General features: G+C 48.2%; 1 protein-coding gene across 3 annotated transcripts; it reads left to right on the plus strand.

Annotated features, from left to right (window-relative positions):
• Window positions 1–15,598: 15,598 nt before the first annotated feature.
• BOC (BOC cell adhesion associated, oncogene regulated) lies at window positions 15,599–60,582 on the plus strand. Of its 3 annotated transcripts, none has more exons than XM_072138964.1 (19): window positions 15,599–15,987; window positions 39,989–40,127; window positions 42,277–42,546; window positions 52,225–52,371; window positions 55,221–55,364; window positions 55,461–55,754; window positions 55,871–56,143; window positions 56,248–56,531; window positions 56,787–56,946; window positions 57,029–57,139; window positions 57,224–57,430; window positions 57,516–57,697; window positions 57,846–57,951; window positions 58,156–58,278; window positions 58,423–58,635; window positions 58,966–59,174; window positions 59,334–59,395; window positions 59,541–59,704; window positions 59,793–60,582. In XM_072138964.1, the coding sequence occupies exons 2-19, from the start codon at window positions 40,052–40,054 to the stop codon at window positions 59,915–59,917; spliced, it is 3,150 nt and encodes a 1,049-aa protein (XP_071995065.1). In that variant the 5' UTR covers window positions 15,599–15,987; window positions 39,989–40,051; the 3' UTR covers window positions 59,918–60,582. The 3 variants fall into 3 exon arrangements, with proteins under 3 accessions (XP_071995065.1, XP_071995063.1, XP_071995064.1); XM_072138962.1 differs by having other exon boundaries at window positions 15,602–15,987; window positions 56,784–56,946; XM_072138963.1 differs by lacking the exon at window positions 15,599–15,987 and adding an exon at window positions 36,026–36,044 and having other exon boundaries at window positions 56,784–56,946.
• The last annotated feature ends 366 nt before the right edge of the window (window positions 60,583–60,948 follow it).

Raw genomic sequence — 60,948 nt, forward strand, 5'->3', positions numbered from 1 at the left:
AGTGCCCCCACAGGAGCCAAGTCACAGTGCCCCCACAGTAGCCAAGTCACAGTGCCCCCACAGTAGCCAAGTCACAGTGCCCCCACAGTAGCCAAGTCACAGTGCCCCCACAGTAGTCAAGTCACAGTGCGCCCACAGGAGCCAAGTCACAGTGCCCCCACAGGAGCCAAGTCTCAGTGTCCCCATAGGAGCCAAGTCACAAGACCGACACAGTAGTCAAGTCCCAGTGCCCCCACAGGAGCCAAGTCCCAGTGCCCCCACAGGAGCCAAGTCCCAGTGCCCCCACAGGAGCCAAGTCCCAGTGCCCCCACAGGAGCCAAGTTACAGTGCCCCCACAGGAGCCAAGTTACAGTGCTCCCACAGTAGTCAAGTTGCAGTGTCCCCACAGGAGCCAAGTCACAGTGCCCCCACAGGAGCCAAGTCACAGTGCCCCCGCAGGAGCCAAGTCACAGTGCCCCCACAGTAGTCAAGTCACAGTGCCCCCACAGGAGCCAAGTCACAGTGCCCCCACAGTAGCCAAGTCACAGTGCCCCCACAGTAGTCAAGTCACAGTGCGCCCACAGGAGCCAAGTCACAGTGCCCCCACAGGAGCCAAGTCACAGTGCCCCCACAGGAGCCAAGTCCCAGTGCCCCCACAGGAGCCAAGTCCCAGTGCCCCCACAGGAGCCAAGTCCCAGTGCCCCCACAGGAGCCAAGTCCCAGTGCCCCCACAGGAGCCAAGTTACAGTGCCCCCACAGGAGCCAAGTTACAGTGCTCCCACAGTAGTCAAGTTGCAGTGTCCCCACAGGAGCCAAGTCACAGTGCCCCCACAGTAGCCAAGTCACAGTGCCCCCGCAGGAGCCAAGTCACAGTGCCCCCACAGTAGTCAAGTCACAGTGCCCCCACAGGAGCCAAGTCACAGTGCCCCCACAGTAGCCAAGTCACAGTGCCCCCACAGTAGTCAAGTCACAGTGCGCCCACAGGAGCCAAGTCACAGTGCCCCCACAGGAGCCAAGTCACAGTGCCCCCACAGGAGCCAAGTCACAGTGCCCCCACAGGAGCCAATATAATCATAGTGCCTGTCCCACAGGAGCCAAGTCACAGTGCCCCCACAGGAGCCAAGTCACAGTGCCCCCACAGGAGCCAAGTTCCAGTGTCCCCACAGGAGCCAAGTCACAGTGCCACCACAGGAGCCAAGTCCCAGTGCCCCCACAGTAGTCAAGTCTTAGTGTCCCCACAGGAGCCAAGTCCCAGTGCCCCCACAGTAGTCAAGTCACAGTGCCCCCACAGGAGCCAAGTCACAGTGCCCCCACAGGAGCCAAATCACAGTGCCCCCGCAGGAGCCAAGTCACAGTGCCCCCGCAGGAGCCAAGTCACAGTGCCCCCACAGTAGCCAAGTCCCAGTGCCCCCCACAGGAGCCAAGGCTCAGTGTGCACACAGGAGCCAAGTCTCAGTGCCCCCCACAGGAGCCAAGTCACAGCGCCCCCACAGGAACAAAGTCACAGCGCCCCCACAGGAACAAAGTCACAGCGCCCCCACAGGAGCAAAGTCACAGCGTCCCTACTGTAGCCGAGTCACAGTGTCCCCACAGGAGCCAAGACTCGGCCCGAACGCTGCACCGCGGGAGTGAACTCAGCATGTCAGTTCACTCCCGCGGTGCAGCGTTCGGGCCGTGCGTTCCCGGCAGCATGCGTTGCGAGTGTGATGTGAGTTCATTGCATCACACTCGCAAGTGTGGAACGGGCCTCAGTGTCCCCACAGTAGCCAAGTCACAGTGCCCCCACAGGAGCCAAGTCTCAGTGTCCCCACAATAGCCAAGTCACAGCGCCCCCCACTGTATACAAATCACAGTGTCCCCCACAGGAGCCAAGTCTCAGTGCCCCCCACAGGAACCATGTCACAGTGTCCCCCACAGTATCCAAATCACAGTGCCCCCCACAGTATCCAAATCACAGTGCCCCCCACAGTATCCAAATCACAGTGTCCCCCACAGGAGCCAAATTACAGTGCCCCCACAGGAGCCAAGTCACAGTGCCCCCACAGGAGCCAATATAGTCACAGTGCCTTGGGTGGTTCTGCGATGAGTCCTTATTAATCTGATGGGTGTGGTCTGATGTATTTTGTATTGGGGGTCTGTATATGTTTAGTGTGTGGTGTTTTTTATACAGGGGCCTGGTCTGTATTTTTGTATATGTCCTGTCTGGGGTTTGTATTTATTTAGGGGGTCTGTACTTTATCATGGGTTTGGTATTGCCCTCTCTATCCATGTTTGGATCCATATGCTGCAGGTTAGGAGGGTCGGAGGGACATCTCATGTATAAAGGTTTCCCCCTTCCACCGCGCGTGTGAATAATACCGCAGCGCAGCGCAGCGCAGCGCAGGGTCGGCGTTATATGCGGGGGGGGCCACCTGAATTCCCCAGATTTGGTGACGTAGCGTCGGCCCCTGTCTGGGCCTATAATGGAGAACACACTTCAGAAATGAATATTACACTCCAGTTAATAATCCGGAGGCCTTGGAATAATAACACGTGCCGCTATTCGCCTTCGCCATGGCGAGCGGTGACTAATGCGCTGTCAGTGACATGTTACAGGACGCGGCGCTGTCCGATGGAAGAGCCAAGAAAAGCAGCCGCCGCTTCCACCCCGCGCCCGGGGAAGCCGACTTTCTTTCACAGCTTTAATGCGGAGATTAAGGAGGCGCTGGACGCCGCTGATGTCATCGCCTGAGTGTTTGTCCAGCTGTCGTGATGTCATTACTAACTAATGAGACGCCGACCCCAGGTGCAGCTCGTATAACGCACAGAAAGACGCCATTTACTGCCCAAAGTTTTATATCAACTCGTGAAAGGATTGAAATCACCAGAGGAGGAATCAGGTTACCTGCGATTGTAGGACAACTTCCATCTGTGCACATACTACTACTCCTATCCTGTACATACAGTGCATATACTACTACTCCTATCCTGTACATACAGTGCATATACTACTACTCCTATCCTGTACATACAGTGCATATACTACTACTCCTATCCTGTACATACAGTGCATATACTACTACTCCTATCCTGTACATACAGTGCATATACTACTACTCATATCCTGTACATACAGTGCACAGTACTACTACTCCTATCCTGTACATACAGTGCATATACTACTACTCCTATCCTGTACATACAGCACAGTACTACTACTCCTATCCTGTATACATAGTTCACAGTACTACTACTCCTATCCTTTATATACAGCACAGTACTACTCCTATTCTGTATATATGGGCACAGCACAGTACTACTACTCCTATCCTGTATATATGGGCACAGCACAGTACTACTACTCCTATCCTGTATACATGGGCACAGCACAGTACTACTACTCCTATCCTGTGTATATGCACACAGCACAGTACTACTACTCCTATCCTGTATATATGAGTACAGCACAGTACTACTACTCCTATCCTGTATATATGGGCACAGCACAGTACTACTGCTCCTATCCTTATATATGGGCACAGCACAGTACTACTACTCCTATCTTGTATATATGGGCACAGCACAGTACTACTACTCCTATCCTGTATATATAGACACAGCACAGTACTACTACTCCTATCCTGTATATATGAGCACAGTACTACTACTCCTATCCTGTATATATGAGTACAGCACAGTACTACTACTCCTATCCTGTATATATGGGTACAGCACAGTACTACTACTCCTATCCTGTATATATGAGCACAGCACAGTACTACTACTCCTATCCTGTATATGTGGGCACAGCAAAGTACTACTGCTCCTATCTTGTATATATGGGCACAGCACAGTACTACTGCTCCTATCCTGTATATATGGGCACAGCACAGTACTACTACTCCTATCTTGTATATATGAGCACAGCACAGTACTACTACTCCTATCCTGTATATATGAGCACAGCACAGTACTACTACTCCTATCCTGTATATGTGGGCACAGCACAGTACTACTACTCCTATCTTGTATATATGGGCACAGCACAGTACTACTACTCCTATCCTGTATATATGGGCACAGCACAGTACTACTACTCCTATCTTGTATATATGAGCACAGCACAGTACTACTACTCCTATCCTGTATATATGGATACAGCACAGTACTACTACTCCTATCCTGTATATATGAGCACAGCACAGTACTACTACTCCTATCCTGTATATATAGACACAGCATAGTACTACTACTCCTATCCTGTGTATATGCACACAGCACAGTACTACTACTCCTATCCTGTATATATGGGCACAGCACAGTACTACTACTCCTATCCTGTATATGTGGGCACAGCACAGTACAGTACTACTTTTTTATCCTGTATATATGGGCACAGCACAGTACTACTACTCCTATCCTGTATATACAGACACAGCACAGTACTACTACTCATATCCTGTATATATGAGCACAACACAGTACTACTATTCCTATCCTGTATATATGGGCACAGCACAGTACTACTACTCCTATCTTGTATATATGGGCACAGCACAGTACTACTACTCCTATCCTGTATATATAGACACAGCACAGTACTACTACTCTTATCCTGTATATGTGGGCACAGCACAGTACTACTATTCCTATCCTGTATATATGGGCAAAGCACAGTACTACTACTCCTATCCTGTATATATGGGTACAGCACAGTACTACTACTCCTATCTTGTATATATGGGCACAGCACAGTACTACTACTCCTATCCTGTATATATGGGTACAGCACAGTACTACTACTCCTATCCTGTATATATGGGCACAGCACAGTACTACTACTCCTATCCTGTATATGTGGGCACAGCACAGTACTACTACTCCTATCTTGTATATATGGGCACAGCACAGTACTACTGCTCCTATCCTGTATATATGGGCACAGCACACTACTACTACTCCTATCCTGTATATATGGGCACAGCACAGTACTACTACTCCTATCTTGTATATATGAGCACAGCACAGTACTACTACTCCTATCCTGTATATATGGGCACAGCACAGTACTACTACTCCTATCCTGTATATATAGACACAGCACAGTACTACTACTCCTATCCTGTATATATAGACACAGCACAGTACTACTACTCCTATCCTGTATATATGAGTACAGCACAGTACTACTACTCCTATCCTGTATATATGGGCACAGCACAGTACTACTACTCCTATCCTGTATATATGGGCACAGCACAGTACTACTACTCCTATCCTGTATATATGGGCACGGCACAGTACTACTACTCCTATCCTGTATATATGGGCACAGCACAGTACTACTACTCCTATCCTGTATATATGAGCACAGCACAGTACTACTACTCCTATCCTGTATATATGGGTACAGCACAGTACTACTACTCCTATCCTGTATATATGGGCGCAGCACAGTACTACTACTCCTATCCTGTATATATGGGTACAGCACAGTACTACTACTCCTATCCTGTATATATGGGCAGAGCACAGTACTACTACTCCTATCCTGTATATGTGGGCACAGCACAGTACTACTACTCCTATCTTGTATATATGGGCACAGCACAGTACTACTACTCCTATCCTGTATATATGGGCACAGCACAGTACTACTACTCCTATCCTGTATATATGGACACAGCACAGTACTACTACTCCTATCCTGTATATATGGGTACAGCACAGTACTACTACTCCTATCCTGTATATATTGGCACAGCACGGTACTACTACTCCTATCCTGTATATATGGGTACAGCACAGTAATACTACTCCTATCCTGTATATATGGGTACAGCACAGTACTACTACTCCTATCCTGTATATATGGGTACAGCACAGTACTACTACTCCTATCCTGTATATATGGACACAGCACAGTACTACTACCCCTATCCTGTATATATGGATACAGCACAGTACTACTACTCCTATCCTGTATATATAGACACAGCACAGTACTACTACTCCTATCCTGTATATATGGGCACAGCACAGTACTACTACTCCTATCCTGTATATTTGGGCATAGCACAGTACTACTACTCCTATACTGTATATGTGGGCACAGCACAGTACTACTATTCCTATCCTGTATATATGGGCACAGCACAGTACTACTACTCCTATCCTGTATATATAGACACAGCACAGTACTACTACTCCTATACTGTATATGTGGGCAAAGCACAGTACTACTACTCCTATCTTGTATATATGGGCACAGCACAGTACTACTACTCCTATCCTGTATATATGGGCACAGTACTACTACTCCTATCCTGTATATATGGGCACAGTACAGTACTACTACTCCTATCCTGTATATATGGGTACAGCACAGTACTACTACTCCTATCCTGTATATATGGGCACAGCACAGTACTACTACTCCTATCCTGTATATGTGGGCACAGCACAGTACTACTGCTCCTATCCTGTATATATGGGCACAGCACACTACTACTACTCCTATCCTGTATATATGGGCACAGCACAGTACTACTACTCCTATCTTGTATATATGAGCACAGCACAGTACTACTACTCCTATCCTGTATATATGGGCACAGCACAGTACTACTACTCCTATCCTGTATATATGGGTACAGCACAGTACTACTACTCCTATCCTGTATATATAGACACAGCACAGTACTACTACTCCTATCCTGTATATATGAGTACAGCACAGTACTACTACTCCTATCCTGTATATATGGGCACAGCACAGTACTACTACTCCTATCCTGTATATATAGACACAGCACAGTACTACTACTCCTATCCTGTATATATGAGCACAGCACAGTACTACTACTCCTATCCTGTATATATGGGTACAGCACAGTACTACTACTCCTATCCTGTATATATGGGCACAACACAGTACTACTACTCCTATCCTGTATATGTGGGCACAGCACAGTACTACTACTCCTATCTTGTATATATGGGCACAGCACAGTACTACTACTCCTATCCTGTATATATGGGCACAGCACAGTACTACTACTCCTATCCTGTATATATGGACACAGCACAGTACTACTACTCCTATCCTGTATATATGGGTACAGCACAGTACTACTACTCCTATCCTGTATATATTGGCACAGCACGGTACTACTACTCCTATCCTGTATATATGGGTACAGCACAGTACTACTACTCCTATCCTGTATATATGGGTACAGCACAGTACTACTACTCCTATCCTGTATATATGGGTACAGCACAGTACTACTACTCCTATCCTGTATATATGGGCACAGCACAGTACTACTACTCCTATCCTGTATATGTGGGCACAGCACAGTACTACTGCTCCTATCCTGTATATATGAGCACAGCACAGTACTACTACTCCTATCCTGTATATATGAGCACAGCACAGTACCACTACTCCTATCCTGTATATATGGGCACAGCACAGTACTACTACTCCTATCCTGTATATATGGGCACAGCACAGTACTACTGCTCCTATCCTGTATATATGAGCACAGCACAGTACTACTACTCCTATCCTGTATATATGAGCACAGCACAGTACTACTACTCCTATCCTGTATATATGGGCACAGCACAGTACTACTACTCCTATCCTGTCTATATGAGTACAGCACAGTACTACTACTCCTATCCTGTATATATGGGCACAGCACAGTACTACTACTCCTATCCTGTATATATAGACACAGCACAGTACTACTACTCCTATCCTGTATATATGAGCACAGCACAGTACTACTACTCCTATCCTGTATATATGGGTTACAGCACAGTACTACTACTCCTATCCTGTATATATGGGCACAGCACAGTACTACTACTCCTATCCTGTATATATGGGTACAGCACAGTACTACTACTCCTATCCTGTATATGTGGGCACAGCACAGTACTACTACTCCTATCTTGTATATATGGGCACAGCACAGTACTACTACTCCTATCCTGTATATATGGGCACAGCACAGTACTACTTCTCCTATCCTGTATATATGGGCACAGCACAGTACTACTACTCCTATCCTGTATACATGGACACAGCACAGTACTACTACTCATATCCTGTATATATGGGTACAGCACAGTACTACTACTCCTATCCTGTATATATTGGCACAGCACGGTACTACTACTCCTATCCTGTATATATGGGTACAGCACGGTACTACTACTCCTATCCTGTATATATGGGTACAGCACAGTACTACTACTCCTATCCTGTATATATGGGCACAGTACTACTACTCCTATCCTGTATATATGGGCACAGTACAGTACTACTACTCCTATCCTGTATATATGGGTACAGCACAGTACTACTACTCCTATCCTGTATATATGGGCACAGCACAGTACTACTACTCCTATCCTGTATATGTGGGCACAGCACAGTACTACTACTCCTATCCTGTATATATGAGCACAGCACAGTACTACTGCTCCTATCTTGTATATATGGGCACAGCACAGTACTACTACTCCTATCCTGTATATATGAGCACAGCACAGTACTACTACTCCTATCCTGTATATATGGGCACAGCACAGTACTACTACTCCTATCCTGTATATATAGACACAGCACAGTACTACTACTCCTATCCTGTATATACGGGCACAGTACTACTACTCCTATCCTGTATATACGGGCACAGAACAGCACTACTACTCCTATCCTGTATATACGGGCACTGTACTACTTCCCTGTCTCCTCCTGACCAGCAGTGATGGGGTTATCCTCCTGGTTCTGGTTCCTTATTCTGTGGTCCTGACCTCGCGGTCACATGATCGCGTGCACATTCCTGCAGTGATTATCCTGGAATCAGTGGATCCTGGATTGGACAATTTCCTGTAATTATCGGCGCTTCTCCCTCTCTGTGTCGTCCTCCCATAATCCTTTACCGCAGCTACATACAGTCTGGTGGAGTCTGCGCTCGTTAATCTAATTGCAGTTTAATCTTCCTTATTATCCTCATTATTCTCAGGAACTAGGACATATAATCCACTGGACACCAGGGACTAGGACATATAATCTACTGGACACCAGGGACTAGGACATATAATCCACTGGACACCAGGGACTAGGACAAATAATCCACTGGACACCAAGGACTAGGACATATAATCCACTGGACACCAGGGACTAGGACAAATAATCCACTGGACACCAGGGACTAGGGCATATAATCCACTGGACACCAGGGACTAGGGCATATAATCCACTGGACACCAGGGACTAGGACATATAATCTTCTGGACACCAGGGACTAGGACATATAATCCACTGGACACCAGGGACTAGGACATATAATCCACTGGACACCAGGGACTAGGGCATATAATCCACTGGACACCAGGGACCAGGGCATATAATCCACTGGACACCAGGGACTAGGGCATATAATCCACTGGACACCAGGGACTAGGAAATATCATCTACTGGACACCAGGGACTAGGACATATAATTTACTGAACACCAGGGACTAGGACATATGGTCTACTGGACACCAGGGACTAGGGCATATAATCCACTGGACACCAGGGACAAGGACATATAATCCACTGGACACCAGGGACTAGGACATATAATCCACTGGACACCAGGGACTAGGACATATAATCCACTGGACACCAGGGACTAGGACATATAATCCACTGGACACCAGGGACTAGGACATATAATCCACTGGACACCAGGGACAAGGACATATAATCCACTGGACACCAGGGACAAGGACATATAATCTACTGGACACCTGGGACTAGGACATATAATCCACTGGACACCAGGGACAAGGACATATAATCCACTGGACACCAGGGACAAGGACATATAATCCACTGGACACCAGGGACTAGGGCAGATAATCCCCTGGACACCAGGGACTAGGACATATAATCCACTGGACACCAGGGACTAGGACATATAATCCACTGGACACCAGGGACTAGGGCATATAATCCACTGGACACCAGGGACTAGGAAATATCATCTACTGGACACCAGGGACTAGGACATATAATCTACTGAACACCAGGGACTAGGACATATGATCTACTGGACACCAGGGACTAGGGCATATAATCCACTGGACACCAGGGACAAGGACATATAATCCACTGGACACCAGGGACTAGGACATATAATCCACTGGACACCAGGGACTAGGACATATAATCCACTGGACACCAGGGACTAGGACATATAATCCACTGGACACCAGGGACTAGGACATATAATCTACTGGACACCAGGGACTAGGAAATATCATCTACTGGACACCAGGGACTAGGACATATAATCTATTGGACACCAGGGACTAGGACATATAATCCACTGGACACCAGGGACTAGGACATATAATCCACTTGACACCAGGGACTAGGACATATAATCTACTGGACACCAGGGACTAGGACATGCAGTATATAGTAGTAATCCACATATTCTGTGATATAAACTCCACTAGTCACCCAGGACCACACATGAATGTTGTAGATACGCTGCTAGTGCAGTATCACACATGATCCTCTTAGATACACCACCTCCCCACTACATAAGATTAGATACGCTGCCTGGTGGCTTGGATACGGCGTCTCACCACCCAGGCAGCGGCTCCATCCTGTGGTGTGTGATGTGACTATTACATAACGTGCTGATAATAATAATATTACGGCCGGTTATTATAAGCTCCCGCTGGCTGGGGCACAGATTATAATATCCAGCGTCTTCTCCTTTTATGGATCTCTCCTCGTCTCTCGCTGTCTGGGACCTCCGCACTGTCTGCACGGATCACACAGCCTCACTGTCATATCTGTCCCTGGGAAAGCTGGGTGGCAGCTCAGACAGGTCATATCACCCAGCTTTCCAGAGGAGGAGAGCACTGTGACCAGGGCATCTAAGAGGTTACCCAGAAGGGGCACCAAGGGGTAGACTCCCCCTGACATGCAGAAGGATCGCTGCCTATTATACAAGTTATCACCCCCCCCCCCCCACAGGATATTACAACAATGAATAATAACAATACAATAATAATGTAAATAATAACACAATAAACGTCACATTTCCCGTCATTTATTGATGGTATAAAAACCCCATAAATAATAAGTGAACGTCTGTAAGATATAACGAACGGCAACAGATAGAAATCAAAATAAAAAAAACTGCAATTCTTTATTTTTGTACATTTTTTATTCCTTTTTTAGGGAAGGAATCACAAAGTAACTTGTGAGCCTCGGGCGGATTCCCCCAAAACACAAGTGGGAGGAGGATTGGTCAAACACATAAGCATTTTCCCCTCCCACTTGCATTTTGGATGCATTTGATGACATCACTGCTGGTCCTGCTGCTCTGGAGGAAATAGTAATGTGTGTAGGTAGTCATTTCCTACTGGACTACAGGACCTGTGATGACATCACTGCTGGTCCTGCTGCTCTGGAGGAAATAGCAATGTGTGTAGGTAATCATTTCCTTCTGGGCTGCAGGACCTGTAATGACATCACCTCTGGTCCTGCTGCTCAAGAGGAAATAGTAATGTGTGTAGGTAGTTATTTCCTTCTGGGATGCAGGACCTGTGATGACATCACTGCTGGTCCTGCTGCTCAAGAGGAAATAGCAATGTGTGTAGGTAGTTATTTCCTTCTGGGATGCAGGACCTGTGATGACATCACTGCTGGTCCTGCTGCTCAAGAGGAAATAGCAATGTGTGTAGGTAGTTATTTCCTTCTGGGATGCAGGACCTGTGATGACATCACTGCTGGTCCTGCTGCTCAAGAGGAAATAGCAATGTGTGTAGGTAGTTATTTCCTTCTGGGATGCAGGACCTGTGATGACATCACTGCTGGTCCTGCTGCTCAAGAGGAAATAGCAATGTGTGTAGGTAGTTATTTCCTTCTGGGCTGCAGGACCTGTGATGACATCATTGCAGGTCCTGGAGGCTGAGTCAGTGTGTTAGTATGAGGACCTGTGATTGGCTGTGTGAGTAGGAGGGGACATTTGAGGACCCCGCACTCCTCCATGGAGCTGGACTGTGGGCACAGATTGTGCTGGGGAGGTGAGTAACCACTGGGCACCAGGTGCAGTACATGCGGGCACCAGCTGTGACTCCTCTTATATTCCGATGTCATGTGATACTCCGCATTCCCAGGGTCCAGAAAGGATAATCTGCCTGGAGGTGAAGTTTCGTTACAGTGTGTCAGTTACTGTGAGTGAAGCCTCAGGATGATGTTAGCGCCCCCTACAGATATGGCGTCAGTCTCCCAGGTGTCACTGACAGCCGCAGGTTACAGGAGGTGCTGCCCAAACACGTTACCTGTCACTGACTGTAATACCCCCGGACCGGGAGAACACAACATATAATACTGACATATAGTGCTAAACTACCAGTGCCATATAGTCCCCCATATAATACTGCCATATAGTGCTAAACTACCAGTGCCATATAGTCCCCACATAATACTGCCATATAGTGCTAAACTACCAGTGCCATATAGTCCCCACATAATACTGCCATATAGTGCTAAACTACCAGTGCCATATAGTCCCCCATATAATACTGCCATATAGTGCTAAACTACCAGTGCCATATAGTCCCCACATAATACTGCCATATAGTGCTAAACTACCAGTGCCATATAGTCCCCCATATAATACTGACATAAAGTGCTAAACTACCAGTGCCATATAGTCCCCACATATAATACTGCCATATAGTGCTAAACTACCAGTGCCATATAGTCCCCACATATAATACTGCCATATAGTGCTAAACTACCAGTGCCATATAGTCCCCACATATAATACTGCCATATAGTGCTAAACTACCAGTGCCATATAGTCCCCACATATAATACTGCCATATAGTGCTAAACTACCAGTGCCATATAGTCCCCCATATAATACTGACATATAGTGCTAAACTACCAGTGCCATATAGTCCCCCATATAATACTGCCATATAGTGCTAAACTCCCAGTGCCATATAGTCCCCACATAATACTGACATATAGTGCTAAACTCCCAGTGCCATATAGACCCCCATATAATACTGACATATAGTGCTAAACTACCAGTGCCATATTGTCCCCCATATAATACTGCCATATAGTGCTAAACTCCCAGTGCCATATAGTCCCCCATATAATACTGACATATAGTGCTAAACTACCAGTGCCATATAGTCCCCCATATAATACTGCCATATAGTGCTAAACTACCAGTGCCATATAGTCCCCCATATAATACTGCCATATAGTGCTAAACTCCCAGTGCCATATTGTCCCCCATATAATACTGCCATATAGTGCTAAACTCCCAGTGCCATATAGTCCCCCGTATAATACTGCCATATAGTGCTAAACTCCCAGTGCCATATAGTCCCCACATAATACTGCCATATAGTGCTAAGCTACCAGTGCTATATAGTCCCCACATATAATACTGCCATATAGTGCTAAACTACCAGTGCCATATAGTCCCCACATAATACTGACATATAGTGCTAAACTCCCAGTGCCATATTGTCCCCCATATAATACTGCCATATAGTGCTAAACTCCCAGTGCCATATAGTCCCCCATATAATACTGCCATATAGTGCTAAGCTACCAGTGCTATATAGTCCCCACATATAATACTGCTATATAGTGCTAAACTACCAGTGCCATATAGTCTCCACATAATACTGCCATATAGTGCTAAACTACCAGTGCCATATAGTCCCCCATATAATACTGCCATATAGTGCTAAACTACCAGTGCCATATAGTCCCCACATATAATACTGCCATATAGTGCTAAACAACCAGTGCCATATAGTCCCCACATATAATACTGCCATATAGTGCTAAACTACCAGTGCCATATAGTCCCCCATATAATACTGCCATATAGTGCTAAACTCCCAGTGCCATATAGTCCCCACATATAATACTGCCATATAGTGCTAAACTCCCAGTGCCATATAGTCCCCCATATAATACTGCCATATAGTGCTAAACTCCCAGTGCCATATAGTCCCCACATAATACTGCCATATAGTGCTAAACTCCCAGTGCCATATAGTCCCCCATATAATACTGCCATATAGTGCTAAACTCCCAGTGCCATATAGTCCCCCATATAATACTGCCATATAGTGCTAAGCTACCAGTGCTATATAGTGCCCACATATAATACTGCTATATAGTGCTAAACTACCAGTGCCATATAGTCCCCCATATAATACTGCCATATAGTGCTAAACTACCAGTGCCATATAGTCCCCACATATAATACTGCCATATAGTGCTAAACTCCCAGTGCCATATAGTCCCCCATATAATACTGCCATATAGTGCTAAACTACCAGTGCCATATAGTCCCCACATATAATACTGCCATATAGTGCTAAACAACCAGTGCCATATAGTCCCCACATATAATACTGCCATATAGTGCTAAACTACCAGTGCCATATAGTCCCCCATATAATACTGCCATATAGTGCTAAACTCCCAGTGCCATATAGTCCCCCATATAATACTGCCATATAGTGCTAAACTCCCAGTGCCATATAGTCCCCACATAATACTGCCATATAGTGCTAAACTACCAGTGCCATATAGTCCCCCATATAATACTGCCATATAGTGCTAAACTACCAGTGCCATATAGTCCCCACATAATACTGCCATATAGTGCTAGTGATATCATGTATAGAAGGTCACATGACATCAGATTATTCTAACAAATGCCGGAAATAGACCCAGAAGGTGTCACCCCCCCCCCCTCCTCCTGGTTGTGGGACCCCTGCAGCCCCTGTGCCTGGGGGGGATCTGCTAATGACTCCTTTGTTGGTTTTGTTAAGGTAATTATGATGTCAGCGCTAAACTGATCCCAGGAGATGAGTGCAGCTCTGGGGTATAATACATGATGTAACTAAGGATCAGTACAGGATAAGTAATGTCATGTATGTACACAGTGACTGCACCAGCAGCAGAATAGTGAGTGCAGCTCTGGGGTATAATACAGGATGTAACTCAGGATCAGTACAGGATAAGTAATGTCATGTATATACACAGTGACTGCACCAGCAGCAGAATAGTGAGTGCAGCTCTGGGGTATAATACAGGATGTAACTCAGGATCAGTACAGGATAAGTAATGTCATGTATGTACACAGTGACTGCACCAGCAGCAGAATAGTGAGTGCAGCTCATTAAAAAAAGTTTAATTAAGTTTACAAACTTGTTATTTGTTACTCAGTAGTTTTTCCTATGAAGTTATTTTCCTCCCTCTTCATGAATATAACTCCAGAGCCGCAGTGTGGACTGACACCACTGCAGGACTGGCTGAGGAGAGGACAATGTCATGTGTTGGAGCTGTGTCTCCCCGCACCCTGCAGTACAGCTGAGCCTCCAGGCTGCGCTCACACATTGTCTGGACTAAGTTTCTGCTGTGACCAATGAGTAAATGTGATTTGTGTTTTTGTCCCCGGCAGCTGCAGGACCCTCATGAATAGTGGGCGGTTTACAGGGTCTTTCAACTGCCCCACAAAACACTGGTGGTGGGGGGGAGGGTGTGGACCCCAGCACAGGCTGCAGAACATCGCACCATCACTTCCCTCCAGCCACAGTTTGCAGGATCCCTAATTCTCCATCCTGGGGCCACTTGCTGGATTCCTCCTCCTCCCCTGATGCAGGAGGAGAAGTTGTGTGTTTTGGTACAAGCCTCCTGCCCTGCGCCTTCCCCTCCCCCCGCTCCCCTCTGAGGGGAGGCTCCTCTCCTGCTAAAGAAGGGGATTGTTTTAGGAGCCAGTCATCCAAAAAGAGGCGAGATCCCATACACAGAGCGGAGCCCAGAACATGCTCCCTGCAAACTTCCTCCAAACTTCCCTCTAAGCAGGGATCAGGCAGCCGGAGATTCCCCGGATCCTCATGTATCCCTAGGAAAGGACGGATTGTTACATTGTCTCCCTCTATCCTCCTCCGGTGAGTGCAAACTTTTCTTAGGGAAGAATCTTCCCGTCTTGGAAGTGAAAACCCATCGAGGCCTTTCCAGGAAATCCCCGGGAACCCGGAATCCTTCTTGTTTCTCCCAGATCTTGGGGTTCCTGAGGTTTCCCAGGCCGGGCCTAGTGTCCGGGGCTGATCCGGGTGTCCCGGGGGCTTCTCCTCAATCCTAAATCCGGAAGGTTTTAATAAAGCCGGAAAAATGGGAACAGAAAATCAGGAGAATCCGACGTATCCGTATGTTTTGCAATGTTTTTAATGCTATGACGGGGCTGCAGGGGGTACGGCGGGGGAAAGGGGCAGAGGGGACTTTGTTTTGGGGGGATGTTGTGTTGTAGAGACTCCTGTCACATCCAGCGCACAACCCAAACCCAAAACTTCCAGAAAACACGTGTTTAATTTTTCTTCTGGATTTATTTATTTTTTAACATTTTGTAAAATTTATATTTTATTTTTATTTTTTTTTACATTTTATTTTTTTTACATTTTATATAATTTTATATTTTACTTATTTTTTTTTTTACATTTTATAATTTATATTTTATTTGTTTGAATTTGTATTTCTTTTGCGTTTTGTTTTAAAACTTTAACTTCTGTTGTTTTTTTTTCCCCTTGTTTTTAATTTATAGATTTTATTTTTTAGAATTTAACTTTTTTCAAATTTTTATTTAGCGTTTCTTTTATTTACTTATTTTTCTGTGTGTTTTTTGGGGTTCTGTTGCTTTTTATGTTTATTTTGTTTTACATCGACTACTTTACTTGCATCAATAGATTTTATTAGGCATTTAGAAGAAGCCGCTCCTTCTGCTACGCAATAAACTTTAGCTGAAAAGTTAGAAATAATAAATAATAAAAAAATCATCTAAAATTTGGGCTAAAAATATAATTGTTTATGTTTTGGAAAATAACAACAACTGTTTATAAACAAATAATGAACTCTAAAGATTCCGGAGATTAGGAGATAAGATCTGATCATCTGATACAATGTGAATGACTGCAATGAACAATGTAACATGTGGAGAGAACATTTGCTGGTTGATTGTTTAGATTTATTTGTAGGTTTCATTTTTAATTAGTTTTTTAGGGGTTTTTTTAGCTTCTACTAACTTTCAATTGTAAAACTTCTTCCCTATTTGGAGAACTTATAAATTGTGATGCCCATCGCAGTTATTCCGGTGCGATGAAACGTACGGTATATATGAGGGGCGCAGTGCACGGGATGGCGGTAATAAAAACTTTGTATGCAAAAATAGTTACAAAAATAATTTTAAAAAAGTAAAAAAAAAAATAAAAACTTTTTGAGTTATATTTTTAAATTTACATTTTACAGATCAGAATTTTCAGTGTTTTCGGAGTTTTTGCCCTCTCTGAGGCACCCGCCTCGACGTCGCCCCCTGTAGTCAGGTGCTGGAGCCTGAGCTGGCATGTGCCGTGCCCCCCGTTCTGGGTGATATATGGAAGTTTTTGGATTTTTTTGCTCAGTATTATGTGTGATTTTTTTTTGTATGGGATCTATGAGGATTTGGGTTCTCTTTGGGTTTAGTCTTGGATTCCGCACTGATGTCGGTGTTAGGGTGACGCCAGCAAGGACCCCCCCCAGGGTAAGGACAGGGCACCCAGATAAGAAGGTGCTGCCTATCTCCTACATAAGGGTCAGTAAGGAGTGTAAGGCTGATGACAGGGTCATCAGGAGGAGACTGACCTCCTCTCATGTAGCAGAGCTGAGTGGGCCCATTGGGGCAGAGATGGTTCTGTTCAGTGAAGCGGATTTGGAGCTATTGATGGAGTGAAATGAATTAGAGATGAGTTTGTCCAGTGTCCGATAGTAAAGTCACAGATTTAGGTAATGGAGCAGAGATAAATCTGTCCAAAGCACAAAACCAAAGTTTGATGAAAGATGAACTGATAACAAGATGTAGCAGAGCTGCTTATGTGGATGGTGCAGTACTGATGTAGCAGAGCTGCTTATGTGGATGGTGCAGTACTGATGTAGCAGAGCTGCTTATGTGGATGGTGCAGTACTGATGTAGCAGAGCTGCTTATGTGGATGGTGCAGTACTGATGTAGCAGAGCTGCTTATGTGGATGGTGCAGTACTGATGTAGCAGAGCTGCTTATGTGGATGGTGCAGTACTGATGTAGCAGAGCTGAGTCCGCGCAATGATGCAAAGCAAAAGTTTGGTTGGTGAAGAAAAGTTGATTACAAGATGCAGCAGAGCTAGTGCAGTATTGTGCTTCCCTGCTCATGGGGCCGAGCCGAGTTGGCCCCCCGGGGCCCAGCTGGGTTTGCCCCCCGGGGCCGAGCTGGGTTTGCCCCGCTGGGTCTATGTTTGTCAGATAGACTACAGCTGGGTTTGACATTTGTGCCAGTGTGGAGTTTGTCACCTGTCATGTCCTCCTACTATAGTGTCACCACATCATGACGACTCCACCTCTGCTGTATCTCCGTATGTATCACACAATGCAGGAGGCCACAACATGGGTCACGTATCGTGTACATCCCGCCACATGGGTCACGTATCATGTATGTACCGCCACATGGGTCACGTATCGTGTACATACCGCCACATGGGTCACGTATCGTGTACATACCGCCACATGGGTCACGTATCGTGTACATACCGCCACATGGGTCACGTATCGTGTACATACCGCCACATTGTTCACGTATCGTGTACATACCGCCACATGGGTCACGTATCGTGTACATACCGCCACATGGGTCACGTATCGTGTATGTACCGCCACACGGGTCACGTATCGTGTACGTCCCGCCACATGGGTCACGTATCGTGTACATACCGCCACATTGTTCACGTATCGTGTACATACCGCCACATGGGTCACGTATCGTGTACATACCGCCACATGGGTCACGTATCGTGTATGTACCGCCACACGGGTCACGTATCGTGTACGTCCCGCCACATGGGTCACGTATCGTGTATGTACCGCCACACGGGTCACGTATCGTGTACGTCCCGCCACATTGTTCACGTATCGTGTACATACCGCCACATGGTTCACGTATCGTGTACATACCGCCACACGGGTCACGCATCGTGTACATACTGCCACATGGGTCACGTATCGTGTACATACCGCCACATGGGTCACGTATCGTGTACATACCGCCACACGGGTCATGTACCAGGTACATACTGCCACATGGTTCACGTATCGTGTACATACCGCCACACGGGTCATGTACCAGGTACATACTGCCACATGGGTCACGTATCGTGTACATACCGCCACACGGGTCATGTACCAGGTACATACTGCCACATGGGTCACGTATCGTGTACATACTGCCACACGGGTCACGTATCGTGTACATACCGCCACATGGGTCACGTATCGTGTACATACTGCCACACGGGTCACGTATCGTGTACATACCGCCACATGGGTCACGTATCGTGTACATACCGCCACATGGGTCATTCAGACAAGCCCTGTACGTGCGGAATAAAGTATGTGACATCAGGGAGTCACATACTTAATTCCGCACGTACAGGACTTGTCTGCATCAGTCCGGGGCGGAGTCTCCCCCCCCCCCCCCCCCCCCGGTAGCCCCCCCCGGTAGCCCCCATAACCCTGCCAGGCACACGGAGGTGTTACTTATATGCCGCCACATGGTGTCCGCATGGGATCTGCTCTGTGTCAGGGGTTTATGGGGGAGTCCGAGGTGTGAGACTACAAAGAGGACAAGGTGTGACCCCAGGATATGGGGGGCCCCCGGGTCACCAGGGGGGGGGGGGGGGGGCAAGCACTTACATATAGAGGAGCAGATGTAAGTGTCATTGTCACCCGCGGGAATCTGTATGAAAAGATTCCTAGATTTAAGAGGCAACAAGGTCCTAGACTGCAACCATTGATAGGTCATGTCCTCACACTGCTGTGCTCTGGGGGAGGGGGGGGTGTCCTCACACTGCTGTGCTCTACGGGTGTGTCCTCACACTGCTGTGCTCTGGGGGGGGGGTGTCCTCACACTGCTGTACTCTGCGCTCTCTGCAGTCCATGTCAGATATTTGTGTATGTTGGTAGCTGAAGGACTTGCTCTGCGGGTGTGTCCTCACACTGCTGTGCTCTGCGGGTGTGTCCTCACACTGCTGTGCTCTGCGGGTGTGTCCTCACACTGCTGTGCTCTGCGGGTGTGTCCTCACACTGCTGTGCTCTGCGGGTGTGTCCTCACACTGCTGTGCTCTGCGGGTGTGTCCTCACACTGCTGTGCTCTGCGGGTGTGTCCTCACACTGCTGTGCTCTGCGGGTGTGTCCTCACTCTGCTCTGCGGGTGTGCTCTGAACTCTCTGCATTTATCTCCTGCACAGACCTTCATCTGAGTAAGTTTCAGCAGCTCCTGTTGAAATACAGTCATACATCACAGTCCTGCTGCTACTAACAACCCACACAAAGGTCTGATTACACATCTCTGCGATACCTAACCCTGGCTCCAGACAGAGCCCAGAGCACAGCAGTGTGAGGTCTGATTACACATCTCTCCAGGGACAATACATAACTCTGGCTGCAGAGAGCACAGAGCACAGCAGTGTGAGGTCTGATTACACATCTCTCCAGGGACAATACATAACACTGGCTGCAGAGAGCACAGAGCACAGCAGTGTGAGGAATGATTACACATCTCTCCAGGGACAATACATAACACTGGCTGCAGAGAGCACAGAGCACAGCAGTGTGAGGTCTGATTACACATCTCTCCAGGGACAATACATAACACTGGCTGCAGAGAGCACAGAGCACAGCAGTGTGAGGTCTGATTACACATCTCTCCAGGGACAGTACATAACACTGGCTGCAGAGAGCACAGAGCACAGCAGTGTGAGGTGTGATTACACATCTCTCCAGGGACAGTACATAACACTGGCTGCAGAGAGCACAGAGCACAGCAGTGTGAGGTCTGATTACACATCTCTCCAGGGACAATACATAACACTGGCTGCAGAGAGCACAGAGCACAGCAGTGTGAGGTCTGATTACACATCTCTCCAGGGACAATACATAACACTGGCTGCAGAGAGCACAGCAGTGTGAGGTCTGATTACACATCTCTCCAGGGACAGTACATAACACTGGCTGCAGAGAGCACAGAGCACAGCAGTGTGAGGTCTGATTACACATCTCTCCAGGGACAATACATAACACTGGCTGCAGAGAGCACAGAGCACAGCAGTGTGAGGTCTGATTACACATCTCCCCAGGGACAATACATAATACTGGCTGCAGAGAGCACAGAGCACAGCAGTGTGAGGTCTGATTACACATCTCTCCAGGGACAATACATAACACTGGCTGCAGAGAGCACAGAGCACAGCAGTGTTACGTCTGATTACACATCTCTCCAGGGACAATACATAACACTGGCTGCAGAGAACACAGAGCACAGCAGTGTGAGGTCTGATTACACATCTCTCCAGGGACAATACATAACACTGGCTGCAGAGAGCACAGAGCACAGCAGTGTGAGGTCTGATTACACCTCTCTCCAGGGACAATACATAACACTGGCTGCAGAGAGCACAGAGCACAGCAGTGTGAGGAATGATTACACATCTCTCCAGGGACAATACATAACACTGGCTGCAGAGAGCGCAGAGCACAGCAGTGTGAGGTCTGATTACACATCTCTCCAGGGACACTACATAACACTGGCTGCAGAGAGCACAGAGCACAGCAGTGTGAGGTCTGATTACACCTCTCTCCAGGGACAATACATAACACTGGCTGCAGAGAGCACAGAGCACAGCAGTGTGAGGAATGATTACACATCTCTCCAGGGACAATACATAACACTGGCTGCAGAGAGCGCAGAGCACAGCAGTGTGAGGTCTGATTACACATCTCTCCAGGGACACTACATAACACTGGCTGCAGAGAGCACAGAGCACAGCAGTGTGAGGTCTGATTACACCTCTCTCCAGGGACAATACATAACACTGGCTGCAGAGAGCACAGAGCACAGCAGTGTGAGGAATGATTACACATCTCTCCAGGGACAATACATAACACTGGCTGCAGAGAGCGCAGAGCACAGCAGTGTGAGGTCTGATTACACATCTCTCCAGGGACACTACATAACACTGGCTGCAGAGAGCACAGAGCACAGCAGTGTGAGGTCTGATTACACATCTCTCCAGGGACAATACATAACACTGGCTGCAGAGAGCACAGAGCACAGCAGTGTGAGGTCTGATTACACATCTCTCCAGGGACAATACATTACACTGGCTGCAGAGAGCACAGAGCACAGCAGTGTGAGGTCTGATTACACATCTCTCCAGGGACAATGCATAACACTGGCTGCAAAGAGCACAGAGCACAGCAGTGTGAGGTCTGATTACACATCTCTCCAGGGACAATACATAACACTGGCTGCAGAGAGCACAGAGCACAGCAGTGTTACGTCTGATTACACATCTCTCCAGGGACAATACATAACACTGGCTGCAGAGAGCACAGAGCACAGCAGTGTGAGGTCTGATTACACATCTCTCCAGGGACAATACATAACACTGTCTGCAGAGAGCACAGAGCACAGCAGTGTGAGGTCTGATTACACATCTCTCCAGGGACAATACATTATACTGTGTAAACCTTCTGACAGGTTCCCTGGTGGGCTATATGGGGTCTGTCACATGATCGGCTGTATATCAGCCATTACCCAGGGGGAGGTGCAGAGGGTCCTGGACACAAGAGCTTACAATCTAAGCCTCTACACAATGGACCTGTGTGACCTCACTTTACGGCGCTGTGATGCAGGTGGCCTCCGGTTCTGCTCGAATGATGTAGAAGTTTCCATCGAGTCTCCGATCAGAATTTATGAGATGATTTCAGTCTGGAGTCAAACGAGGACAGAGGCGATTAACTATTCATGCGCCGCTCCCCCGCTGTAACCCGACTCCTCCCCCTCCTGGTGATTATTTATAGTTTCCATCTTTAACGTTTAGAATGACACAAGTCGCTTTTCTTTACTTATTTTTCTTAAGGAATATGTAGCAGAGCTGAGCGTGTAGCAGAGCTGGAGGTGTAGCAGAGCTGAGCGTGTAGCAGAGCTGGAGGTGTAGCAGAGCTGGAGGTGTAGCAGAGCTGGGGGTGTAGCAGAGCTGAGCGTGTAGCAGAGCTGAGTGTGTAGCAGAGCTGGGGGTGCAGAGAGCACAGAGCACAGCAGTGTGAGGTCTGATTACACATCTATCCAGGGACAGTACATAACACGGGCTGCTGGGAGCACAGAGCACAGCAGTGTGAGGTCTGATTACAAATCTCTCCAGGGACAATACATAACACTGGCTGCAGAGAGCACAGAGCACAGCAGTGTGAGGTCTGATTACACATCTCTCCAGGGACAATACATAACACTGGCTGCAGAGAGCATGATTACACATCTCTCCAGGGACAATACATAACACTGGCTGCAGAGAGCACAGAGCACAGCAGTGTGAGGTCTGATTACACATCTCTCCAGGGACAATACATAACACTGGCTGCAGAGAGCACAGAGCACAGCAGTGTGAGGTCTGATTACACATCTCTCCAGGGACAATACATAACACTGGCTGCAGAGAGCACAGAGCACAGCAGTGTGAGGACCCACCCGCAGTGCACTTGGAGAAGCTACAATCCTGCATCATATACATGTAGTGCTGCCCTGATTTCAGCAGTTTCAGGGGGACATTGTTTGCTTTTGTTCAGAGCAGAGCGAGCAGCTCAATGCACAGAGCTAATTGCACAGCAGTGTGAGGACGCAATATATACAACCTGAGGTGTGAATACTTTTACAACCGGGATAAAATGTTGTCTATCGCGGTCAGTTGAAGGAGTTTTACCATTTGCAGACCAATAAACCGTATTGTGAAAATGATTCCAGCAATTTACGGATGGGGGGGAGGGGTATGGCGGTTTTTATTGCGGCCGCTGCGTTGCCATCAGGCGGTATTATAGGATTTCCTGTACCTTTCATTATAATGGGATGGAGTCATTTACTGCGGCCTCCAGCTGTGGTTAATTAGAAGGCGAGGAATCAAGGGCGCGATTGTCTGCGGTGGCAGGTTATAATGTGTCGCCCAGAAGTGGCCTATATAATACCGCCATAGGATGCCCTCTGCTCCCCCCCGGCTGGTGACAGCTTTGGGGTTTTACAGGCTGATTTGCTTTAAGGGCTGAGATGCCACAAACCTTGAGAAAACACGACCTCAGGTCAGTAATACCGTAATATACCGCCCCCCGGTCACCTGAAACCTCAAACCCCAAACCCCAGCGCCTCAAACCACCAGGGGAAGAGCGAGCCGCCTCAAACCTCCACCGGGGGCCTCACATCTCTGTGTATCCTCCCAGAACGTGGGAAATCCAAGTCATTCCGCGTCTGATGATGTAGCATTCCGGGCACGGACACATGTTGCGATTTTGTTGCGATTTTGAAACGCATTGAAAATGTCTGAAATTTCTACGCCTGCGATTATCGAATGTTTGTTTGCATTTGTGTTTTTAAAAATACAAATGCCCCTGTAGTGCACGACTCCTAATAATCCAGCAGTGGCCAATAAAAAGTTTTCCATAATCTATATGGTGGTATTATCTGAGCTCTGTATGGCGGTATTATCTGAGCGCTGTATGGCGGTATTATCTGAGCGCTGTATGGCGGTATTATCTGAGCTCTGTATGGTGGTATTATCTGAGCTCTGTATGGCGGTATTATCTGAGCGCTGTATGGTGATATTATCTGAGCGCTGTAAGGTGGTATTATCTGAGCTCTGTATGGTGGTATTATCTGAGCGCTGTATGGTGGTATTATCTGAGCGCTGTATGGTGGTATTATCTGAGCTCTGTATGGTGGTATTATCTGAGCACTGTATGGTGGTATTATCTGAGCTCTGTATGGTGATATTATCTGAGCACTGTATGGTGGTATTATCTGAGCGCTGTATGGTGGTATTATCTGAGCACTGTATGGTGGTATTATCTGAGCGCTGTATGGTGATATTATCTGAGCACTGTATGGTGGTATTATCTGAGCGCTGTATGGTGGTATTATCTGAGCTCTGTATGGTGGTATTATCTGAGCACTGTATGGTGGTATTATCTGAGCACTGGATGGTGGTATTATCTGAGCGCTGTACGGTGGTATTATCTGAGCGCTGTATGGTGGTATTATCTGAGCACTGTATGGTGGTATTATCTGAGCACTGGATGGTGGTATTATCTGAGCGCTGTATGGCGGTATTATCTGAGCTCTGTATGGTGGTATTATCTGAGCTCTGTATGGTGGTATCTGAGCGCTGTATGGTCGTATTATCTGAGCGCTGTATGGTGGTATTATCTGAGCGCTGTATGGTGGTATAATCTGAGCGCTGTATGGTGGTATAATCTGAGCGCTGTATGGTGGTATTATCTGAGCGCTGTATGGTGGTATCTGAGCGCTGTATGGTGGTATTATCTGAGAGGCGGAATGGTGGTATTATCTGAGCGCTGTATGGTGATATTATCTGAGCGCTGTATGGTGGTATTATCTGATCACTGTATGGTGGTATTATCTGAGCGCTGCATGGTGGTATTATCTGAGCGCTGTATGGTGATATTATCTGAGCTCTGTATGGTGGTATTATCTGAGCTCTGTATGGTGGTATTATCTGAGCGCTGTATGGTGGTATTATCTGAGCGCTGTATGGTGGTATTGTCTGAGCTCTGTATGGTGGTATTATCTGATCACTGTATGGTGGTATTATCTGAGCGCTGTATGGTGGTATTATCTGAGCTCTGTATGGTGGTATTATCTGAGCGCTGTATGGTGGTATTATCTGAGCTCTGTATGGTGGTATTATCTGAGCCCTGTATGGTGGTATTATCTGAGCACTGTATGGTGGTAATATCTGATCACTGGATGGTGGTATTATCTGAGCACTGTATGGTGGTATTATCTGAGCTCTGTATGGTGGTATTATCTGAGCACTGTATGGTGGTATTATCTGAGCGCTGTATGGTGGTATTATCTGAGCTCTGTATGGTGGTATTATCTGAGCCCTGTATGGTGGTATTATCTGAGCACTGTATGGTGGTATTATCTGATCACTGGATGGTGGTATTATCTGAGCGCTGTATGGCGGTATTATCTGAGCTCTGTATGGTGGTATTATCTGAGCTCTGTATGGTGGTATTATCTGAGCTCTGTATGGTAGTATTATCTGAGCGCTGTATGGTGGTATTATCTGAGAGGCGGAATGGTGGTATTATCTGAGCAGTGTATGGTGGTATTATCTGAGCGCTGTATGGTGGTATTATCTGATCACTGTATGGTGGTATTATCTGAGCGCTGCATGGTGGTATTATCTGAGCGCTGTATGGTGGTATTGTCTGAGCTCTGTATGGTGGTATTATCTGATCACTGTATGGTGGTATTATCTGAGCGCTGTATGGTGGTATTATCTGAGCTCTGTATGGTGGTATTATCTGAGCGCTGTATGGTGGTATTATCTGAGCTCTGTATGGTGGTATTATCTGAGCACTGTATGGTGGTATTATCTGAGCACTGTATGGTGGTATTATCTGAGCGCTGTATGGTGGTATTATCTGAGCGCTGTATGGTGGTATAATCTGAGCGCTGTATGGTGGTATAATCTGAGCGCTGTATGGTGGTATTATCTGAGCACTGTATGGTGGTATTATCTGAGCACTGTATGGTGGTATTATCTGAGAGGCGGAATGGTGGTTTTATCTGAGCAGTGTATGGTGGTATTATCTGAGCGCTGTATGGTGGTATTATCTGATCACTGTATGGTGGTATTATCTGAGAGGCTGAATGGTGGTATTATCTGAGCAGTGTATGGTGGTATTATCTGAGCGCTGTATGGTGGTATTATCTGAGCGCTGCATGGTGGTATTATCTGAGCGCTGTATGGTGGTGTTATCTGAGAGGCTGAATGGTGGTATTATCTGAGCAGTGTATGGTGGTATTATCTGAGCGCTGTATGGTGGTATTATCTGAGCTCTGTATGGTGATATTATCTGAGCGCTGTATGGTGATATTATCTGAGCCCTGTATGGTGGTATTATCTGAGCACTGTATGGTGATATTATCTGAGCGCTGTATGGTGATATTATCTGAGCCCTGTATGGTGGTATTATCTGAGCTCTGTATGGTGGTATTATCTGAGCGCTGTATGGTGGTATTATCTGAGCTCTGTATGGTGGTATTATCTAAGCTCTGTATGGTGGTATTATCTGAGCGCTGTATGGTGGTATTATCTGAGCGCTGTATGGTGGTATTATCTGAGCGCTGTATGGTGGTATTATCTGAGCTCTGTATGGTGGTATTATCTGAGCCCTGTATGGTGGTATTATCTGAGCGCTGTATGGTGGTATTATCTGAGCTCTGTATGGTGGTATTATCTGAGCGCTGTATGATGGTATTATCTGAGCGCTGTATGGTGGTATTATCTGAGCGCTGTATGGTGGTATTATCTGATCGCTGTATGGTGGTATTATCTGAGCTCTGTATGGTGGTATTATCTGAGCCCTGTAAGGTGGTATTATCTGAGCGCTGTATGGTGATATTATCTGAGCGCTGTATGGTGATATTATCTGAGCGCTGTATGGTGGTATTATCTGAGCGCTGTATGGTGGTGTTATCTGAGCACTGTATGGTGGTATTATCTGAGCACTGTATGGTGGTATTATCTGAGCGCTGTATGGTGGAATTATCTGAGCGCTGTATGTTGGTATTATCCGCGCACTATATGGCGGTATTGTAGTCATACTGTGTGCAGTTGCATGTAACCCCCCCCCCCCCAGCTGTAGGAGCCTTGTTATATCGGTATAGAGGACAGAGTCCTGGAGTATAAATAATACCGCGCCTCTGCTCAGGGTCGTCCTATCGATCTGCAGGATGTCAGGAGGAGGACGCTGATCAATTCTTCCTTCTCTTCCTGAGCCGGATCCGGCAGAACCTTTTATAACTTTTATACACAGAGCTGGAAAGTCCTCAAGGACAAACACTCAGCACATCACACCTTATACTCCATTCACACCCAAAGCTGCCCCCTGCTGGAGTGGAGACCTCATCTAGTGTGACACACAGCAGCAGGATCTCAGATATGAAGTGCCGGGCACCAGCGGGTCCAGGCTCTGCACTGACGTAGAGAGTGGGCAGTGCAGCTTTGGATGTGACCAGAGTACAGCGTACTGCAGATCTAGCAGTGAACCAGGGGAGGTCATTCTATATGGCGGTCTGTGGGGTTATGTAATACTCGCCCCCGTACTAGCGGTATTATGCCCTGGTATGGGATTGGCACAGCGGCTGTAACCCTACACGCCCCGGGAGGTGAGAGGAGGCCCAGGATCGGATGTATCTAATGAGTCACCGACCCACAGCCACATAATATATATATATACCACCGCCATAGTGTAACCCTCCATACTCACCTCCCACAGCCAGATATACATGTCCTAGATACACCGTATCACACAGGAGACGATTAGATACACAGCTCAGGTCATAGATAGGCTGTATTCTCAGTGATGGCACCGCTGCTCTCTAGTGATGGATAGGCTGTATTCTCAGTGATGGCACCGCTGCTCTCTAGTGATGGATAGGCTGTATTCTCAGTGATGGCACCGCTGCTCTCTAGTGATGGATAGGCTGTATTCTCAGTGATGGCACCGCTGCTCTCTAGTGATGGATAGGCTGTATTCTCAGTGATGGCACCGCTGCTCTCTAGTGATGGATAGGCTGTATTCTCAGTGATGGCACCGCTGCTCTCTAGTGATGGATAGGCTGTATTCTCAGTGATGGCAGTGCTGCTCTCTAGTGATGGATAGGCTGTATTCTCAGTGATGACACCGCTGCTCTCTAGTGATGGATAGGCTGTATTCTCAGTGATGGCACCACTGCTCTCTAGTGATGGATAGGCTGTATTCTCAGTGATGGCACCGCTGCTCTCTAGTGATGGATAGGCTGTATTCTCAGTGATGGCACCACTGCTCTCTAGTGATGGATAGGCTGTATTCTCAGTGATGGCACCGCTGCTCTCTAGTGAAGGATAGGCTGTATTCTCAGTGATGACACCGCTGCTCTCTAGTGATGGATAGGCTGTATTCTCAGTGATGACACCGCTGCTCTCTAGTGATGGATAGGCTGTATTCTCAGTGATGGCAGTGCTGCTCTCTAGTGATGGATAGGCTGTATTCTCAGTGATGGCAGTGCTGCTCTCTAGTGATGGATAGGCTGTATTCTCAGTGATGGCAGTGCTGCTCTCTAGTGATGGATAGGCTGTATTCTCAGTGATGGCACCGCTGCTCTCTAGTAATGGATAGGCTGTATTCTCAGTGATGGCACCGCTGCTCTCTAGTGATGGATAGGCTGTATTCTCAGTGATGACACCGCTGCTCTCTAGTGATGGATAGGCTGTATTCTCAGTGATGACACCGCTGCTCTCTAGTGATGGATAGGCTGTATTCTCAGTGATGGCACCGCTGCTCTCTAGTGATGGATAGGCTGTATTCTCAGTGATGGCGCCGCTGCTCTCTAGTGATGGATAGGCTGTATTCTCAGTGATGGCGCCGCTGCTCTCTATTGATGGATAGGCTGTATTCTCAGTGATGACGCCGCTGCTCTCTAGTGATGGATAGGCTGTATTCTCAGTGATGGCAGTGCTGCTCTCTAGTGATGGATAGGCTGTATTCTCAGTGATGGCACCGCTGCTCTCTAGTGATGGATAGGCTGTATTCTCAGTGATGGCACCGCTGCTCTCTAGTGATGGATAGGCTGTATTCTCAGTGATGGCACCGCTGCTCTCTAGTGATGGATAGGCTGTATTCTCAGTGATGGGGCCGCTGCTCTCTAGTGATGGATAGGCTGTATTCTCAGTGATGGCACCGCTGCTCTCTAGTGATGGATAGGCTGTATTCTCAGTGATGGCACCGCTGCTCTCTAGTGATGGATAGGCTGTATTCTCAGTGATGGCACCGCTGCTCTCTAGTGATGGATAGGCTGTATTCTCAGTGATGGATAGGCTGTATTCTCAGTGATGGATAGGCTGTATTCTCAGTGATGGATAGGCTGTATTCTCAGTGATTTTGGTTCTGCGGTTTCTCCTTCTTCTGGGGATCATTTATTTACTTAGTTGCACAAAAGAAAAAATTAAGTCAACACTTTGTGGATGCAGCGTGCGGCTTCCTGATAGCGGCATCACATAGAGCAGGAGATTAGCTAAATCCACAACGACCTATTCTCTGCCCTGTTTGCTCTCAACACTATGGGACGTGTGAAGCTGCCATGCGATTGGCTGGAAGCGGCTGACACAAAGTACCAAAAGCAAACACGTGGAGAGATCCTCTAATCCCAAAGAAAAATTCAAGGGATTGTCCACTTTTTAGAGCAAACTTGTGTGAATTGCTCTTTAAGGGACTATTTACATAATGATGCTGGAGGGAGAGGGTGCGCCCCCCAGAGGTTTGTAAGTGACACTGACGGTGAGGTGTGGATGGTTCTAGACTCTTCTTATAGATGAGGTTTAGGAATGTATGACTGTCGTTCAGCTGTTTTTGAGTCTCAGAGCTAAAGTCCAAGTGTCCCGGGTTCTAGACTTCATTCTTCATGATTTTGTGGCGCTGGTGACTGTAGGTTTGATGGGAAGTCTCCAAGTCTACGGAAGCTGAGAGTCCGATGATCCAGGTGCTTCAGGGTTCTCAAAGCTGAACTTTGGTGTCGAGGGTTCATGAAGATGAAGTTTAGATGTTAATGTTTCCAAGAGTTGAACGTTGTGTCCACTTGAAGCTGATGTTTAGAAGACCATGGCTCTAGAAATGGAATGTTGGGTGTCCATGTTTCTAGAAGCTAAAGTTTGGGTGTTTTTGGTTCCAGATGTTAAGTGCCCATGGTTGTGGAAGCTGTCATGTAGGTGCCCATGGTTGTGGAAGCTATCATGTAGGTGCCCATGGTTGTGGAAGCTATCATGTAGGTGCCCATGGTTGTGGAAGTTCTCGTGTAGGTGCCCATGGTTGTGGAAGATATCATGTAGGTGCCCATGGTTGTGGAAGCTATCGTGTAGGTGCCCATGGTTGTGGAAGCTATCATGTAGGTGCCCATGGTTGTGGAAGCTATCATGTAGGTGCCCATGGTTGTGGAAGCTATAATGTAGGTGGTCATGATTGTGGAAGCTATAATGTAGGTGCCCATGGTTGTGGAAGCTATAATGTAGGTGCCCATGGTTGTGGAAGCTATCATGTAGGTGCCCATGGTTGTGGAAGCTATCATGTAGGTGCCCATGGTCCTGGAAGCTATCATGTAGGTGCCCATGGTTGTGGAAGCTATCGTGTAGGTGCCCATGGTTGTGGAAGCTCTCATGTAGGTGCCCATGGTTGTGGAAGCTATCATGTAGGTGCCCATGGTTGTGGAAGCTATCATGTAGGTGCCCATGGTTGTGGAAGCTATCATGTAGGTGCCCATGGTTGTGGAAGCTGTCATGTAGGTGCCCATGGTTGTGGAAGCTGTCATGTAGGTGCCCATGGTTGTGGAAGCTGTCATGTAGATGCCCATGGTTGTGGAAGCTATCATGTAGGTGCCCATGGTTGTGGAAGCTGTCATGTAGGTGCCCATGGTTGTGGAAGCTATAATGTAGGTGCCCATGGTTGTGGAAGCTGTCATGTAGGTGCCAATGGTTCTGGAAGCTGTCATGTAGGTGCCCATGGTTGTGGAAGCTGTCATGTAGGTGCCCATGGTTGTGGAAGCTATCGTGTAGGTGCCCATGGTTGTGGAAGCTGTCATGTAGGTGCCCATGGTTGTGGAAGCTGTCATGTAGGTGCCCATGGTTGTGGAAGCTGTCATGTAGGTGCCCATGGTTGTGGAAGCTATCGTGTAGGTGCCCATGGTTGTGGAAGCTATCGTGTAGGTGCCCATGGTTGTGGAAGCTGTCATGTAGGGGCCCATGGTTCTGGAAGCTGTCATGTAGGTGCCCATGGTTGTGGAAGCTATCGTGTAGGTGCCCATGGTTGTGGAAGCTATCATGTAGGTGCCCATGGTTGTGGAAGCTATCATGTAGGTGCCCATGGTTGTGGAAGCTGTCATGTAGGTGCCCATGGTTGTGGAAGCTGTCATGTAGGTGCCCATGGTTGTGGAAGCTGTCATGTAGATGCCCATGGTTGTGGAAGCTATCATGTAGGTGCCCATGGTTGTGGAAGCTATAATGTAGGTGCCCATGGTTGTGGAAGCTGTCATGTAGGTGCCCATGGTTGTGGAAGCTGTCATGTAGGTGCCCATGGTTGTGGAAGCTATCGTGTAGGTGCCCATGGTTGTGGAAGCTGTCATGTAGGTGCCCATGGTTCTGGAAGCTGTCATGTAGGTGCCCATGGTTGTGGAAGCTATCGTGTAGGTGCCCATGGTTGTGGAAGCTATCGTGTAGGTGCCCATGGTTGTGGAAGCTGTCGTGTAGGTGCCCATGGTTCTGGAAGCTGTCATGTAGGTGACTATGGTTGTGGAAGCTCTCGTGTAGGTGCCCATGGTTGTGGAAGCTATCGTGTAGGTGCCCATGGTTGTGACTCTACTTACAATCTGCGTTACACCCCATCGTCTCAGTCTAAGGAGCATCTTGCAGATGAATGGACGTGACGAGGAAGGCGCCCGGTGACCAGATAACCCACATACTCTCCGGGCAGATAAGGAAGGAGGAGCAGAAATGTTGATTTTGGACCTTCATAATAGATGAAGTGCCGGGACACTCCATTAAACTTGAAGGACTGTGAGCGGTGGGTGCGGGGCCTTGTCGCCATTGCACGGTTGGCAGGAGTTTTTTTTGGCGGCGTCCTGGTCTTCGAGGCGGGTGGTCAGACATCACTCTGGTCTTAAGCAGCTGTTTCTTCTATTACGCCTTAACCTTTGTATCTGCTGGAGGCTCCTTCACTCCGGCGATGGTGGGTTTTCTCCCCCGGCAGCTGGCACCTCTGCTTTTGCTTTTTAACTTTTCAGATTTTTTTTTTAATTTAGTCTCCTATTTTTGAATCTTCACCCCCCCCCTTCCTCCTCAGCTCTCCCAAACTGCAGCAAAGTCTTTTCTGTGAGACCCCCCGATCCTCTCCAGATTGGGACCCTTAAGCAACCTTGGTCTTTTGTCTCTGTTCAATAAAAGGAGTAAAAAAAAATGAAAGGAGGAAAGGGGCGGGGGGGGGGCGGGGGGCACGAAATAAAGAAAACCGACCCACGGGGCAATAGTCTCTTGAGCCAGCTTGCCGCATTACAATGAATACGGACTCTATTAAGCCTCGTTCTGCCTGTTAGTGTTTCCATGGGCAACGCAGCCCCCATATGGAAAGCATGCAATATATTAGTGGTCCTCATTGTAGGCCCGATCCATGACTGGCAGTTGTAGTCCCTCCTCACACTTGACACTGCCTGTGTTTATCTAATGCATAGAGGGGGGGCAGTTAGGCAACGTATTGTCCCATGCTATGAGAGGGGCAGAGGGAGGGGGCGCCGAGGTGCAGGAGAGAAGACTTCATGAATATTCAAGAAGCGTCGTCAATGGTCGCGAGGAAAAAAAAGCAGATGGAATTCATGTTAAGAGGCTCCCCCCCACTATTAAACCAATGATCCCCCCCAAAAAAACCTCTCCCACCCCTAACCCATCCAGTTCCCCGGCATCCTGAGAGTGTGGGATCTGCACTTATCCAATTAGCAAGCTTGTCAAGTTGAGTTGATAGTGAGCAAAGGGACATAAATTAAAGAGAATTGAGGAAAAAAGGGGAAAGTAAGAACCTCTCGGCTCCTCGTCTTCTCCTCCGTTCCCTTCCAGATCTTTTGTGTTTTTGCTCTTTATTCGGACCTTGAATGAGATTTAGCTAAAATAATTGTAGGGTTTAAGAAGTCTATGAGAAATTCCTCCTGCGCCGAGCGTGAGAGGGAAGAGCGCCGGCTCCTCTTGGAAGAGACCTGAGACGCTTGGACCGCGCGTCCTTCTCGTAGGAATGTGTTTATGGATTTTCTTCCAAATTGATCCATTTTTTCCTACTTTTTGGGATGCGGATTGATCACTCGTCATCTGACTTTTTCTCTCTTCTCTTTTGTTACATTTCAAGGTGGTCCGTGTGTTCTTGGTTGTTGTGGTGCACATTGGCACGGCCTTCAGGTCCATGTCTGGAGCTTCTTCTGCCAGCGATGGAGTTGGCATGTCTCTCCGCAGTTTCATATGTTCTCCACTTTCTCCGGCTCAGGTTCTGCCTTTTCCACTTCTTCAGTCCATATTACCTTACCAGCCCTGGCCCATCTCATCCAACTTTCCTGCTCTTCACATGGTTCCCTCAGTCATCGGGTTCCTTGCATCTCTCTCCATGAGACATTTTATGAGTTGGGAAGAGTCTCAGGCTGTCAGGATGAGGATGTATTGCATTCCACAAGATGTTCTATGTGTCTGGCCCATCCACCCCGAGCTCAGGCTGTAATCCCACTGATAGAAAACAGAACTGGACACATCAGGAGGAATTCTTCTTCTCTTTGGTGGTCAACTATATAAAGCTCCCAGGAATTTACTACACCATGCAACGTAATTAATTGTGTATGGACGCCCAAGCCCGGATTAGAGTTAGATCATAAAACCCACGCAGCAGGGCAATGCAGGTTCTTAAAGGGGCTGATGGCAAGTTTGTCATTGACAAGTACATAGGGGATGGGGAGCCTGTCTGTAGAGAAGAGGGGGCCATAATCTCAGTGAAAAGAGGATGAGAGGTCCGTGATCTCAATGGTTAAAAGATGGGGGCACATAGTACCTATGGGTGGACAATGGTCCCAAACGTAAACGAAGAGGATCTCATGGTGCCACGTGGTAGAACTTCAGGATCCATGGACCAAGTGTGTACAGGATGCTGGACCATAGTATAATTGGGTACTATATAGGTCGTAGTATCAGTGGATTGCCTATATTGTAAATGGGTAGAAGATAGGGGACTTTACCTATAGTGCCAATAAATATTTGGTGCCAATGGGTAGAGTAAGAGGCTTAAAGTCCCTCTGGGTAGAAGATCAGGGCCTATAGGCCCCCTGTGTAGAGGATGGTGCCTATAAGTTGAGGATGGGGGCTTGAGGTCCTAATTGGTAGTAAGTGATAGGTCCATGGTCCCCTGGGGTAGATTGAAGGTCTCGGTCCCAGTGGTTAGAGGATAGGACATCACAATGGTCACAGAAGGTAGAAGATAGAAGCTCATGGTCCCAGTGTAGAAGATTGGGAAACCATGATCAAGCGCGGTAGAAGGCTGAAAGTAACGGTCCCTGTGGGGGGAGGACGCAGATGCCATGATCGCACCAGGTAGAAGTGTGAAAGTTATTGGTCCTAGTGGGAAGAGGATGGGACATCATGGTCACATGGGTAGAAAGAGAAGGCCTGTGAGTAGAGACTGGAACCGTTTGCCCCCATGATAGGATGTTCTAGTGCCCCCAACTTGGCTGACTTTGTTGATTCCTGGACCATCCTACACAAGTGCCCTGCCTTTAGGGTACATCACCTTTAAGGCAGTGATTCCCGGCAGCCATCTTTGTATTTACAATAAGCTTTCCGCCCGTCCCGTCATCCCATGCAGCTCGTTCAGCCTGCAAAGGTTACGACTTATGTAGTCAACACTTCCACTAGTCACAAGTGGAAATTTTATCTGCTACAATCGAGCGATGGCCGCCTCTACGCCGAGAATCCATCTGCCAAAGCTTTTTTTTTCTTCTTCTCGTTCTTTCTCCTTTTTGGTGTTATATACGAGTTACTAGGAGTTTGGGTGGCGCGGAGTCCGCAATAATATTTCTCTATCGCTTGTTTAGGCTGAACTGCCAAGTATAAGAAGGAAAAAATCAAGAAAAATGAAATAATAAAAGACGTCTCACAAGACGCAGCCTCGTAAGGCCAAGTTTCCACGCAGTCATGAGCGTCCAACCTCCCACTAGCAAACCCCCGTCCTCCTGCGAGTGCCAGAAATAGCCCAACTGAGATAAAGCAGAGCCCAGAAGGAGGCGGATCTGGCCCTGGAGTAGGGGGATCTGTGCCAGGACGCTCTCTGGTGGGTATGAAATAGGGCGGGGGGGAGCGAATCGGACTTGGTGTGCGTCCATAGACAAAAAGTTTATTTATATGAAGTGATCATCATCTTAGGTATGGAAAGCACAGGGGATGAAAGAAGTTCCTACACCGGGCTCCGATTCGGCTTCTCGTCTCTTGTGGGGGTCATCACCGGGCTCCGATTCGGCTTCTCGTCTCTTGTGGGGGTCATCACCGGGCTCCGATTCGGCTTCTCGTCTCTTGTGGGGGTCATCACCGGGCTCTGATTCGGCTTCTCGTCTCTTGTGGGGGTCATCACCGGGCTCCGTTGTATCGCATTGTCGTTGGTTTGGGTTACTTGCCTTCTTCTTGGTCTGTAGTCGGACAGATTTAGGATTCTTGTACAAAAATAAAAAAATTCTTGCAAATCTTATGGAGACGCCTGGTTATGTTTTGCACGTGCAGTACCACTTCCTGCCACATATCTGCTATAGACACTAATGTAACAGCGCCCCCACCTATGATCCAGAACTCGTAAAAGAGAATCTTATAATTTCATCAGAACCGTTGGAGCCGGATAGGGGGAGGGTAGTCCTCAGAACCACGGCTGATTCTGACCCGGATGGGTGACCACTGTGTATATTTCTGCCGGTGCATTGGATGTTATTGTACGTATCGCGTTGCAGATTATGGTGGAAGGATCTCGATATCTCTTGTATTCCAGGGAAGGTGATTCTGTAATGTGCGGCTCGTACGTAGAGGACGTCTTGTATCAGGTCACGGGAGGATCCGATATCTCCCACTCACTATGACCCCTACTTCCACCATATTGTATCCCCGGGCTCCACATCCAGCTCCGTGTATTGTGTATGTTACACCCATCCTGTGACACCCTTCTTCAGCGCTAGCACTCATGGGTGTGTCCTCTCAGGTCTCCTATAATCCATGGGTGAAACTTCCATGGAAAAGTTTTCTTATGTCCATGAAGTAAAGAGTCCTCAGCACTCAGCCTTTATTTTTCATGATTCTGGACAACCCCTTTAAGACACAGTCCTTGATGACCTTGCTCAGCCCCCAGTGCACAAGGCTGTGACCTCTTATAATACAGGTTCCAGGAAAACTTTGCATCTCCCCTCAATAGCTCGGCATGTAGTAAAGTGAGACGGATGCCTACATTTCGGCACATGATTGGGATTATGGCAAGAGACGCGCCCCCCCATTACCTTCTACGGGTTCATCATTATTAGACCTCCATAGGTGGATTTACATCCTCATTGGTTGATTTACCTTCAAAGTAATAGTTTGGGGCCCCGGATATTAGGAGGCCCCCTCACTGTTTTTTCCAATACAGTTTGAAGCAATGAACTTGTTGCTCTTCCATCGTCAGCAGTCGCACACTTGGGGGTAAATGTAACTTTACTTGGGACCCCTAGACCTACCAAAGACCCCCATGTTAATGTGATTTCCTCTAGCAGGGTTAGTCGCAGAGTGTAAGTGGTTAACTCCAGCAGCGGAGGAGTGCGTCCACTCTGGAGTGGTGAAATGTGAGCCCCCCAGACTCCCCCCTGCTGCCCCCACAGCAGAAGGAATCAGAGTTGTGTCTTTTATACAGTTCCAGCCCTTGTTAATTTCACTCCACTAATGACTCCCCCCTGGGGTATGATTTACATGCCAGAGGAGGATGGGGGAGGGAGGGGTGTAAAGAGAAGGGGTCTGCGGGTCAGGGGTCATCTAAACCCCCACTCACAGGAAATTGTTATTTTAACCTGGTGGGAAGAGTATTAGGATTTCCAAACAGCTGCACAGAGGGCACATCAATGGGCTGAGTGGAGAGGGCACGGTGAGTGGAGAGGGCACGTCAATGGGCTGAGTGGAGAGGGCACGTCCAGGCGGTGAGTGGAGAGGGCAGGGTGAGTGGAGAGGGCACGTCCAGGCGGTGAGTGGAGAGGGCACGGTGAGTGGAGAGGGCACGTCCAGGCGGTGAGTGGAGAGGGCACGGTGAGTGGAGAGGGCACGTCCAGGCGGTGAGTGGAGAGGGCACGTCCAGGCGGTTAGTGGAGAGGGCACGGTGAGTGGAGAGGGCACGTCCAGGCGGTGAGTGGAGAGGGCACGGTGAGTGGAGAGGGCACGTCCAGGCGGTGAGTGGAGAGGGCACGGTGAGTGGAGAGGGCACGTCCAGGCGGTGAGTGGAGAGGGCACGGTGAGTGGAGAGGGCACGTCCAGGCGGTGAGTGGAGAGGGCACGTCCAGGCGGTGAGTGGAGAGGGCACGGTGAGTGGAGAGGGCACGTCCAGGCGGTGAGTGGAGAGGGCACGTCCAGGCGGTGAGTGGAGAGGGCACGGTGAGTGGAGAGGGCACGTCCAGGCGGTGAGTGGAGAGGGCACGGTGAGTGGAGAGGGCACGTCCAGGCGGTGAGTGGAGAGGGCACGGTGAGTGGAGAGGGCGCGTCTAGGGGGTGAGTGGAGAGGGCACATCCATGCGCTGAGTGGAGAGGGCACGGTGAGCGGACGAGGGCGCGTCTAGGGGGTGAGTGGAGAGGGCACATCCATGCGCTGAGTGGAGAGGGCACGGTGAGCGGACGAGGGCGCGTCCAGGGGGTGAGTGGAGACCATCATCCGCCTTGTCCCCCACATAAGTTTATGGAAGATTTTTTTTGGAACTTTTTGGGTTAATGTTGTTGCAGGATTTTCGCGGCCGTGTTTGTTGTGTTTCCTCGTTGTGTTTATTTCTCGTCTTGTAGGGTTTTTCTTTGCACTTGGAGGTTGTGTTTAGGCTGCGGACTATCACTCGCTTCGGTAGCGCTGTCATGTGACTCTGTGGTCTGTTACTTTTTTCGCACCCCAGTTTTGGGGGGCGCTGCTGACTGTGGCTGCAGGACTACATGGCCCAGCAGGGACTTCCTGTACTTGATGCTCTAAAGAAATCCATGTATTGATTTTGAAGAATTTTATGGAATTTTAAGGAATCACGAGTATCACAAGGTTTTACCATAAATTGTCTATAGTGTCATGTGTGATGTGTATAATGTCATATGTATAGTGTCATATATGTAGTGTCCTATGTATAATGTCATATGTATAGTGTCATGTATGTAGTGTCCTATGTATGATGTCATATGTATAGTGTCATGTATGTAGCGTCATGTGTTATGTGTATAGTGTCATGTATGTAGTGTCATGTCCATTGGTGGAGTAGGGCGCCTGGGGCCCACCAGTGGAATAGATTCTGGGGGCCGCCATACTGCTACAAGGAAATGTTACCTATGTTGCAGGGTCTGGGATCCGGGAATTTCTAGGCTCCAGTTTCCCGGGCTTCCTGCAGGTGCCTGGACTTTGATTAGGGATGTGTCAGCACCAACGTTGCCAATTAGAAAATGCTGAAGACAATGACCGATGTCATTGCTGTTGATTTCTCCACCAGGTGTCTTTTCCTCTGGTAGTACATCTCCACACTGCGCCCCTAAAAATACCACAGTCACAGTATAGTGCCCTCTTATTTTGTATATATTGTGCCCCCTTACTTATATATACTGTACCCCATATTTATAGATACTGTGCACCCTTATTTTCTGCTCAACTATAAACTACTCACCTCTGCCTGCTCCTACATCCTCCGCCAGTCTTCTCATTGCTGCCATTGGTAAGCCTGGAGAGGGATGCGTGGCAGGGGCTATACGCAGATACTAGTGACTGTTGTAGCTATAGGGAGAGTACTGGAGCGGCTGCATGCTGTACTATTACTTTGATTGGCAGGGGACAGCTATGGGGTCAGACAGAGGCCCTGCCATGGCGCAGGTGATGGAGCCAACCAGTAGATAGTGGTGGGTTGTCGCACTATGGAGTCCATACTGTACAGGGGGGGTCACATGATATGAAGTGAGTCCATGTGTTGATGGTTGTCAGTAATACATAATCCTGCTCCATTCTTTACCTCTCCTGTATATTTACTCAGTGTTTTGTCTCTATAGGTGTTCGCGGCTGAGGCGGAGGGACGTGGAGCTGTGAATGTGCCCGGAGTCCCCGGAATCACAATGATACTAAGGATTACTGCGGTCACTTCCATCTGCTGCTGTCTCCTCTCCGCGGTCTGCTGTCAGGAACAGTCTAGTAAGTCTCTTACTCTATGTTGGTTACTAATACTGCCGGGAATGGGTTAATCCAGAGCTGGATGTTTGCCACCCTGTGCCCAGGTGATGGCTGCGATTGTTATGGTTGGAAAGGTGCAAAATACCTCTCCTGTCACTGATGCGTTACATGTCACGCACTCTCACACCTGATTGGAGGATGGGAAGGGAGCACTTAATCTAAAACAATGAGGGGTGAGGTTTGACCCCATTACTATCCCCACTTGTATTTGTACTCGGTAGTGAAGTAACAAACATTACAGGTCATGTAGGGACTCACCCAATCACAGGATGGGACAGTAATGAGGTCTAACACAGACCCTCAATTAACTTCATACAATGGCATCTAAGACAGAGGTAGTGGAAAATTCAATAATCTTAAGGACCCCATTAATGTTCCCACTTTCCCTTGCACTCATATACTTAATGAGAGAATGGAAAGGGACAACTGAACTTCCAGGATAGTAATGGGGTCTAACACAGCCCCTAATTCTATTACTGAAGCATTTCCATGGTTCAGTACCAAAACTGTAGCACGCCATTATGTTATTGTTTGACCAGTCATGTTATGTATGGATAGAGGACCCATCACTAATGTAGAAGGGTGTAAGTTTGACTCTATTTTCATTCCCTTTCTACTTGTACCCAATATAGTATAACACAGACCCTAAATAAAATTATCTTGCGGCCTCTATAAGAAAGGCAACAGCTGTCAAACTCCATTATTGTATTGTATGGCCGGTGATACTATGTCTAGCCCCACACATTCACATCTACCGCAGAGATAGAGGAGCCCTCAACAATCTATAATAACAAGGGGTGAGGTTTGACCCCATTACCATCCCCCTCTGCTTGCTCTCAGTACAGTATAACATGCTTTTCATGCATTACATGTCATGTAGTTGGTCACCTAATAGACGTGAAAAGTGAACCCTTTTGGACAGTAATGGGGTCTAACATAGCCCCTTAATTATTTTGTTTTCCGGCCCTTGTAGACCACACCTGTAGTATTGTATTATGTTATTGTATGACAGTGATTCTGTGTATGGTCCCACACATTGCCATCTAAAGTAAATGAGAAATTAACAATCTAGTAACCAATGGGTGCGGTTAGACCCCATTACTGTCCCCTGTGTATTTTAGCCATTTATTAGTTCTGTTCAAGTTTTTAACTTCTACTATAATAATTCACTGACAGCAAGTAGAGATATGAGAAATAATGACAATGACTTTCAGTGTCGGCTGCTCTGCATTATCCGAGGCGAGCGGTGACTGCTATTAATCACCTGGAGATCCCTAACGATGATTAGGGGTGTGATGTCATTGACACAAAGCAGACATGATTTCATAGTGTAAAGGTTATAGTCCCCGGGAGCACAGAGGAGATGAGCAGCTTCGTGCTGCCCGTAACAAGAGTTGTCTTCACCACATGTGGAAGACATTGTGGCTTCACGAGGATCGGAAACTGAGTCCGGCGGACAAAGGCGGCTCAGTGCTGCGTCTGCACTTAATGACATCAGAGGGTCAGAGGTCACTAATAGTCCCTACATTCAGGGAGCCCAGCAGCGACACCCAGGATTAGGCCTAATGGGAGATCTGTAGGCGATTACAGTCTTGCCTTGTGCACATATAACTATATATAGACAACTATGAGAAGGGGGCGGAGAGGAAAGGCCTCCCCCCCCCCCGCCAAGGCCTAATGAGGCTCTGAAATATTATGGTTCACGCTTGTAGACAAATAGACAAATATTACTGCTCTACAGTGATGAGTAATAGTACCATCTAATACTACCTATTTTGTATGCAAGTATTTTGGGGGGGCGGGGGGGGGGGTTTCTTGCCTTTCCCCAATAACAGATGTAGGAGTCGTCATTGGAATGGCCGACCACAGTACAAGAGAATCCTCTAACCCAAGGGTGAACCTAAGAGGTCCGGCAGAGGATAAGCCAATTGTAAGGCTACTGGGGGTCCATGCTTTAGGGGGTCCTAGTAGCCCCTCTCTTACACTAGTTTGGAGGTTGGGCATGTAGAACGTCAGCATGGTGAGAAGCTGCTTCCGTGTGATGTTACTTTTCAGCACAAAATTTCACAATATTCATAATTGATTGATTCTTACTTTTTATCTTTTTTAGTTCATATCCCACAGTTCCTGGTCCAGCCAGTGTCCACATTCCAGAAATATGGCGGATCCGTTACCCTGAGTTGCGCAGTGGAACCAGCCAGCGCCGTTATCTCTTGGAGATTAAATGGAGAGGAACTGGGAGAATTCCCAGGAATTTTGGTTTCTGGAGGAACCTTGGTGATTACTGGACTGAACAATGATACGACCGGGAAATATCAGTGCATTGCCCGCACCCCAGCGGGGGCCATGGCCAGCGTTCCGGCAATTGTTACCCTTGCTAGTAAGTATGAATACCCATTACAAGATATAATGAAGAATGTGGAAGCGTTAAACCATGTATTATGCTCATAAAGTTGCAGAATTTCAGTAGAATAGAACCACAGATACAAACTGGGGTAGTAATGGGGTCTAACCGAGCCCCTTAACTCCCTTCTCTCAGTAGCTCCTGTCTATGACCAGTAAAACTTTGCATACAAGGATAACTAAGACATGGGCAAGTATGTAATCGTATAATATCCCTTATACTGATCAAGGGGTGAGGTTGGACCCCATTACCATCCCCACTTTTTCTTGTAGTGAGTATTATAGTAATATTCTCAGCAGATCAGAAGATGGGAAGGAATTGGTCAATATCTGGAATTGCAATGGAGTCTGATACCCTCTAATAGCCCCTTTAATAGCCCCTTTAATTCTTTTGTCGTCATTCCTGAGAACCAGGATGACAATTCTAGGACTCCATTATTGCATGGTATGACTCAGTGATGATAATCTGCCCTGTATATGGACATGTAAGTCAAGGGTTGAGGAGTAATCGGTAATCTGTACTAATGGGCAAGGGGTAGGGTTTGACCCCATTGCCATCGCCACTTATGTTTGTACTATGGAACAGAACTCTAACCCCCAGGATCCTATTTTGTTGGAGCACTATGTAAATGTTTTCCAGGAGACTTAACCCATTGTATATCCTAAAGACGAGCATCTTTTATGTTTTCATTCCTTATAATATTACTGAACCATCATTCAGAGATGTAGGGAACATATTAAGGGAGCAGGGGTCAGGAGCCGGCATGAAGAGTGTTTTGACGTCAGAACTTCCTTGGAATGCAGATCCGTCTGTGGTTTTTTCCCCTCCGGCAGAGAATGGGTTGGACAAAGGTGATTGAATTTTGACAATTTCATGGATTGCAGCTGTGAGCCCCTTCCCCAGAGCTGGGGATCAGTAACAATGCCGTATGCAGGTGAACATACCAAGAGCTATATCCCCCTGAGATGGAAGTGTATGGGGTGGGGGGGTTAAAGAGCCCCCTCTGTCATTAATCCCTGAGAGTTTTGGGACTTGGCCCGGGCTAGGAGAGTGGGATAGAGTTTCTGAAAACACATTCCTGAGCAGAATAGGGGCAGTGTTTTTGCTTGAGAGTTGATAAATGAGCATGCAGAGGACGGGTGGGGGGGGGGACGGGACATAGTTTTAATGAGAGATATGATTACACAGGAACAGAGGCCGATTTCTGTTAACCCATTCCCTACCGATGTGTGTATCCTCCACATGGTATTATAGGTATGTTATTTTTGCAGCTAATTTTAGATGCATATCCCTTTAAGATGGGACAACCATTTTGAAGATTCAGATGAAACTGTGAGAATGTTAAAGACCTTAATAATTTCTATAATCTGCGATCAGGGCATTTAATAGGCCCTTAGCGATGTTATTGTGTAGGAAACCTGACCATGTCATATAGATTCCAAACTTACTATGATCTAGACAGTAATAGTAGAGGATCCCTTTAAGTGATTAGGTCTCAGGCAGAATAAATGGTCCATGATGACGACCTTGTGGGGGCTGCTCCTTGCCTGGCATTGTGTATGTCCCCATGGCGGTCCCTTATAATGATTCCTGGCCTCTGTTTTTCTTTGCTGTGCCACAGACGAGATTGTGTCTGAGAGAAATACAAAGGAGCCTTCATCCCAGAGCGGGGCCCCGCAGCTCACACACCTATCAGATTATTGGGGGTCGCTCTCCAGAGCCTTTAATTGAGATGAATTTGCTTAAGGTACAGTCCAATGTAAATAGCAGTTATGATGACTTTCTTCCTGGCGGCCTGGAATGCACAACTGTGCCGGGTAACGTCCCGCTCCCCAAGGGGTAACTAAATATGTGCATTCAGATGAGAAACCTCTTAGTTTTGGCCGTGATCAGTTTTCTGCATATGAAACTTGTTAACAAAATGAATCTGTAAGTGACTTTGTAGTGAAATAACTTGTCTGTGCAGGACAGTAAAACGCTGACACTAGAGGGACAGGGACACTCTGACACTTGGGGGACAGGACAGGGACACGCTGACACTTGGGGGACAGGATAGGGACACGCTGACACTTGGGGGGACAGGACAGGGACACGCTGACACTTGGGGGGCAGGACAGTAAAACGCTGACACTTGGGGGAACAGGACAAGGACACGCTGACACTTGGGGGAACAGGACAGGGACACGCTGACACTTGGGGGGACAGGACAAGGACACGCTGACACTTGGGGGACAGGACAGGGACACGCTGACACTTGGGGGGACAGGACAGGGACACGCTGACACTTGGGGGGACAGGACAGGGACACGCTGACACTTGGGGGGACAGGACAGGGACACGCTGACACTTGGGGGACAGGACAGGGACACGCTGACACTTGGGGGACAGGACAGGGACACGCTGACACTTGGGGGACAGGACAGGGACACGCTGACACTTGGGGGGACAGGACAGGGACACGCTGACACTTGGGGGGACAGGACAGGGACACGCTGACACTTGGGGGGACAGGACAGGGACACGCTGACACTTGGGGGACAGGGACACGCTGACACTTGGGGTACAGGACAGGGACACGCTGACACTTGGGGGAACAGGACAGGGACACGCTGACACTTGGGGGGACAGGACAGGGACACGCTGACACTTGGGGGACAGGACAGGGACACGCTGACACTTGGGGGGACAGGACAGGGACACGCTGACACTTGGGGGGACAGGACAGGGACACGCTGACACTTGGGGTACAGGACAGGGACACGCTGACACTTGGGGGACAGGACAGGGACACGCTGACACTTGGGGGGACAGGACAGGGACACGCTGACACTTGGGGTACAGGACAGGGACACGCTGACACTTGGGGGAACAGGACAGGGACACGCTGACACTTGGGGGGACAGGACAGGGACACGCTGACACTTGGGGGACAGGACAGGGACACGCTGACACTTGGTGGGACAGGACAGGGACACGCTGACACTTGGGGGGTGACGGGACAGGGACACGCTGACACTTGGAGGGACAGGACAGGGACACGCTGACACTTGGGGGACTGGACAGGGACACGCTGACACTTGGGGGGACAGGACAGGGACACGCTGACACTTGGGGGACAGGACAGGGACACGCTGACACTTGGGGGGACAGGACAGGGACACGCTGACACTTGGGGGACTGGACAGGGACACACTGACACTTGGGGGACTGGACAGGGACACGCTGACACTTGGGGGGACAGGACAGGGACACGCTGACACTTGGGGGACAGGACAGGGACACGCTGACACTTGGGGGGACAGGACAGGGACACGCTGACACTTGGGGGGGACAGGACAGGGACGCGCTGACACTTGGGGGGAAAGGACAGGGACACGCTGACACTTGGGGGGTCAGGACAGGGACACGCTGACACTTGGGGGGACAGGACAGGGACACGCTGACACTTGGGGGACAGGACAGGGACACGCTGACACTTGGGAGGACAGGACAGGGACACGCTGACACTTGGGGGGACAGGACAGGGACACGCTGACACTTGGGGTACAGGACAGGAACACGCTGACACTTGGGGATACAGGACAGGGACACGCTGACACTTGGGGGACAGGACAAGGACACGCTGACACTTGGGGGGACAGGACAGGGACACGTTGACACTTGGGGGGACAGGACAAGGACACGCTGACACTTGGGGGGACAGGACAGGGACACGCTGACACTTGGGGGACAGGACAGGGACAAGCTGACACTTGGGGGGACAGGACAGGGACACGCTGACACTTGGAGGACAGGACAGGGACACGCTGACACTTGGGGGGACAGGACAGGGACACGCTGACACTTGGGGTACAGGACAGGGACACGCTGACACTTGGGGGACAGGACAGGGACACGCTGACACTTGGGGGACAGGACAGGGACACGCTGACACTTGGGAGGACAGGACAGGGACACGCTGACACTTGGGGGGACAGGACAGGGACACGCTGACACTTGGGGTACAGGACAGGAACACGCTGACACTTGGGGATACAGGACGGGGACACGCTGACACTTGGGGGACAGGACAAGGACACGCTGACACTTGGGGGGACAGGACAGGGACACGTTGACACTTGGGGGGACAGGACAAGGACACGCTGACACTTGGGGGAGACAGGACAGGGACACGCTGACACTTGGGGGGGACAGGACAGGGACACGCTGACACTTGGGGGGGACAGGACAGGGACACGCTGACACTTGGGGGACAGGACAGGGACACGCTGACACTTGGGGGGGACAGGACAGGGACACAGGACAGGGACTCGCTGACACTTGGGGGGGACAGGACAGGGACTCGCTGACACTTGGGGGGACAGGACAGGGACACGCTGACACTTGGGGGGACAGGACAGGGACAGGATGACACCCGGGTTTCTCAGGCTGTGGATACTTTTGTGGTGTAAGCCTCGGTTTGGTGTTTTGCCTTTTCGCTCGGTCGCTTTGTGGTTGAGCGATGACTGAAGTGAAAGTTTAGAAAGATTAACTTGAAAAATTCTTTGTCCGCTCAGAAATCTTTTCATTTCCTGTCCTGGAGATGAGGAATCTCTGCTGTGTCTCTCATAAATGAAGTCTGGATTTGGGATATTACATGGAAATACTCGGGATGTGATATAATATTCTTCTTATCTGCAGATCCTGTAACGTGGAGACACCAGCCTGGTCCTTATGTTATTCTATGAGATGAGATCCATCCACTCTTGGACCTGTGGTTTTTTCGGAGCACGCATGGTTAACTTCTGCTGTTATATGGCCGGGTCCACCCAGTCTTAAAGGATTAATCTATTTCATTTTCTTCAGATTTTGGCTCAGGTGTAAAAAAATTCTGTTGGCGTTGAACATATTTGGAAGTGATTTCTCGAGCTGTGATAGAGTTGTAGGCTCCGGCTGCCAATGTTTTATGCATTTTCTTTTTTTTTTAAATTTTCGACTTTTCAAATTGCCTCCTATCCAAAAATTAGTGAATACTCAAAAGCTGAGTTTGTTCTGGAAAAAGTCAGAAGATGTGGGAGGAGGGTAATTGCCTCAATCATGCACCAGGGGATTACCATTAGGGACCAAAAAATGCAAAAACAATCTGTAGCTGGGGCCTCGGCGTATAACGAGCCGCGCAGGTTCATGCTAATGATCTTCTCATTAAAGTCATTTCCCGGCCCGGTAATTCCCCCGATAAGTGGCTCTATTGATTGGACTTATTGAGGTTGTAATCACGCAACAGGGTCTTCTAACCAGGCTGGAGAGATTGTTCTGTGTGATGAGATAGAAATCTGCATACATATTGGTATAACTTTCTCAAAGATTGTATCAAAATATGAAAAGTATTAAGAAAAAGGGGAATGTTACATTTCAGCTCTAGAGGTCCTGCCATGGGGTCTGATCATGCCCCAATGTATTGTATGCATTGTCATAGAGGAGGAAGGGACAAGGTTACAATCTCTATCAGTCCAAAACTGAAGGGCGTCACTAGGTGCCCCATCTGGAGCAAAAAAAGGAACCTGTGAGTAGGTTTGGGGCTCCTAACCTCCTGCCTTCATACAGGGTTGTAGGGTCCAAAACTTGCGGTTGTTGGTTTCTGTGATCTTGGGTTCTCGAGTCCAGTGATTTAAGTCTTTTTGGACCCCCTGCTGAATGGTCACTAGATCTTAATTTACTTTGAAGCTTATTGATATTCAAGGAAAACTAAGGGGCAGATTTACTTACCCGGTCCATTCGCGATCCAGCGGTGCGTTCCCTGCGCTGGATTCGGGTCCGGATGGGATTCATTAAGGCAGTTCCTCCGACGTCCACCAGGTGGCGCTGCTGCGCTGAAGAGCATCGGAACGCACTGGAATACACCGAGCCGGGCTGAGTGAAGGTAAGTGCAAGCTCCGCGACACATTTTTTTTTTTTGAAATGCGGCGTTTTTTCCGAAACCGTCGGGTTTTCGTTCGGCCATGCCCCCCGATTTCCGTCACGTGCATGCCAGCGCCGATGTGCCACAATCCGATCGCGTGCGCTAAAATCCCGGTGAAATCGGCGCCAATCAGAAATATTCGGGTAACACATCGGGAAAACACGAATCGGGCCCTTAATAAATGACCCCCAAAATGTTCCAACCTTGGCTTATCAGCCAACAGTCATCATAAGTAAGATAAAAGATCTTGACCCCAAACTCCGAGTGGTGGTTAAGAGGCCCCTAATTTAACAAACTGGCTCCTTTAAATTGTTCTTTAAGTGTCTCGAAATCAACCATTTTTGTGACAAGTAGTTGGTGCTCACCTTTTGTATTTATTGTTCTTGCTGGAGAAGTGGCTCTTGAGAGGCTGGAATGGAGTCGTTACATCCACCACCGGCCATTCCAAGTCTTCTTGGAGAGTAGATCGTCAACTTGACTGTTCATTTGAGTGTTTTTGGAAGTTGTTGTGATTTTTGGGCCAAAAAATTGACCAACTGGGTTGCGACTCGTGAGCAGTAGACCTTCCTCTGACGACCAACATGTCTTTTGTAGTGGAGGTGTCGATTGGCAGTTTTGGATCTGCTCTTGAGGTTGAACAAGGTCATAATCTAGTAAAGAGAGCGTCCTTCACCCCTCCGCCCCATACATTGAAGTTGCCGAAAACTTGTCCTCTGTAGCAGATCACAGACTCGGCTTCTTTTTCCCTTCCACTTTCTGGAGAACATAGCTGAGGTTTTTCGTTAATACCAGACACCGAGAGAAGATGCCAAATACCCAGAATAAACTTTTTTTTTCTTGCACATTTTTCCTTTTCATGTGACAGGAGCTTCATCTGGGTTTGTTTTCCTCCCTCCGAAGAAAAAAAAAAAAAAAAAATTTAAATAAAATCAGGAGAGAAAAATGAGAACTTGGGAGCCGTTATTTTTTTATTCGCTTGATTGGAGAGTCAGAAAAGCCCAAAATTCCTGCACAGTGATTAAAGGTGAAGCCTGATTGCCCTTAAAGGGGGCTTCTAATTCCTCCGTAGACGCTGCAGTAGATTAGACGCTGCTCTTCCAATTTTTGGAATTTTTTTTTTTTTTGCTTGACTTTTTATTTGTCATGAATTTAGAAGTTATTAAATTTTTATTTTTTTCATCTTTTATTTCTAATATAATTTTTGACAACATTTTTTTTTTTTTAAATTTTTTGGGCTTTTTTGGCTCATGTTTTTAAATCATGTTCCCCGTTGTTTTTTTTTTTTTTGTGTGTCCGCCTAATGGGTTGTCCAATTTCTTCTATTCTTGCAGCAGTTTCTAAATTATTTTAGAATTTTTTTTGGCGTCCCAGTCTTTTCTTTGTGATTGTTGTTGTAGAACGATGATTTTTTGGGTGATCGGCGGCTTTGTCGCCTTCCAGAAATAACACCACATCACAGAATCTATAGCAGACACAGTTCACAGCTGCACTTTGTTTAATAACCTCAGAAAACAAGCTTGAGTTGCAAAAACTTCCGAGCCCCTTAAGGATCATCCAGAAGAGGAAATATCTAAGACGAGAGGCGGTGTCCTAAAAAATTTGCTGTACCTACGGCAAGGAAATATTTGGCCAAGTCATCATTTCGACCGGTGGTAACTAGAGGACATTTAGCTCTAGAATAGTCTTCTTAGTCTTCAGCAGATACCTTGTCGGTTTCTTGGATTGCTTCCTTCCATCTTCTCGAGGTTCATCATCTATTAGTCTTAGATTGACCAGCTCATGAGTTGACCATCCTTCGTGGACAGTTGGCCTGGATTTTGTCAAGTATCCACTTGATAGTTTGATCTTCCTGAAAGTCTTTCTCAGCTTTATCAACAATCCAAGAAGATTGTGAAGGACCTGAGAGATGTTCTTCAGGATAATCTAATTGTCAGGGTTTTATGATTCTTAGGATTATAGGAGAAGGCTCAGTTTGGCCCAGACTAGATTAGTCCAGATGCACCATTTAGAGTTGGGTAGAAGTTGGGCAGAATGCTCAGTCGTGTTGGATTGATGACGATGGAGGAAGCTGCTTCCAGACATCTTCTGGTGGTCTCTGATCTCCTTTAAGATCAAGAAGATCAAACATCTTGAGATCAACTTCTATGAGTTGAGTTGGTGGTCACCAAGATCTGAAGGCTCAGGCATGATTGATCTTGTGTGTGGAGTGGATCCCAGATCTATCCTGGACCTCTACGATCACTCTAGACCCTGAGTTCTTGTCCTGTTCTTGCCGTCTCTGCTCCGGGCACGGGCTCGATGTGCTGTTTAGTGGAGGATGTAATATGTTTGTTACAGTTGACACCGTTCTGCTGTCAGACTAGTAAACACCGGCTTAGCGACATTCCACTCGGAGCGCGATCCCAATGTTTATATTCAATGGGCGGCTGCAGCAGAAGCCTTCGGAGAGAGAGAGAGAGCTCTGCCTGCGGCTCGGGGATACGTTCTCCATAGACCATTTATAGAGTCCTCACGGAGCCTATAGTCCGGAATAACCCAACGTGATTTATGACCAATCTTCTCACAAAGAACTTTGGAAATTTTTTTTTTTTTGATGGAATTTTTAATTTTTTTTCACATTTAATTAAAAGCAGAAAGTCTCGTTCCTCGTGTCGGGTCACGGATCGCCGTGCGTCTAGAACTCAGATCTCGCATGTTGGCCGGGAGTGTTGGCCTCTCTCTCGAGCTCCTTGGCCTTCACTTCTCGCCTGCTTTCCATCCAGGCACAGGAAGAGAGAAAAAACTCAGCTGCCAGCTGGAGGGCGGGAGATGTGACTGGAAGGGGAGACTGTTAAATTGGGGACCCGGCCAATGATGACAGAAAAAAAGTGTAGTGTCTGAGACGTTGTGTAGCGGCAGCGCTGGAGAACAGGCGCGTGATTGATGGCCGCTTGGCTGATAGGCCCCGGGCTCGGAATGTGCGCCGGGAGATTGCTACAAAAACAGCTCCTAATGGATTTCTCAAATGTACCAGTATGCGGGCCGGGCCAGGAACCAGCGCCAGCTTACCCCGATTTTTCCATTCTGCAGAAACTGGAGGCCCTCCTTACCCCTCCCGCCAGAGATTAACCACTTGTTGGCCAAGGAGGCCTCAACGATCGCAACTACAGAAAGTTTAATGTGATGCGAGGAAAGTTTCCAGGTTCTTCTAACAATATTAGAACAAATAGAATCTCAGAACCGCAGTAAAGACTGACGCAGATTGTTGTAGATGACAGCCCCGGGTTACATACGAGGTTCCTTGGGTTTGTACTTAACTTGAATTTGTATGTAAGTCAGAACTGTATATTTTATAATTGAAGCTCCAGACAAAAAATGTTTACGTCCCAGTGTTGAATTAAATTTTTTTTTTTTTGCTGTAATTGGACCTTCCAGCTGATCATTGCAGCCTGGGACAATAGTAACATCCAGAGAGGTCACCAGAGGTCACAGGAGGCAGAGGGGTCCATCTGTAAGTCCGGTGTCCTTAAGTAGGGGACCGCCTGTATATAGAAGTTACACCTCAGGGAGAGTCTCCAGGTCATAATAGTATAAGAATAAGATCTTAGCTGCACCGAGATGTAAGGATGGAGAGACGATGATGTGACCGAGCAGGAGGTTCTCCGTGCCTCGCGCCTCGTCACTCTGTACCGGCTCAGCAAACCTCATATATTCATCTCTGCCGCTTATCTTTGTAGATCTGCAGGATTTCAAGTTTGACACCCAACACGTCATCGAGGTGGACGAAGGGAACACGGCCGTCATCGCCTGCAACCTACCCGAGAGCCACCCCAAGGCGCAAGTGCGATACAGCGTCAAGCAGGAATGGCTGGAGACGTCCCGAGGTGAGGATAGTGTCCAGCATGTGTGATACAGTCTGCTCAGCTGTGTATCTAATCCTATCCTGTGTGATACTGACTGCTCAGCTGTGTATCTAATCCTATCCTGTGTGATACAGTCTGCTCAGCTGTGTATCTAATCCTGTCCTGTGTGATACTGTCTGCTCAGCTGTGTATCTAATCCTATCCTGTGTGATACTGCCTGCTGAGCTGTGTATCTAATCCTATCCTGTGTGATACTGTCTGCTCAGCTGTGTATCTAATCCTATCCTGTGTGATACTGCCTGCAGAGCTGTGTATCTAATCCTATTCTGTGTGATACTGTCTGCTGCGCTGTGTATCTAATCCTATCCTGTGTGATACTGTCTGCTCAGCTGTGTATCTAATCCTATCCTGTGTGATACTGCCTGCAGAGCTGTGTATCTAATCCTATTCTGTGTGATACTGTCTGCTGAGCCGTGTATCTAATCCTATCCTGTGTGATACTGTCTACTGAGCTGTGTATCTAATCCTATCCTGTGTGATACTGTCTGCTGAGCTGTGTATCTAATCCTATCATGTGTGATACTGTCTGCTGAGCTGTGTATCTAATCCCATCCTGTGTGATACTGTCTGCTGAGCTGTGTATCTAATCCTATCCTGTGTGATACTGACTGCTGAGCTGTGTATCTAATCCTATCCTGTGTGATACATTCTGCTGAGCTGTGTATCTAATCCTATCCTGTGTGATACTGACTGCTGAGCTGTGTATCTAATCCTATCCTGTGTGATACATTCTGCTGAGCTGTGTATCTAATCCTATCCTGTGTGATACTGCTGAGCTGTGTATCTAATCCTATCCTGTGTGATACCGTCTGCTGAGCTGTGTATCTAATCCCACCCTGTGTGATACTGCCTTGTGCACTTGGCCGGGGTATCTAATCCCACCCTGTGTGATACTGCCTTGTGCACTTGGCCGGGGTATCTAATCCCACCCTGTGTGATACTGCCTTGTGCACTTGGCCGCGGTATCTAATCTCACCCTGTGTGATACTGCCTTGTGCACTTGGCCGGGGTATCTAATCCCACCCTGTGTGATACTGCCTTGTGCACTTGGCCGGGGTATCTAATCCCACCCTGTGTGATACTGCCTTGTGCACTTGGCCGCGGTATCTAATATCACCCTGTGTGATACTGTCTTGTGCACTTGGCTGGGGTATCTAATCCCACCCTGTGTGATACAGCCTTGTGCACTTGGCCGGGGTATCTAATCCCACCCTGTGTGATACTTCCTTGTGCACTTGGCCGGGGTATCTAATCCCACCCTGTGTGATACTGCCTTGTGCACTTGGCCGGGGTATCTAATCCCACCCTGTGTGATACTGCCTTGTGCACTTGGCCGCGGTATCTAATCTCACCCTGTGTGATACTGTCTTGTGCACTTGGCTGGGGTATCTAATCCCACCCTGTGTGATACAGCCTTGTGCACTTGGCAGGGGTATCTAATCCCACCCTGTGTGATACTGCCTTGTGCACTTGGCCGGGGTATCTAATCCCCTCCTGTGTGATACTGCCTTGTGCACTTGACCGGGGTATCTAATCCCACCCTGTGTGATACTTGCTTGTGCACTTGGCCGGGGTATCTAATCCCACCCTGTGTGATACAGCCTTGTGCACTTGGCCGGGGTATGTAATCCCACCCTGTGTGATACTGCCTTGTGCACTTGGCCGGGGTATCTAATCCCCTCCTGTGTGATACAGCCTTGGCGGGGAGCAGGACACACCTCGGCTGCGGTGAACATGTCCGGAGCTGCGGCTGATGGGGAAGTCATAATAGTAGATGTCGGAGCTGAGTGTCTCCAGGTGACTGCGACGCCCGAGGCTCCAGCGCGTTCCGCTCCGCCTGCAGCACCTGAGAGCGTAACCTGTCAAACCATCGCACCCCCGCCCCTTAACCCTTTCTCTGCCAGAATATACAGGAGAGGGAGAAGGAAACATCTGTGAAACGTTCCATCTCCCCCTTCTCTGTGGGGTCACCTGTAATAAGGTTATAATGGACGGTATAACTTCCATAGAGCCCCCCCTGCAGTGCACTGGCTACTTACAGCGGGCGCGGGCATGAAGAGGTTAATACGCCTGGGATTAGGAGGGCACTGGCGGGTGCTATCAGGTCTCTGGGTGTCAGCTCTCGCTAAGCCGCCGGTGTCAAATAAAAATGAAATAATAATCCTGCGGGCGGAGCCGATAATGCGATACTTACCTGCTGTCACTACAGACGCCAACCAGGGGCGGGGCGAGATCAGGCGGCATAAACGGGGCACACTAGACCTCACCTGGCTGTGGGGTCATTCCTAATTATATAATTACCCAATAAGAAGCCACGTCTGACCTCTCAGCCGCACCCCCCGGTGATGGTAATGCCCGGCATCCAATCAGAGCGGGTAATTATTTGGGTACAGGTAGAGAAGACCTGTGGACCTGAGTCATGCCCTTAATGCCTCTCAGCCCTCTTACTCAATAAAGATGGCTCCTCGGGGGCGGAACTGATTGTTTTCCATGACTCGATTTGTATTTTGGATGGAACTAATTTACATGATGGAAATTCGGCTTAGATACGACCCGCAGCACCAGACCATGCCCTGTAATGCCCCGACACAAGAAATGATGGGTAATTAGACACGGAACATCTTTCAGATGTCTTCAATGAGAAAGTGGACTCCTCATGGGCGGGGCTTATGCTTATAAATCATTGGTGTTCTCTATGGCACTTCGTGTGCACAATTGTATTCCACGATTAACTGGTTCATCCATATCACATGATCCTTGTGCTACGTGGACATCTTGGATGTTGACTTGTCCTTGCCTTGCGCCCACAGATAATTACCTCATCATGCCCTCTGGGAACCTACAAATAGTTAATGCTACTCAGGAAGATGAAGGAACCTACAAATGTGCGGCCTACAACCCCGTGACCCAAGAGGTGAAGACCTCGGTGTCCAGCGACCGACTTCGTGTTCGACGTAAGTTGAGAAATTTCACCACCAAATTTTGCCTTCCTGTAGAACGTGAGCAAAGTTCTAGTGTGATTGATGCCCATTGTCATCTCCTGTGCCCAGGCTCCACGGCAGAGGCTGCCCGTATTATCTACCCACCGGTGGCACAAACGATCATTGTTACCAAAGGGCAGAGCCTCATCCTAGAGTGTGTGGCGGGCGGCATGCCACCACCCAAGGTCTCCTGGGCCAAAGATGGCTCTGATGTTAGCGGTCAGAATAAGACCCGCTTCTTGCTCACCAACCTCCTGATAGAGGCCACCAGTGAGGAGGATTCTGGGATGTACACCTGCACAGCTACCAATGGAATCGGCGATGGCGGATCCGCCTTCATCTTCTATAATGTACAAGTGTTTGGTGAGTGTCTTCTAGAATTCTGGTGGAGACCTCGTATCAACGATTGTTCACCACATCCACAATAAGTCCACAATAAGTTACTAAGTTGTTCTATTGCATCTTCTTCCTCATTCTAGAACCACCAGAGGTCAACATGGAGAGCACCCAGCAGATCGTCACCTGGGGTCAAAGTGCAAAGTTCACTTGTGACGTTAGGGGCAATCCTCAGCCTTCTGTAGTTTGGTTAAGGAATGCAGAGCCCCTTCTTCCCAGCTCCAGACATCGGATCTCCAGGAGAATCCTTCGAGTGAACAGTGTGGGGCCCGAGGACGATGGCATCTACCAATGTGTAGCCGAGAACGAAGTTGGCAGTGCCCAGGCCTTGACGTTCCTGATGACCACTAGGAGAGGTAAAAAACATGGAAATTGCCCCAGAAAGATATCTAATCCAAAAAGTTGAGTCTGGTGAAGAGTTTTCATGTTTTATGACCTTCTTGTCTTCTTTCATACACAGGAATTTTTCCAAACCTGGCATCGGAGAGGGACATCCTTCCTCCGACAGCTCCTCCAATCCCAGACGACAAACAGCTCCTCTTAAAGGCTCAGTTGAAACCAAGACCTCCCACGCCAGGGCTACCCACCCCCTGTCCTAGCGACAAGACCAGCGTTGTCCAGCCTGAGGCTCCGATAATCCTCAGTTCTCCTCGGACCTCAAAGACCGATTATTATGAACTGACCTGGAAACCACGAGGCAATGGTGGAGCCCCGATTCTGTTCTATACTGTCAAACACCGCAAGGTAACTAGAGCACCTCCAGCCACCCAATTCCCCAAACTAATCCTTAGAACAACAAGGGTGAAGGGACTTCCCAAATCATTGTTTTTGGGGGTTGCCCCCAGTGGTGGAGATAAGTTGTTGAGCCATCAGTCTTATCCCACACTTGGGTGAGCTCATTACCCGTGTGGCAGAGACTGGTATTGCGGCTCAGCCCCATTCACTAAAGTGTCAATTTTTGGGGGTGCAGTATGTCCTCATATGTATATTCTGCAGCAGGTGGTGAACACCACAGATGATTGGACAGTGTCGCGTGTCCCGGGATTGCAGCATCGCCTCATACTCACAAAACTAGACCCTGGCAGCTTGTATGAAGTGGAGATGGCGGCTTATAATTGTGCGGGGGAAGGACAGACGGCCATGATGACCTTCCGGACAGGTAGATTATTTTTAGAATAGTTTTTTTGTTTATTCCAAGTACAATCTTCAATTTTGAGTAATTTTTTTGTTTCGTCTTGTAGGGCGACGTCCAAAACCAGAAATCATTGCCAGTAAAGAGGTTCAGATCCAGAAGGATGATCCGGGGACCAGCACCGTGAGCAGCATCCAATCCGACAACAACCGGCTCTCTCGTAAGTATCGTGGTGATTGACGACGGCTCTGGGTGGATGAGGAACGAATACAGAAGATTGTAGTGATCTCCATTGTGATTCCAGCTCCAGAGGCTCCAGACCGTCCCACCATCTCCATGGCCTCGGAGACATCGGTGTTTGTCACCTGGATTCCTCGGGGTAATGGTGGATTCCCCATCCAGTCTTTCCGTGTGGAGTACAAGAAGCTGAAGCAGCCTGGAGACTGGATCCTGGCCACCAGTGACATCCCACCCTCCCGGCTGTCTGTGGAGATATCGGAGCTTGAGAAAGGTAAAGCCATCAAACATTTTCGGGATCTCAATTATCTAGTAAAAGGAAAATTGTCATCTCATTGTTCTTGTGATTTCCCCTGCAGGAACCTCTTACAGATTCCGTGTCAGAGCGATGAACATCTTAGGAGAGAGTCAGCCCAGTGCTCCGTCCAAACCTTACATGGTGTCCGGCTACAGCAACCGCAACTATGAGCGTCCAGTCACGGGGCCCTACATAACCTTCACCGAAGCCCTCAATGAGACCACCATCATGCTGAAATGGATGGTACGTGGCCACCCTTGTGGAAGGGACTACCTCTAGTACCCTGGTGCCTTCACGTACGACCACCAAAATATCCTCACAAGTTAACATACTATGTATAAGTCTCTATGGGAACATTGTTTGGATCATTCATGATATCTTCTTTCCATAGTACATCCCGGCCAGTAACAACAACACCCCCATCCACGGCTTCTACATCTTCTACCGCCCCACCGACAGCGACAATGACAGCGACTACAAGAAGGACATGGTGGAAGGTCAGTTCCAATCTCCTCCAACGCCCATCTATGGTAATGTGACCATGGAGGCGCCATGCTCAATGCACAATAGAGAAATGTTATGACTATGTCCTCCACTAGGGGCGCTGTTTTAGTTGCTTCCTTGGTTTATATATGTAGATTTTTACATTTGTAGAATATTCTTGTACAAGTCTGACAGTATATATATATATGTGCCCCCAGGTGACCGCTACTGGCACTCCATCACCGACCTCCAGCCCGAGACCTCCTACGACATCAAGATGCAATGTTATAATAAGGGAGGGGAGAGCGAGTTCAGTAACGTCATGATCTGCGAAACCAAAGGTAATAATATATAAAAGTGAGGTACCCGGTGCCCCAGGCCTTGCGGACACTACTAATCGGATGAATGATGAGGCCTCACACCCCGTACAGTGGGGCCCAGTTGTAGTTATCACCATCACCTATTTCATTTTACTTCACTTTTAGCTCGGAAATCCTCTGCCCAGCCCGGACGCCAGCCCCAGCCCGCTGCGCCATCACCACAGCCACCACCCAACAGACACGGGCCACCAGGAACCGCCACAATGGCCAGATCCAGTGACCTACCATATCTGATAGTAGGAGTGGTCCTGGGCTCCATCGTTCTCCTGATAGTCGCTTTCACCCCCATCTGCCTGTGGAGGGCGCTGTCCAAGCAGAGTAAGTGTCCACGGGCTCCAATCCGAACAACTGAATGTTCTAGAATCTTGTCTCAACTTTCGAGCCTAAAGGTGCGGGTGTCTAAAAGAACCTGAATCCTAGAACCTGTGTGAATGTTCCGGAGAATGGGAATGTAGAGGCGTGGATGCTCTAGAGCGCTCAGGGCAGATGTCGACTTTCTTGTATAATTGTAATAATATTAGATAATGTATAGGATTGATACAGATAAAAGTCATATAGCTAAGAATGTTCTAGAGCATCTGGTGTAGATGGGGCAGTTCTAGATCTTCTATAATTCTTGCGTCACCTCCATCTTTTAATTCTCTGCAGAGCAAACCACAGACGTGACGTTCCCCAGCTCCGGGATCCTGAACCCGTCCTCCTCCTGCCAGTACACCATGGTACCGCTCCGGGGGGCACCGGCCATCAGCACCATCCCTTACTCTAACGGGTCTGCGGTGAACGGCAATGACCCCTCCACCAAATCGCTGCATCCTGGGGGCAAACCGAGAGACTACTGCTCCGAGCCCCTACACAAGGTCAGCAATGGCGCCGGCTCCACCACATCTAGAGCTCCATGGGTCCAGATTGTAGGATGGGTGGGGGGCAACTGATTGGGGGGGGCAGCTGATTGGAGGGGGGGTCTTGTATACTATTTAGATCACCCAACTAACAAATAATCTCTTCTATATCTTCAGGACGAGGCCAGCACCCTCCTAGAGAGCGAGCACGGACCTCCCAAGCACACGGACCCCGCAGGGTAAGTACATCCCAATCTGTGCAATCTGGCCTGATCCAATCAGTGATGCACAATGTCAGACAATGGATTATCGGGGCCCCTATTGCAGCTTTTGGGGCCCCCTACGTGGGTTCTCGGTGTAATAATTATCACATTATTATTATAGGTTGTACGAACGGCAGAACAGCGACGTGACCGTAATGTGTGACCTGTGCGACCAGGAGCCCACCGAGAGACCCCCACCCGAGGACCAGGGGCCACCTCGAACACCAGACCCCGACCAAACATTCCCCATCCTGTCCGTGCCCCCTGGGGACCCTGTATGCCAAGGTATAGTAGATAAAATGGCTGATAACAGAGAGTAATAGATTGTATCCCCCTCTCTTACGTTGCGATGTGCTTCTCCTCTCTCCCTCAGGCGGCTCGCACTTCCTGCCCCGGGTGGAGATGGCGGAGGGTCCGGAGGAGGTGAAATCCATCACGGACCCCCAGTGTATCCCAGTACGGACCAGTGATACAGACCCCCAGCGACCGGCTACCTAACGGCCATGGACTGGATGATGGACTGTATAAGGGATGATGGAGCCGGAGCTCATAACCCTACTGAGACCCCGGACCCCCGTGTGACACCAGGGCCAGACCTTGAGATGGCTCTCAGCTTGGCGGCCATCTCTGCCAGCTCCCATGATGCTCTGCTCTCTGTACAGTGTAAACATTACACCTCCCACAATGCACTGCAGCGGAGCCCATACCAGAGGCCTGGATCGCGGCGCCCCCGGTGGTCACAATCTCTCGGTAACGTTATGTCCGCCTCCATCCCCCGCCCGACCACAAGAGTCTATTTTTCTAAATATTTATATATTTATCTTGTACATAGATTTATTTTCTTTATAAGGAAAGATTTGTATGGTCATAATCCCACGACCGCCGTCCCCCACAATCCCCCCCGGACACTAGATGGCACCGGCGCCCCCCCAATCACGTACAGCTGGCGCTAGCATGTGCGCCCGGAGAGGCACGAGGCACAGTGCGCTCCACTATGGACGCTCTCTAATCTCCGAGGACCCAGCGGCACTTCTGCACGGCGCCTCCTGCTGATGGGGGGCGCTACTACGCGCTATGTATACCTTGCCTTCATGCCATATCAGACATCGGCTGCTTACAGTATAAATGTTATAAAAAAGCGACAATAAAGATGTATAAAAATCCTCCTGTCCGGTCTTCATGGTGTCTTAAGGGTCCTCTGACTGTGGGAGAATATAACTACATGAATTTATTACTGCAATACCCGCTATGGCCAGAGGGGGAGCTCCAGAACTGTCAGAGAAAGCTCCACCCACATGATCACTGCAATCAGTGTGATCACTACTGCAATAAGGCAGAAAGAAGATGTAGACTGCCCCCTAATGGTAAGAAGAGGGAATAGCAAGGTCCTTAAAGGAAACATTGTAAACTAAATGTCATTGTGTGTCCTATGTGATTATATCCGAACATGAAGAAAATATCAGGATTTTATCTTATTTCATAAATTGTAAATATTCTGCAGCTCAGAATAAAAATGTAAATGAGATAAT

Source organism: Engystomops pustulosus, chromosome 2, assembly GCF_040894005.1.
Source record: "Engystomops pustulosus chromosome 2, aEngPut4.maternal, whole genome shotgun sequence".
Classification (NCBI taxonomy): domain Eukaryota; kingdom Metazoa; phylum Chordata; class Amphibia; order Anura; family Leptodactylidae; genus Engystomops; species Engystomops pustulosus.

Coding starts and splice junctions, on each gene's coding strand:
- BOC (XM_072138962.1), top strand. CDS start 40,052: ATGATACTAAGGATTACTGCGGTCACTTCCATCTGCTGCTGTCTCCTC. Junction 52,372..55,220: donor ATGGCTGGAGACGTCCCGAG/GTGAGGATAGTG, acceptor TTGCGCCCACAG/ATAATTACCTCATCATGCCC. Junction 56,144..56,247: donor CCTGATGACCACTAGGAGAG/GTAAAAAACATG, acceptor TTTCATACACAG/GAATTTTTCCAAACCTGGCA.